Source organism: Mobula hypostoma, unplaced genomic scaffold (genome assembly GCF_963921235.1).
Source record: "Mobula hypostoma unplaced genomic scaffold, sMobHyp1.1 scaffold_36, whole genome shotgun sequence".
Taxonomy (NCBI): domain Eukaryota; kingdom Metazoa; phylum Chordata; class Chondrichthyes; order Myliobatiformes; family Myliobatidae; genus Mobula; species Mobula hypostoma.
Window position 1 is genome coordinate 2,922,072 of NW_026948187.1, and position 72,089 is coordinate 2,994,160.

Here is a 72,089-nt window from a genome sequence, read left to right on the forward strand (position 1 = left end):
CTTGCCTATTCCGGCCCTGCGCTCATTTGCCTTTCATACAATGCTTCGTGCATTGAAATATCTTCAGGTGAGATCACCAGTCCGCCCATGCTGGACCTTTTCATTCCTGACTTTGTGTGTGGTTTTTACAACATCTGTCTCCACAACCCCTCCACTCCCTGTTCTGGGGCAGTGCTGTTCCCATCCAGTTGCAGGTCTAGTTTAACCCTCACCTGTGCACTCCGCCCCACCCCTGCCAGCAGCCGTAGGAAACCTTCCCGCTAGGATATCAGTCCCTTTTCAGTTCAAGTGTAAACCACCTTCCTTAGAACCTACTCCAAGATCAACCTAATGATTCCCTGACCTTAGACCTCTATTTTACTTTCACTCACACGCCTACGAAACGCCCCTAATTTCTCATCCCCGAACAGCAGCCCAGGCACCGTAATGTTATTATCAGAGCTCATTCGGTCCCACAACCTCTCATACAGAGAATACCACTGCTTATTCAGTGTACTGGTAATTTCATTGTCTGTCCAGCCTCACGGAGGACGCAGTGAAAACTACATGTCAGACAATGGCCCCATAAAACTACAACAATATCCCTGAAATCTCCTGATTTCCGAGTCTGCGTGATTCCAGGAAATACACACACTGCTCCCGCCTAACCCGTGAGATTCAAATGGCTCTGTCACCCCAAACTCCGCTTTCTGTGTGTGTTGTGTAATTTACTACCCTGTTATAACTCAGCGTCACGTTATAACAGACAACACACTGCATACGATTAAAGGAACTATCTTTATGAATGTGAATTAACTGAAGGGTCATTAAGGCAAAGAAAGAAATAAAGGAAAACGGCCCACTGTAATTAACCAGCCAAATGTACACAAGTTGGAGCTCATCCTGAACTCACGCTCTGGGCCCTCGCTCTGCGTGGAAGCACACGGCATCTTCCGATATTCGCTCGCAAACCATTTCGAACAAACGGGTCTCCCACCGGGCCCTACCCAAGGATTCGTTCCCCCCAGTGTCTTCTCACTTCGTCTCCCACTGGACAAAAGGCCCCAGCTCACTCCGACGTCCGAACACAACAGAACCCACCCACCGCCGTTGGACGGTTCACGTTCCAAAGCATCCGAAATCTCTAAATTTCAACCAAAGACTGCTTCTACAGAAAAGCCCCTACGTTAGCAGTGAAACCTTTCTTAGGGTGTTAAATCCCTCTTTATAAAAATGTTCTTCAGCACAATCACACTGTCATAGATAATGACCAGTCATCACCGAACACACTGTCACTGGATGTCAGAAAATATTGATCATATATTTACTTCTCAGTGCCCGCTCTTCTGCGACAAATAAAGTTGCCACCGCTTACATACTGCAGAATCAATACTTCAAATGTGCAATTATCAATTATATTTATAGCGCCCTGCACAGCGAGAGACTTGTGAAGTGTCCTGGACAGTTTTTTTTTAGTTCAAAGTATCGTTATGGACCTACTTATATCTGCTCAAATTTTCAGAGGAGATATTTACCAACGAGTGACCAAAATAACAGTGGAACATAATAGTATTGGCGCTGGGCTTTTGTTATTATTTCCGGACAGAAATCTGGAGTGACACGGCAGTTAGAGAGAAATGATCACCCTGCAGCCCTGGCACTGTAATGTTATTATCAGAGCTCATTCGGTCCCACAGTCCCTCACACAGAGAATGCCACTGCTTATTCAGTGTACTGGTAAGTTCATTATCTGTCGAGTCTCACGGTGGACGCTGCGAAAACTACATGTCAGACCATGAGCCCATAAAACCATAACAATATCCCTGTATATCCCTTTATGTTTTTATCATCACATTGGGCCACCGGCAGATTTTGTTTTTTACATATCTAAATGAAATTCGGTGCAGCCTATATTCAGTAGGTTCCGATAAGGCAAACCAGTGGTGGACATAGGAAGGTGGAGACTTCCTCATCGTTGGGTTTATTTAAGGCAGGGATTGGTAGGTTCTCGATTGGCATGGCATCAAGGATTATAGGCGAAGGCCGGGAACTCGGGTTGAAGAGGAGGGAAGAAAGGGTCAGCCATGATTAAATGGCGGAGCAGAGTCGATAGGACAGAGGGTCTAATCCGGTTCCTCTGCCTCACGGTCTAACATGTTCACAGGACAGATATGTTTTTTCTCTGATGTCCCACACCATAAATAAAATAGTCACTGTAATTGTGAAAATCCCCGTATACATGTAAACATACGTTTGACATACTTACACATTTAGGAAACGTGCTGAATGCAGAGATTATGTTTTTTTTTCGTGTTAACCAGACCGTGTGGAACAACAAGGGAGAATTATTGCACATTACTGAACAGATTAATTACTGTCAAATGAGATGGATTAAAATGCTATTGTTCGGCACGTGCAGAGTTACAAAATATGTAAGTTATATGTTTGTGTGCGATAAAAACAGGACATTTCTTCGAACAGGTTTCATAATATTTTGTGAATAATGCTCGAATGAGACCCAACTTTGCAAGGAACAGGCTAAAGCTGTCTCTGCAGATGGGCAGTAATGTGAAAGACAGGCCGATGTGTGTGCACAGAATCTCCACTTAGCGCACTCGTGGTCATTTGTCTGAGCTACTGCAGAGTTAAGACCTGGTTTGGGATTGGACGATAGCAGAAATGAAGCAGACAGTTTGACTGTAATGTTCCAGACCCAAAGAAATATGGGCCTGGCTTATTGTTCAAAGAGACACTTCCTTTTAATAAACAGAATAGTCTGCGGTTTTACTAACACGTCACTGACCACGCCGATATTATCACTGCTTCTCTTGAACCGTCACTGAGCTAAAATTAATATACACTGCTGGCCAGGATGATGGCGTCTTCACTCATCCGGCCGATAATGTTGTCGCTTGTGCAGCCTCAAGTGAGCAACGTGAGGACATCAGGGCGAAAACTGGTCCTGCACTGAAATACATTTCTCCGGCATCCACATTTTAAATTTCTCCTCTATGTACCAGCTTCAGATGGAAATTTATCCAACGCCTTTACTGATCGTTGCAATCAGGTAATAGCTGATATCGATCGGATCAAGAAACTACAGCCCTCTATTCTGCACGTTACTCGTTTTGGTTGCTGTCGACATAGGCTGTGATGGCATTGCGACCCTGAGCGATAGAGCGAAGAACCAAGGGGCATAATTACTCCAGATGCTACTGTTCTGCAGCTGTACTGATAAGCTCAAATGCAGAATCACTGCTTACCCCGTTCATCCGCTTTTACCTTAAGTGTGCACCTACCGTGGAGTTATCGTGACGACAGTTGATTACAATTTGTTAGAATGCAATTGGTGTTGTTTCTCTGGAGATATTATATTGTAATACAGTTGGAAATTTTATAAAATAAGCACCAATAAATAAAAAGTTTCCTGAAAGATCGGACGGAAAGATCGGAAGCAAAGAGCAAAAAAAAGAAATAACGTGATCTTACTCACTTGAAATACAGATAGAAAATATGTGCAGAAGTAGGCCATTCGGCCCTTCGAGCCTGCACCGCCATTTATTATGATCATGGCTGATCATCCAACTCAGAAACCCGCCCCAGCTTTCCCTCCATACCCCTTGATCCCCGTAGCCACAAGGGCCATATCTAACTCCCTCTTAGGTATATCCAATGAACTGGCCTCAACTGTTTCCTGTGGCACAGAATTCCACAGATTCACCACTCTCTGTGTGAAGAAGTTTTTCCCAATCTCGGTCCTAAAAGGATTCCCCCTTATCCTCAAACTGTGACCCCTCGTTCTGGACTTCCCCAACATCGGGAACAATCTTCCTGCATCTAGCCTGTCCAATCCCTTTAGGATTTTATACGTTTCAATCATATCCCCCCTCAATCTTCTAAATTCCAACGAGTACAAGCCCAGTTCATCCAGTCTTTCTTCATATGAAAGTCCTGCCATCCCAGGAATCAATCTGGTGAACCTTCTTTGTACTCCCTCTATGGCAAGGATGTCTTTCCTCAGATTAGGGGACCAAAACTGCACACAATACTCCAGGTGTGGTCTCACCAATGCGTTGTACAACTGCAGTAGTACCTCCCTGCTCCTGTACTCGAATCCTCTCGCTATAAATGCCAGCATACCATTCGCCTTGTTCACCGCCTGCTGTACCTGCATGCCCACTTTCAATGACTGGTGTATAATGACACCTAGGTCTCGTTGCACCTCCCCTTTTCCTAATCGACCACCATTCAGATAATAATCTGTTTTCCTATTTTTGCCACCAAAGTGGATAACTTCACATTTATCCACATTAAATTGCATCTGCCATGAATTTGCCCACTCACCCAACCTATCCAAGTCACTCTGCATCCTTTTAGCATCCTCCTCACAGCTAACACTGCCACCCAGCTTCGTGTCATCCGCGAACTTGGAGATGCTGCATTTAATTCCCTCATCCAAGTCATTTAATATATATTGTAAACAACTGGGGTCCCAGCACTGAGCCTTGCGGTACCCCACTGGTCACCGCCTGCCATTCTGAAAAGGTCCCGTTTATTCCCACTCTTTGCTTCCTGTCTGCTAACCAATTCTCCATCCACATCAATACCTTACCCCCAATACCGTGTGCTTTAAGATTGCACACTAATCTCCTGTGTGGGACCTTGTCAAAAGCCTTTTGAAAACCCAAATATACCACATCCACTGGTTATCCCCTATCCACTCTACTGGTTACATCCTCAAAAAATTCTATGAGATTCGGCAGACATGATTTTCCTTTCACAAATTCATGCTGACTTTCTCCGATGATTTCACCGCTTTCCAAATGTGCTGTTATCACATCTTTGATAACTGACTCCAGCAGTTTCCCCACCACCGACTTTAGGCTAACCGGTCTATAATTCCCCGGTTTGTCTCTCCCTCCTTTTTTAAAAAAGTGGGGTGACATTAGCCACACTCCAATCCTCAGGAACTAGTCCAGAATCTAACGAGTTTTGAAAAATTATCACTAATGCATCCACTATTTCTTGGGCTACTTCCTTAAGCACTCTAGGATGCAGACAATCTGGCCCTGGGCATTTATCTGCCTTCAATCCCTTCAATTTACCCAACACCACTTCCCTACTAACATGTATTTCGCTCAGTGGACCCTCTGTCCCCTACTATTTCTGGAAGATTATTTATGCCCTCCTTAGTGAAGACAGAACCAAAGTAATTATTCAATTGGTCTGCCATGTCCTTGCTCCCCATAATCAATTCACCTGTTTCTGTCTGTAGGGGACCTACATTTGTCTTTACCAGTCTTTTCCTTTTTACATATCTATAAAAGCTTTTACAGTCCGTTTTTATGTTCCTTGCCAGTTTTCTCTCGTAATCTTTTTTTTCCCCTTCCTAATTAAGCCCTTTGTCCTCCTCTGCTGAACTCTGAATTTCTCCCAGTCCTCAGGTGAGCCACTTTCTATGGCTAATTTGTATGCTTCTTCTTTGGAATTGATACTATCCCTAATTTCTCTTGTCAGCCACGGGTGCACTACCTTCCTTGATTTATTCTTTTGCCAAACTGGGATGAACAATTGTTGTAGTTCATCCATGTAACCTTTAAATGCTTGCCATTGCGTATCCACCGTCAATCCTTGAAGTGTCATTTGCCAGTCTATCTTAGCTAATTCATGTCTCATACCTTCAAAGTTACCCCTCTTTAAGTTCAGAACCTTTGTTTCTGAATTAAATATGTCACTCTCCATCTTAATGAAGAATTCCACCATATTATGGTCACTCTACCCAAGGTGCCTCTCACGACAAGATTGCTAATTAACACTTCCTCATTGCTCAAAACCCAGTCCAGAATAGCCTGCTCTCTACTTGGTTCCTCGACATGTTGGTTCAAAAAACCATCCCGCATATATTCCAAGAAATTCTCTTCCTCAGCACCTTTACCAATTTGGTTCACCCAATCTACACGTAGATTGCAGTCACCCATTATAACTGCTGTTCCTTTATTGCACACATTTCTAATTTCCTGTTTAATACCATCTCCGACCTCACTACTACTGTTAGGTGGCCTGTACACAACTCCCACCAGCGTCTTCTGCTCCTTAGTGTTACCCAGATCTACCCATATCGATTCCACATCTTCCCGGCTTATGTCCTTCCTTTCTATTGCATTAATCTCTTCTTTAACCAGCAACGCCACCCCACCTCCCCTTCCTTCATGTCTATCCCTCCTGAATATTGAATATCCCTGAACGTTGAGCTCACATTCTTGGTCACCCTGGAGCCATGTCTCTGTGATCCCAACTATATCATAATCATTAATAACAATCTGCACTTTCAATTCATCCACTTTATTACGAATGCTCCTTGCATTGACACACAAAGCCTTCAGGCGCTCTTTTACAACTCTCTTAGCCCTTATAGAAATATGTTGAATAACGAAAATTTCAAAAATGTCTTTCTCGGCACTTCCACTCAGACTCTCAGACTCCTTCTTCGATTCTGCAAATGTTGCAAATACTTAAAGACTAGAGATCTTACATGTGTTATAAATCCAGACCAACGCACAAAATGCTGAAGGAAATCATCATGACAGGCAGCATCTCTAGAAAAGAATACACAGTCACCTTCCATAACAAAATTATGTTTCCTGGAATTCTCTGCAATTTCTCATCAAATTTGTTCCTCTAAATCCCTCGGTCTGTAGGATGGGCTGTAATGGCCTGTAATACAAGTATCATACACCATCGCTCCAAACACCATCGCTCCAAAGCTAAAGTCCATTCAGCATGAGCATACCTTACTTATTACGGCCTTCAACCAGTCCAGCCTGATGTGACATCTTCCTTAACTAGTAACGCCACCCTCCTCATTTATTACTTCCCCCTCTGCTTCATTTTGAACAGCGGAGCGGTGGAATCCTGAGCTGCCATTCCTGCTCCTACTACACCTGTCTCACTAATGGTGAAAATATTGTAAATCCACGTGCTCTTTTATGCCATATGGCATACTTCTTACATTGATGTATTTGCAGCTGTGTACATTAGTCGCACTATGCTCAACAATTAACTTTGAAGTTCTGACTGATCGAGAAGATATTAGCCTCCGCTTTCAGTCCTAAATCCAATACCTTGGATTTGACAGTGGGCTGAGAAATGATAACAGAGATTTACCACTTTCTCGTTGTAGCAATAATTGAATAAAAATCACAATCTTCTCTGTCCGTTTGCGATTCTCCAGATGAGATGCGCTTTATTTCTGATTTTTGGCACTGCCAGCAGTTGGGTTTGCACGTAAGCAGAAAAAGTGAAAAAGGGAAATGAGAATGGGGAATGGTGAAATGGAAGGGGTCGTTACAGGAAGATCGAGATATTCATGCTCATACCATCATGTCTGAGGTTACCCACACGGAACAAAATTTGTTGCTCCAGCAACATGGACATGGCCTCAGTGCTACCATGCCCAGCACCGAAACGCGCGGCTCTCCAACAGTCACAGGACTCTGCTGAGAAAGGCAACCATCTGCCACCACTCTCTGCCTCCTGCTACTACGCCAATGTTTACTCGAATGTACTACCTCATCTTGAATGCAAAGCTCGTGGATTTTCTTGACAAAACTCCGATGCGGAACTTTGATAAAATCTCTTGAAAATGTCCATTTAGATATCATCTTCTGCAGTGCCTTCATGAACTCTCCTGGAAACGTTCTTCGTTACTTCTTCAGGAAACTCTATAGCATGTCGTGGTATACACAAAACCATGCTGACTATCTCTAGACTGTCCTGTCTATTAAAATATTTATACATACGGTACTCCAAAGCGTTCCCTCTACTGATATCAGGAGCACCGGCCTAGGATTCCAAGATTTATTTCTGAGCCTTTCCCGCATCCCTCGCGCTCTCCCTCTCATTCAACCGTGCTCTCTCCCTTCCAGCCTCTGTCTCTCACCCTTTCTCTCTCTCTTTAACACTACTTCTTTCTTCTCAGTCCATCTCTCCACTATCCCCTATTCCTCCCACACACTCTAACAACTTGAGCTTCCCATTCTCCAGCTTCTATAAACACTATGCCTTTTCCGGCCGCCCGGCTTACCCCTCCACTCTCCTTTTGATTCCTTCCTCCCCTCAACCTCACATAAACTTCATTTAATATGTTACTGGCAAAGATTTACGAATGCAGTTGCCTGATTTATTTAAATGAACCGTAAAAACAACTGCTGGTGATTGGAATCTGAGTTTAAAATAAAATGCATATTCTCACTCTGAGAAATTTTCTTTATAAGGTTAAAAGTTATAACGCTCTTCCCTGCAGCAGAGGTAGTTAATTGCAATGTTAAAGACAGTGTTCACAGGTGAATGAGAGTGAGAGTGGATTTAATTTCAGCGGAAAGGCCACTCCCTGTCCTGACGAACATGCAGGCCTGTACGATTTGCTCAGGCAGCTGTTCTTACAGTCTCACAAACCTCTGTATGAAGAAGTATTCCTTCATGCTCCCATTAAACTTTTCACCTTCCCCACTTAACACTTGAGCTCTGATTGTAAGTCCCCCAAAACTCAATGCAAATACTTACTTGCATTTACCCTATAACTACCACTCATCTTTGCGTGTACCTCTATCAAATCGTCCCTCATTGTTCTGATTTCCAAAGAATAAATTCCGATCCTGTTCAAAATTTTCTCATGGCTCATGTCCTCCATTCTGGGCAAATTTCCAGTAATTTTTCTCTCTTCTCTTTACTGTAAACTTCCTGTAGGTAGGTGACCAAGATGCACAGAATGCTCCTAATTCGGCCTCAGAAATGCCTCATATAGGTTCAAACATGTTTTCCATCTCCTGCATTCAAAGTATTAGTTTATGAAGGCCAACGTGCCAAAAGCAATGCAATCTCAGTGAAGCCCTAAATAATGTAAGAAAGTTATTACCTTTCGTATACCCGATAAAGCTTCGATTATATACATTTTACTTTGCTATCACCCAGTAGCTATCTCATTTCAAAACCTCCCTCACCGCCGTTTGCCGCTACCTTGTGTTCAGAAATGTCTTTCTGTGGTCTGTGTATGATTCCCGGCCCTACGTCCTGTTCCCAAGGAGGGATCCCGTCTCTGTGTTTCATGTACCTGCCTCGGAAGACGAAGGCTCTGTGTTCTGCGTTCCTGTCTCCCAAGACCAAGGCTCTGTGTTCTGCGTGCCTGTCTTCCAAGACCAACTCAAGGTTTTTGGCGTTTCGTCCTGTCCTTGTGCCTCGCTCAGCTAAGGAGTACCTCGTCCTGTCCTTGTGCCTCGCCCAGCCCAGGAGTACCTCGTCCTGTCCAAGCCAGGTACAGGAACCTCGCCCTCTCCAAGCCACGTCCAAGAACCTCGTCCTGTCCAAGTCAAGGCTTTGAGTTCTCGTACTGTCCATGTGCCTCGTCCTGTGAAGGAGTTCCACGTCCTGTTCTAGAATTCCACGTCCTGTTCTGCAGCCACGTCATGTCCTCGCCTAGTTCCGGGGTCCGAGCCCGAGGCAAGACCCAGGTTCCGGGTCCTTGTCTAGTCTCCGGCTCGGAGTTCCAGCCAGGTTCCAAGTTCCTTGTTCCTTGTCCTGATCCCGTTTCCCTAGTCTCGTCCTAGACTAGGTCCTGTATCTTAGTCTCGTCCAGCGTCGTTTTTTCCCCACTTCTCCCATTGTTTTTTGCATACCTAATCCTGTTCCCGGTACTTCTGTGTCTGTGTCTTGCTTTTGTGTCTGCTCCCAGCGCCCCCGTTATGACACAACGGGACTGTGACAGCTTTCTTAACTATTAACGCCACCTCTTCTCATCCAATGCTTCCCCATGCGCTTTATCTAAAACAACGGGGAGTTGAAGTACTCCGCTGCCAGGCCTGCTCCTCTTCCAACCCTCTCACTAACGTCGAAAATATAGAAATTCGACGTGCTTATTCATGCCCTGGGCTCTTTCGCCTTTCATACAATATATTGTATAATTTGCAGCTGAGGATATTATTCGAACCATGCTCAACATCTAAATTGCTGATTTTGTCTGAGGTCTTTACAGCTTCTGTCTCCACAACCTCTCCACTCTCTGTTCTGCGGTAGTCTTGTTCCCATCATTTCAATGTCTAGATTTACCCTCCCACCTCCCACCACCCCCGCCCACCCACCTCGAGCAGCCCTAGTAAACCTTCCCGCTAAAGCGACTAGTACGTTAATTTCTTTGCAGTCGACTCCAAGATCAACGAAACCATTCTCTCAGCTTAACCCTTCACTTTTTTCTTTCACTCACGTGACTCCTATTAACCACTTAAGCCCTCGATCATCTCTGGCTGTCCAATCTCTCAACATCTCCTATTACCTTATAGTCTTCTATCAAGAAATTTATCGTAGTCCTCTCCAGAGGCAGAAACCAGAGAACCCTTATCGTTTCCTCATATCTCTTTTTTTTTCTCTTAATTAAGTAGAATTTTGGTAAATCTATTCCGCATAGTGTTTAAAACTTCCAAATCCCTGCAGTACGCCCCTACTCATAGGTCTCCAATCAGGGAGGCAACCATCTGATACCACTTTCTGGCTTCATCTTCAAACCAAAGGTCTCATCAAATTTACTACCTCATTTTCAAAGCCGAGAGACCAAATCTTCCATGAAGGACCTTGTCAAATGCCTTGCTAAGATCCATGTAGACAACATCCACTGCCGTGCCCTCATCCACACTCCTGGTACCTTCCTTGACACGACTTACCACTTACGAATAATTGCTGAGTATCCGTAATCAGCCATTATCTATCCAAACACTCATACTTCTGGTCCACTAGAATACCTCCCAATAACCTTCTCTCTACTGATGTTTAAGCTCAGAGGCCTATAATTTCTTGGATTATTTTAAAGCCGCTCTTAAACAGCTGAACAGCATTGGCTATCATCCAGCCCTCTGGCCTAAGGATGATTTATACATCTCTGCCAGGGATCCGGCAACTTCTCTCTCCCGTAGTATCCGAGTGAACACCTCTCCAGGCCCAGGGAATCTGTCCACCCTAATTTAACTGAGGACAGCAGTCACATCCTTCTCTGTAATCTGTATAGATTCTGTGAAAACGGTGTTTCTACAGACTCTGATTCTGTTTGCTGAGTAAATACAGATGTACAAAAAATAATCATCCGTTTTGTCTCCAGATATGGATTAGCTATACGTCCATTGAGATATTCCAGAGAACCCATTTTGACCCTGAAATCCCTTTGCTCTGAACATACCTGTAGCATCCCTTAGGATTCTCCTTCAACTTGTCTGCTAAGGCAACAGCAGGCCTTGGATGACACTTCTGCTTTCATTCTGAACTATTCTCTTCACTGACTTGCACCTACGTTAAAATATCCGACTGGGATGAAATGACGTACTAATTGAAAGTGATCACCAGGAAGTGATTGTGTCCTGGTACTAATTGAAAGTGATCACCAGGAAGTGATTGTGTCCTGATTACAAATGGAAGTCGGGAAAGGATTGATATTCCAATTTAAAATGGTTAGTAGGGTAGAAGTGACGCGTGGATTTAAAATGGCACCCGGGATGGAATGAAGCACTGACCCTTTCAGGCTGTAGATCTGGAAAGGTGTCATAACCAGGCCCTATCAAAGGGAAGATGAGTAGCTGGATGGCTTTCTGGGCAAACTGGTGTTGAGGTCGAAGCCTTCGGACTGGTCAGCGTCGATCATCACCATCCTTGTCCTACAGCATGGCGTGGGGAGAGAGGAGAGCAGTCAGAGAGCAGTGCGAAAAAAGAAGGGCAAGAGAGGGAGAAGATGACTAAAACAGTCATCACACTTGTGTTCTCTATCTGCATACCATCTCCCCCACTCTGCCACTCCGCAAGCTCCGTCTGCACACTCTTGCACGTCTACCTCGCTTTCGCTGCCTGCTCGAGCCCCTCACACTATCCTGTCGCACTCCAACTCTCGTCCTGCGCCCCTCTTTCAACCGCTGCATACCCCTCTGCACTTTCTCTCTCCCTCTCACTCCATTCTCTTCACTCTCTTTAATCCCCTCTCTCGATACCTCTCTCTCCATTCCCCTATTCCATTTACCCCATCTACATCGCTCACAATTTAGTATACCTCTATCAAATCTCCTTTAGATCTTATTCTTTCCAAGGAATAAAAAACTGACCTCTTCCAACTTTCCATTTTACCCAGGTACGACAATCGCACCAAAATCCTTTTAAATTTCCACTGTACTATTTTAAACGTAGTTGCATGTTTCCTGTAGGTAGGTGAGCAAAACTGCACACAACATTCCAAGTTAGGCCACGCCAATGTGTAATATGACTTCAGCATAACATACCATCTCCTGTACTCAATAATTTGATTTATGAAGGCCAGTGTGACAAAAGCTTACCTTACGACCCTATCTACCTATGTCGTCATTTTCGATTAATTCTCAACCTGTAGTCGTAAATCACTTTGTTTTACGGCACACCTCAGTGCCCTACCTTCTAATGCGTGAGACCTACCTTAGTTGGTCGAACCGAAGTGCAATACCCTACACTTGCCTGCATTAATTTTACTTCTGCTATTTTTAGCAGATTTTCCCACCTAGTACAGATCCTGCTGAAAGTTCTGATGGTCTTCCTGGCTGTTGGCTACACCTCCAATCTTAATGTCATCGGCAAATCTACAGATCCAATTAACCACATTATCATCCAGATCTTTCCTATAGATAACAAACATGGATGCAACACCGATCCCTCTGGCTCTCCACTATACACGGGCCTCTCGTCAGGGAGGCAACCATTCAATAGCACTATCTGCCATCTCCCACAACTTCAATGTCCACTCCAATTTACCACCTCATCTTGAATTACGAGAATTTTATTGACAAACCTGCCATGCGGCAGCTTGTTGAATTTCTTGATAAAGTACAGATAAACAGAGTACTCTGCCTTGTTTTCATCAACGTTCCGAATAATATTATTCCTAACCTCTTCGAAACACTCTATAAGATTGCAATGAATACACAAAGTTATACCCAATCCATTCTGTTTATTGAAATTCTCACAAATTCGGTCTTTCCATTAACTTCCCACCACTGATGTCAGGAGTACTGGCTTGTAATTACTTGGCTGGGTCTCTGAGCCTTTCGTAAGCGAACTCAAACCCTTCGGTACCTTACCTGTCACTAAGCATAATTTAAATTACTTTGGTCACATTGGAATGTCGAACCAGTTCGATTTGATTTTAACAGAACGTCCACACCTTATTCTGAGGAATGTGATTGCTTGTAGACAGACTCTTAGATCAGATTCTCACAGAAAAACAACCCTCACATTCCAGTTGTACTAAAGTGTGACGGCACGAAACCTCTATATGTTATTCGTTTAGTTGTTGTTACAGGACCTGCTGAGATCCTCCAAAATTATCCACGCTGTTAGAATATTCTCGGTGAATAAATCAAACTATAGTCATTTCGGATTTCGATATAATCAACCTGTGTTATGAATCAGTGGTCAGGTAGTCATGGTCCCTTAGGAAAGAACAGGACAGAAACCTTTCTTCGGCTGAGATATTTAAATTGTCTACTTCAGTCGGCATAGCCCGTCATACCCACACATCTAAAGTATCATTTGCTGATGATACAAAGATTGAAGGTGTAGTGGAGAGTGAGGAAGGATTTCAAAGCTTGCAGAGGGATTTGGACCCGCTGGAAAAATGGGCAGAAAAATGGCAGATGAAGTTTAATACAGACCAGTGTGAGGTATGGCACTTTTGAAGGACAAACCAAAGCAGAAAATACAAGGTAAATGGTAGCGCACTGAGGAGTGCTGTGGAACAGAGGGACCGGGGAATACAGATACAAAGTTCACTAAAAGTGGTGTCACAGATAAATAGGGTCATAAAGAGAGCTTCCGACCTTATCTCAAAGGCCTTTATAATTCAAAGTATTGAGTATGAAAGTTGGAATGTTATGGCGAGGTTGTATAATGCATTGGTAAGGCATAATTTAGAGTATTATTTGCAGTTTTGGTCACCAAATTACAGGAAGGATATTACTAAGGTTGAAAGAGTGCAGAAAAGGTTTACAGGGATGTTGCCGGGACTTGAGAAACTGAGCTACTGAGAAAGGTTGAATTGGTTAGGACTTTATTCCCAGGAGCGTAGAAGAAAGAGGGGATAGAAATATATAAAATTAAGATGGGTGTAGATATAGAGAGTAATGGAAGCAGTCTCATTTTAATTTTGTACGCATCAGGGATTGAAGTCAAAACTCATTATCGATTTCCTTGTATCTCAGGTCCACCTGTCGGGCCAAAGTCCTTGCAAATTTTCTCTGCACCCTTTTCAACGTATTTACGTACATATTCCCTGTAGGAAGTTTACCATACTGCATAATAATTCATGTGTGGCCTCAGCCATGTCTTGTCCAACTTGAAGATGACATTTTATCACCTGTACTCTGTACTTTGATTTTTGACGGGTAATATGCCAACAGCTTCCTTTACTGCAGCATTACCCTTAACCTATTTGTTCCCAACTGCTCTATATTCGACCACACACCATGATACTATTCCTCTCTGTCTATCATTCTCCCTGTCTTGGCAGCATCCACAAATTTCCTGATGCAATTTAGCACATTATCATCCAGATCGTTGATACTGATGTAAACAGCAAAGGAACCAGCACCGGTCTGTGCAGTTCTCCGCTTGTCACAGGAATCCAGTTAGAGAGGCAACTATCTGCTACCAATCTCTGGATCCTTTCACAAAGCAAATGTCTCATAATTTTACTACCTCATTTTCATAGCAGAATGACTCAACATTGCGGGAAACTCAAATGTCTTGCAAAATTCCACGTCGACAGCAGCCTATATTTTTTTCTTCAACATCATTCCTGGTAACTTCTTTGACACGATTTGCCACAAACGAAGCTATGTGAACTATCGTTAATCAGTCAATATCTAAAAAGATACTCATGTATCCGGCCCATTAAAATACCTTCCAATAACTTTCCCACTAATGATGTCAGGCTCACAAGACAGTAAATTTATAGATTATTTTTAGAGCATTTCTTAAACAAACGGAACAACATTTGCTACCCTCCAGTTATCTTGTTTAAGAATGATGTAAATACCTCTGCTGGGGTTCCTGCAAGATTTTCCTTTCGCGAGGTCCGAAGGAACACCTTGTCAGGTTCGGGTGATTTATCCACTCTAATGTGCCTCATCCAAACGTCTCCACCTTTGTAATCTGTATAGAGTCCGGGAAGTTGATTCAGTTTTGTTTTACCTCGATAAACTGCATCCGACTCCTAGATAAATACAGATGCAAAAAAATTAGCGCTTTTGGCACCACATTTGGATTCGCTATTGTCCAATTCTCACCTTCCAGTGGTCTAATTATGTCTCTTGAAATCCCTTTGCTCTTAAACTATGTGCAGCATTCCTTACGATTGAACTAGGGCAAAATCATCCTTTCTTGACTCTTCTGCTCTCTTTCTAAAGTGTTCTCTTGCATTCCCTGCACTCGATAAGCACCTCATTGCACCTGTAATTCATCTCCTGTTTTTCCTTCACTTGAGCCTCCATATCACTTGAAATTCCAAGTTCTCGACACCTGTTCGGTTTACTCTTTATTATGATAGGCCCGTACAAACTTTGTTCTCTCAAAATTATACTTTTAAAGAACTCCTACCTACCACGTACATCTTTGACAGAAAACGGCCTGTCCCAGTCGACACTTGCAAAATCGTTTCTGACACCAGCAAGATTGGAATATGTCCAATCTAAAATCGCAATCCAAGAACAAGGCCTGTTTTTTGCTTAGATACTTTCAAACTAATGGCCTGCCGACTACTGGATACAAAGTGTTCCGCTAGAAAAACTTCTGCCACCTGCCCTGTCTCGTTCATTAAATGCAGATCAAGTATCGTCCAGTCGTTCATTTGGGACTTCTAACTGGTGCTTAAAAAATAAAAACTATCCACAATATATTTCACAACCAATATTCCATCTAGTTCTTTTACACTATGGAAGTCGCAGTCAAAAATTGGAAAGTTAAAATCAGCTGTTATCACAACCTATGTTTCCTGAAGTTTTCTGCAATTTCTCTTCAAATGTCATCCTCTAAATCAATCGGACTGATGGGTGTTATGTAGTGTCCTACAATCTCATTTAATGCGTCCCCCTCTGCTTCTTAATGGTTAAATATAGTAGTTACACGAGCTTATCCATGCCCTGGGCTCAGCTGACTTTCATGCTATGCTTTTTGTATTGGAATATCTGCAACTGAGCACAGTTGTCGACCCATGCTGAACCTTTTCATTCCTGACTTTGACTATCTTCATAAAAACATCTGTCTCTACAACCTCTCCACTCTCTGCTCTGAGGCAGCCCTGTTCCCGCAAGGATATCAGTCCCCTTTCAGTTCAGCTGCAAACCACCTTCCTTAGAACATACTCCAAGTTCAACATAATGACTCCCATAGGTTAGTCCTCTATTTTGCTTTCACTCATGCATGTCTGAAATATCGCTAATGTCTCAGCACCGAACACCAGGCTCGAAGCATTCCCTGTGTGGAAAAAAAAAGTTGCATCTCACAGCACGCTATAATTTCCCTCCGATTATCTTAATGTTATGCCCCTCCTATTAGCCACTTACTCCCAAGATAATGTCTTGCTGCACAATCCCTCAATACCTCTTACACCTTATACTCTTCTATCATGAAATCTGCCATATTCCTTCGCACAAAATCCAAAATCCAGAGAACCCTCAACGTTTCCTCATTAGACTTGATCTCTTACCTGAGTAGCATCTCGGTAAATGTATTCTGCATTGTCTTTAAAACTTCCAAGTCCTCCTCTAATTGATGCAGAATTAGTAAATTCGGACCATTCTGCTCCAAAATTCCATCATGACTGATTTACCATTCCCACAACTCCATTCTGCCAGTTTCTTCCCGTCCCCTTTGATGTCCAGTCTAATCAGAACCTATTTACCCCAGCTTTAAACACTATACAAGTTGTCTTTCCCAGCGGTTAATGCCCCTCCCATGTGTGAATACTGAAGCAAATTATTCATTACTGACAACTGCTGCTCCCCTGTTACTCCAGCACGTTCCCGGTTTTATCCATGATCAGTCCTCCCTATTCTCATGTGCGTCTATAACTCCTGATTGTTTCCTTCATCCTACTCAGCAACGCCTTCTGCTATTCCCCTCGCGCAATATTAGGTCCATTTCCAGCTCCCTTCCTAGATGCCTTGTAATACTCGAGCCTTCTCTGACCCTTGCGTCGTAAAGTGCGCTTCCGTCTTGCACTTGAGTAGGGTTTTCATATTTATTATGAACCATGTCTCCATATCCTATCATTCCTTTCCTTCTCCATTGAGTCAAATCTATGAAAAGCCCAATACAAGTTCTCCATTAACAATCTCTGTATTAATTTAGTGCATTTCCCAGTACATCTGTTCCCAATTTATGATCTCATGATCTTACGCAATAACATAGTTCCTTCCCTCCTCAAATTCAATATTTCCCCATTCTTCTGCACATCTCCTTACGCGTCAAAGGTACACGTTAAGGAGTTACTAGTGTTTTTTTTTTGAATTGCGCATCCTCTCAGTGTTTTCTCACCAGGTCTGACACTTTCTCTGGTACAATAACCAATATGATCACTGAGGGGCAGTGGAGTAGTAGTGGCGGTGAGATGTCTGTCGAGTACTCCCAAAAATATCTGTTCTTTTTCTGTTATGGCGGTTCATGTTCGTTTAAAACAACAATAATTCATACAGATATATTGTTCAAATGAGAAGGTAGTTTCCAAAGAACATAATGATACTTCACCATAGATTGAGAAACACAAGAGATATGAGACAGATGCTTTTATGATTTCTGTGCGACGTGAGGAGATGAGTGCCGTATTTTCCTCCTTCCAATGGGTCCATTACAGCAATGAGAAAATCTGTCACTGTCCTACAGGCCCATCATAGACCTCACTGGTGTTATCAGTGGTTTCTCTGACATGCCACCGACAACATAGAATATGTCATTGCTTGTCCAGTTCCATCAATACTGCAATGTAATTATCACAGCTTATTCGGTCACCCGGTCTCTCGCACAGAGAATACCACCTCTTATTCAGAACATTCTCTCAGTATACTGGTAATTCCATTGCTACTCGAGTCTCACGATGGACAAAGTTTAAACTACATATAAAACCGTGACCCATAAAACGATAACAATATCGCTGACCGACCCTGTTTCTTTGTCTGTTGAAGTCTACGAAGTACACACTCTGCTCCCGTCAATCCCGTGAGATGGCTCTGCCACCCCAAACCCTGGTTTGTGTGGGTGCGGTGTAATTTGCTACGCTGTTGTATATCAGTGCCAAGAAATAGCAGTCAACACACTGCATGTGATTAAAGGAATCATATTTACTTAATGTTACTTAACTAAAGGGTCTGTAAAGAAATGTAATAAGAAAGAAAAAGGGCGTATTATAATTAACTAGTCAAAGGTGAACACGTTGGAGTTCATCTTGAACTTTTCTGTCACTCACAGGCTGGACTTCGGTCTACGTGGAAGCTCTCACCACCTTCCGATCGTCGCTCGCAATCCATTTCGAACAAATGGTCTCCCACCGGGTCCTATCCGACACTGGTTCTCCCCTGCGTCTTCTCTCTTCGTCTCCCGCCGAACAAAAGGCCCCGACTCACAACGGCGTCAGTACACAACAGAAAAGCACACCCCGCTCATTGGAAGGCTCACATTTCGACGCATCGGAAATCTCCAGCTATAAACTAAACGAATGTTGCCTTACAGTTAGATAGGGAAGTTAACAAGGCTTATGCGGTATTAACTTTCATAGGTCGAGAGATAGCATTTGAGAGTCGCGAGGTAATGATGCAGCTCTATATAACTCTGATTAGGCCACATTTGGAGTACTGTGTCCAGTTCTGGTCGCCTCACTATAGGAAGGATGTGGAAGCATTGGAAAGGGTACAGAGGAGATTTACCAGGATGCTGCCTGGTTTAGAGAGTATGGATTATGATCGTTGATTAAGGGAGCTAGGGCTTTACACTTTGGAGAGAAAGAGGATGAGAGGAGACATGATAGAGGTGTACAAGATATTAAGGGGAACAGATAGAGTGGACAGACAGCAGCTCTTCCCAAGGGCACCACTGCTCAATACAAGAGGACATGGCTTTCTGGTAAGGGGTTGGAAGTTCAAGGGGATATTAGAGGAAGATTTCTCACTCAGAAAGGGTTGGTGCGTGGAATGCACTGCCTGAGTCAGCGGTGGAGGCAGATACTCTCGGGAAATTTAAGGGACTACTAGACAGGTACATGGAGGAATTTAAGGTGGTGTGGGGGTTATATGCGAAGCAGGGTTTAAGGGTCGGCACAACATTGCGGGCCGAATGGCCTGTACTGTTCTGTACTATTCTATGTTCTATGTTCTATAAACACGGCTTCTCCATATAGACCATTACGATAGCAATAAAGTCTTCTTCCAGGGCGTGACACACATCTTTATAAAAATGCTCGTCAGCACATCACACTGCCAGTGATAATGCCCAGTCATAACCCACCACAATGTCACTGGTTGTCAGAAAATATTGGCCATATGTTTACTTCTCAGTGCTCGCCATTTGTAGCGAATAAAACCGTCACAACTGACATACTGCAGAATCACTATCACAAGTGTGCTGTTATCAATTATATTTAAAGCGCCCTGCGCAGGGGGATATGTCTGAAGTAACGTGGACAAAATTTCCTTTCAACATAACGTTATGGACTTGGTTATACCTGATAAACATTTCAGAGGAGATATTTACCAACGAATGATTAAGATAACAGTGAAACATGATGGTACAGTATTCGCCCTGGGCTTTTGTACTTATTTGTGGATTGATATCACAGGTGACCCGGCGGTCAGGGAGAAACGTTCACGCTTTATTTTTTTGTCATCACATTGGGCCAGGATTACATTCCGAGTCACTGGTCCATTTTGTTTTTCGTATATGTAAAAACCATTCAGTGTCATTTATTTGTAAATCTTGTTACACTCTTTTGCTTCGAAGACGAAATATAAGTCGTTGCTTCAAAATATTAGTGTGGCCTATAATTCTCTGGTTGATTTGTGAGCCTTTCCCACATCCCACGCTCTATACCTCTCACTCACCCGTGCACTCTACCTCCTATTCCCCCTCTCTCACAATTTCGCTCTGTCTGTACTATCTACATCTCTTTATCTCTCCCCTCTCCTCTCTCTCTCCACTCTGCACACTCTCCACCCCTCTTCTTGCCCACATATTCATCCACCTTCAGCTTCTCTATCTGCACCTTTCACACAGACTGTGCCCCATCCCCTCTCCATGCTCACCCATGCACTCTCCTTCTGCCTCTTCCTTCCCCTCACCCGCACTCCCCGTCGCACTCTCAGCCGCACATCAACATCAGTTAAAAGGTGGCAAAGGTTACGGATGATATGGTCTGATTTTTTCAAATGGCAAAAAAAAAAAAATATGTTTTAAAACAACTGCGGATGATTGGAGTTAGGGTTGAAAATAACTATGCAGCTTTGGCCCCTGGTAACTTTCTTTAGACTGTTAAAGGTTCCATCGGTCTTCACTTTAGTAGAAATGGTTTAATGTATTAAAGACACAGTATTCACAACTGAACAAGGGTGACGGTGGATTTGATTTCAGCAGAACGAAATTTGCGTGTCCAGGCAGCTGACTACACTGAGACACTGAGCTGCAAATCTCACAGAACAACAACCAAAACCTTCCTAATCAATCAACGTTGCTTCTTCATTTCTAATTTCTCTGAAGCTTCTCAGCTCGAAAAGTCGAATTTTTATTCAATTCTATAGACTTTGCCTGACCTGCTGAGTTCCTCCATCATTTTGTGTATTACAATAGCAATGGATGATCGGCGAGAGGGAGTGTGTGGGGTGAACAGGTGGGCAGTTTGAGTGGACTTCACAACATAAACACGCTGTTAAAGTATTTTGGGAGAATTCAGCTGTGAAGAATTTAACTTATGATATTTATTTGGACATTAATCCAGATATCTACGTTATCAATCAATGATGAATGAGTCAGCGAGTTGTAGAACAGTATAATATGGAAACAGGCCCTTCAGCCCCGCCTTCCAACTGCAAACTGCTTCATGTTGCCCTTAAACCTTCGACCATTAACACATGACTCTGATTGTTAGTGCATGCAAACTCAGTGGAAAATTCCAACCTGCATTTATCCTAGCAGATTTGTAAGGAGATAGTAGAAGTTTGGAGTAAAGACAAGGTTGTGATTGTGGGAGATTTTAATTTTCCAAACATAGACTGGGAAGCCCATACTGTAAAAGTACTGTAAAAGGGCAGGATGGTTTAGAATTTGTAAAATATGTGCAGGATTTTTCTTTTGCAGCCATACATAGAGGTACCAACCAGAGAAGGAACAGTGTTGAATCTCCTGTTAGGGAATGAGATAGGGCAGATGACGGAGGTTTGTGTTGGGGAGCACTTCGGGTCCAATGATCACAATGCCATTAGTTTCAATATAATTATGGAGAAGGATAGGTCTGGACCCAGAGTTGATATTTTTGATTGGAGAAAGATTAACTTTGAGGAGATGCGGAAGGATTTAGAAGGAGTGGATTGGGACAAATTGTTTTATGGGAGGGATGTAATAGAGTAATGGTTCGGAAAAAGAGAGATATGTACAATAAATATAGGCAGCATGGAGTAAATGAGGTGCTGCAGAAATATAAAGAATGTAAAAAGAATCTTAAGAAAGAAATTAGAGAAGCTAAAACAAGACATGAGGTTGCTTTGGCAAGGTGAAAATAAAACCAAAGGGTTTCTACAGTTGTATTAATAGGAGAAGGATAGTGGGGGATTAAGTTGCTCCATAGAGAATCAGAGTGGACAGCTATGTGTGGAGCCAAAAGAGATTTGGGACATGCAAAACAATTTATTTTCCTCGGTATTCACTGGGGAGAAGAATATTGACTTGTGTAAGATAAGGGAAACGGGTAGGGAAGTTATGGAAACTATGATGATTAAAGCAGAGGAAGTACAGGAGTTTTTAAGGAATACCAAAAGTGGATAAGTCTCCGGGTCCTGACAAGATATTTCCTAGGTCCTTGAGAGTAGTTAGTGTGGAAATAGCAGGGGCTCTGACAGAATTATCTCAAATGTCATTAGAAACGAGGATGGTGCCGGAGGATTGGCCTATTGCTCATGTTGTTCCATTGTTTAAAAAGGGTTCTAAGAGTAAACCTAGCAATTATCAGGCTGTGAGTTTGACGTCAGTTGTGGGTAAATTGATGGAAAGTATTCTTAGAGGTGGTATATATAATTATCTGGATAGACAACGTCTGATTAGGAGTAGACAACATGGATTTGCGCGTGGAAGGTCATGTTCGACAAATCTCTTTTTTAAATTATTTTTTTGAAGACGTTGCTAGGAAAGTTGACGAGGGTAAAGCAGTGGATGTTGTCTATATGGACTTCAGTAAGGCTTTTGACAAGGTTCCACATGGACTGTTAGTTGGGAAGGTTCAATCATTAGGTATTTATATTGAAGTCGTAAAATGGATTCAGCAGTTTCTGGATGGGAGACGCCAGACTGTAGTGGTGAATAACTGTTTGTCAGATTGGAGTCCGGTGACGAGTGGTGTGCCTCGGGGATCTGTACTGGTTACAACGCTGTTTGTCGTTCACATTAATGATCTGGATGATGGGGTAGTAAATTGGATTACTAAGTATGCAGATGATACTAAGATAGGTGGAGCTGTGGAAAATGAAGTTGGGTTTCAAAGCTTGCAGACAGATTTAGGCCAGTTAGAAAAGTGGGCTGAAAAATGTCAGACAGAGTTTAATGCTGATAATTGTGAGGTGCTACATTTTGGTAGGACTAATCAAAATTGGACATACACGGTAAATGATAGGGCATTGAAGAATGCAGTATAACAGGGGGATCTAGGAATAATGGTGCATAGTTCCCTGAAGGTAGAATCTCATGTGGATAGGGTGGTGAAGAAAGCTTTTGGTATGCTGGCCTTTATAAATCAGAGCATTAAGTATAGGAGTTGGGATGTAATGTTGAAATTGTAGAACGCATTGGTAAGGCCAAATTTGGAGGATTGTGTACAGTTCTGGTCAACGAATTATAGGAAAGATGTCAACAAAATAGAGAGAGTAAAGAGAAGATTTACTAGAATGTTACCTGAGTTTCATCACCTAAGTTACAGAGAGAGGTTGAACAAGTTGGGTCTTTATTCTTTGGAGCGTAGAAGGTTGAGGGAGGTCTTGATAGAGGTATTTAAAATTATGACGGGGGTGGATAGAGTTGAAGTGGATAGGCTTTTTCCATTGAGAGTGGGGGAGATTCAAACAAGATTTGAGATTTAAAGGGCAGAAGTTCGGGGTAACATAAGGGGGAACGTCTTTACTCAGAGCGTGGTAGCTGTGTGGAACGAACTTCCAGCAGAAGTGGTTGAGGCAGATTCGATGATGTCATTTAAAGTTAAATTGGATAGATATATGGACAGGAAAGGAATGGAGGGTTATAGGCTGAGTGCAGGTCGGTGGGACTAGGTGAGAGTAAGAGTTCGGCACGGACTAGAAGGGCCGACATGGCCTGTTTCCGTGCTGTAATTGTTGTATGTTTATATGGTTATATCTATACACCCATAATTTTGTGTACCACTCACAAAGCTTCGCTCAGTGCTCTAAATTCCAAGGAATGAAGTCCAATACTCTGTAGTGTTACCTTATCAGTCAGGTCGTCCATACCAGGCAACCTCTTGGTAATTTTTCTCTGTACTCTTACTCTGTATCCTTTCCTATAGGTAGGCGACCAAAACTACACACAATACTCCAAATTCAGCCTCAGCAATGCCTTATACTACAACAACAAAAATCCCATTTCCTGTGCTCAATGTATTGATTTATGTAGGCCAATGTTCGAAAAACAATGCAATCTCAGTAAAGTCGGAAATAATCCTGTAAAGTTATTTCCAGTCGTATAGCCAATAACGCTTGGATTATATACATTGTACCTTTGACCTTCTTCACTGCCTACAACATTTCAAAATCTCCCTCACCACCTCAGTTCTTCACCATTACTGTCTCTTCGACCGAGGTGAGTGACCTCCTCTCTAACATTGGCTCCATCTGACCGGTTGCTTCTCCCAAGCTGAATCCACAGAACGTGTCCATCGCTGCTCGAATCTCATCGGATTCTCTTAGGCCCAGTGGAGTTTATTGCCAACTATGCAATTTCCGGGAGGTCAAATACTGCTCAGAATATAAATTCAACAATTACTGTATAATTAATAAAATATGAGCCTACATGATATTTCATGAAGCTTGGAAATGTTTCTTTCTGACCCTTATGCGAATTGTAGACTCCGATTAAGAATAGGTCAGACACCGTGGGAGGTAAGTGCGGAGATTGGTGGGGCCGCAGCGGATACAATTAAATTCTTTGGTCCCTTCCAATACCCTTTAATAACTTTCCCACGACTGATAGCAAGCTCAGAGGGCTGAAGTTTCACAGATTAATTTAGAGCCTATCTTAAGCAACGGGAGAACGCTGGGCTCTCCTCGAGTCCCCTGGTTTAAGCACGCAGACCGCGGACCCGATCTGTTTTTCTTTTGCACATTCACTTTAAAGCTAATGTCCTTCTGACTACTGGATGCAACATTTTCCCCTATACAAAATTATGCCACCTGGCCTCCCTCCTTCCCTAAATGCAAATCAATATCGCACACTCCCTCATTTGGGACTTCTATCTACTGATTAAGAAAACATTCCAGAAAATAGATGACAACGTCTATTCCATCTTGTCCTTTTAGACTTTGGGAGTCCCTGTCAAAACCTGGAAATTTAACACCAGCTCCTATAACAAACTGACGTTTGCTGAAATTCTGAGCAATTTCTCTTCACATTTTTTCCTCTAACTCCCACGGACACTTGGCTGGGCTGTGATGCCGTGTAATACATCTATCATACTTCATCGCTCCAAAGCCGAAGCCCCTTTAACATGGCCATACCTTTCTTATTACTACGTTCCACATTGAACGCCTCACTGGGTGAGTTCTCTTATCCACCCTGATGTGACATCTTCCTTAACTAGTAACGCCATTCCTCCCCATTTAGTCCTTCCCCCTCTGCTTCATCTTAAACAGCGGAGCGATGGAATACTGCCCTGCCAGTCCTGCTCATACTGCAACCATCCCACTAATGGCGATAATATAGTAAATCCACGTGCTCATTCATGCCATGGTCTCATCTGCCTTTTAATACAACTCTTCTTACATTGAGGTATCTGCAGCTGAATACATTACTCGCACCATGATCAACAATTAAATTCCTGACACGAGAAATTCTGCAGATGCTGGAAATTCTAGCAACACACATCAAAGTTCACCACAAACTTTGATGTATGTGAATTAAATTCCTGATTATGTCTGAGGCCTTAGCATCTGTCTCCACAATCTGCTCACTTTCTGTTCTGCGGCAGCCTTGTTGCTATCGCTTGTAAGTCTGGATTTACCCTTCCCCCTCCCACCACCAATTCCCCCACCCACCCCGCCTCGAGCAGCACTAGCAAGCCTTCCGGCTCGGACATTAATAGTCTTCAGTTCACGTGCATACGAACTTCCTTTCAGCCGACTCCAAAATCAACCAAACGACTCCCTCAACTTAATGCTGTATTTTTATTTTATTTCGCTCACGCCTTTGAAATGTCCCTAATGTCTCAGCACCGAACACCAGCCCTGGCAGCCTGTTCCAGGACCGCAGCAATCTCTGTGTTACAAAATGTTGCTTCTCGCATCCACACTATAATCTCTTCCGATTCTTTTAATGTTATGCCCTTCGTATTAGCCACCTACGTCCTCGATAATGCCTAGCTGCCCAATATGCCAAAACCTCTTATCACTTATCACTCTTCTATCAAGCAATATGTCATACTCCTTCTTACCAGATCCAAAAAACAGAGATCCCTCAACGTTTTCTTACAAGATTTTTTGTCATACCTGAATAGGAAATCTATTCTGCGTCAACTTTAAACGCTCCAAATACTCCTATAATTGCAGCAAAATTAGGCCATTTCCACCACTCTGCTCCGCCATTCCATCATGGCCGAATTACTATTCCTCGTAATTCCACGCTGCTGCCTTCTTGCCGTAACCTTTGAAGTCCTGACTGATCAAGAACATACGAACTTTCGCTTTCAAAACTAAATCCAATAACTTCGATTCCACAGTTGGCTGAAAATAAATGATAAGAGATTTACCACTCTCTGACTATAATAATAATAATCATAAATTAATTAACCAATTAATAAATGAATAAATCGCAATCATCTCTGTCCATCTGCGACTCTCCAGACGAGTTACACATTATTTGCAATTTTTGGCACTGCCAGTAGTTGGGTTTGCAGGTAGGCAGATAAAGAGTGAAAGGGAAATGAGAATGGGGAAATGTGAAATGGAAGGGGGCAGTACTGGAAGTTCAAGATATCCGATATATCAAGGTATTCCGTCTGGGCAGACTCTAAACCATTAGTTTAGAAGCTACCCAGACGAAATGTAAGTTGCTGTTTCATCAACATGAGTGTGGCCTCATTGCTTCAATATCCAGCACAGAAATGTGCAGCTTTGCACTAGACACAGGCCTCCAATTATAAAGGCAACCATTTTCCTTTACTCTCTGTCTCCTGCCCCTACACCAATATCTACTCCAATGTTATACCTCATCTTGAAAGTAAAGCTCACGGATTTTCCTGACAAATCTCTGATGCGGGACTTTGATAAATTCTCCTGATAAAGTCAATTTAGCCATCATCCAATACAGTTCGTTTGTCGACTTTCCTGGAAAAAAAAATCGTTACTTCCTCGGGAAACTCTATAACATAGTGTGGGATATACAATGCCGTGACTAGCCCTAGTCAGTCCTGTCTATTAAAATACTGATGCATACCGTGCTTGCAAACTTTACTACTACTGATGTCACGAGTAGGGACCTGTGATTCCACAGATGATTTCTGAGCCTTTCCACATTCCTCGCTCTATCCCTCTCACTCACCCGTGCACTCTACCTTCGACTCCCTCTCTCTTACATTACCCCTCTCTGCCCTCTGTAAAGCTCTTTTTCGCTACCTCTCTCCTCTCAGTCCAGCTCGCCACTCTACCCTCTTTCTCCATCTTGAGCTTCCCTTTCTCCAACTTTCGCACACACCCTGCCCTCTTCCCTCTCCCTGCTCACCACTCACCCTCCTTTCGACTCATTATAGCGCTTACCCTCACTCTCCCTCTTAAAGTCACCATTACATCTGCATTAAACATGTTGGTCGGTAAAGGTTAGGAATGCAATGGGCTGAGTAATTTAAATTAATCTTTAAAATATTTCTTAAAACAAATGCCGTTGATTGAAGTCTGAGTATAAAATAAGTGCAAGTTCTGACCCTGGTATTTTCCTTATAAGGTTAAAGTTTCCATCACTCTTTTCTGAAGCAGAATTGGTTAAATGCAATATTCAGGTCATATAGTTCACACCTGAATGAGAGTGAAATTGCATTTCATTTCAGCAGAAAGGCCACCCCCTATTATGAGGAAACTGTGGGGTCAGGCAACTGATTAGACAGAGACATTGATCTCCGAATCTCACAGAGCAACAACCGAAACCTTCCTAATCAATCAACAATCTGGACTCTTCCTGCTTGATTTCTAATTTCGCTGAGGGTGTCGGCCCGAAAGGTGGAATTCTTGATCCATTCCACAGATTTTGCCTGAGTTTCTCGGGCATTGTTTTGCGTTACCATAGTTACGAAAGATTGGCGAAATGGAGTAATGAAGCAGTAAGTAGTTTGAAACGGCATCAAAATCTAACCATGGTGTTAGAATATTTTTTTTGGAGAACTAAGCTGTGAACAGTATAACTTCTGATATTTATATTGGATCTTAGATTAATCATCCGTTTGTGTGTGTTATGAATCAGTTATTAAGGAGTTAGTGAGTCATGGAAACGTACAGTATGGAAACAAGCCCTTCGGCCCATGGCTCTCATCTGCAAACGCCCATCCACCTGTACAGAGGCCCCCACTATCCAACATTCCCTTCAAGTTTGAAATGTAGCCCGCATGCACCACTTGCCACGGAAGCATTTTTTTACACTCTCATAATCCTCTGAATGAAGAAGTGTTCATTTGTAATACCCTTAACCTTTTCTGACTCGGCTGGTGGCGTAGTGGCATTAGTCGAAAGGACCCGAGTTCGAATCCAGCCGGCTCCCCTGCACGCTTTCCATCCTTGCCGGGTTATGAGCTGGTGATATCTTTGGAATCTCACCCGGCAGAGGGCAATTGCACACCACTACTGTCAATTGCCTCGTACGCGGTTCCCCACTACGTCAGAAGGGCGTGGGGGGAAATTGTCCGCTAACCGGAAAAACTCCGGATGCGAGGTAACTTTCCCGTTCCTATCCTTTTCACCTTCCACCCTGAAGACATGACGTCTGATTGTAAGTCCACCCAAACTCACTGAAAATCCCTACTTGCATTTACCCTATCACTATCCCTCATCTTTGTGTGTACCTCTAACAAATATTCCTTGGTGTTCTTATTTCTAAGGAATAAAGTCCGATTCTATTCAATCTCACCTTATAACTCATGTCTTCCATACCAGACAACGTCCAGTTAAGTTTTCTCTGTACTATTACTCTGTAGCCTTCCCTGTAGGTAGATGACCACAATTGCACACAATACTCCAAATTCGGCCTGAACAACGCCTCGAACAAGCTCAACATGTTTCCCATCTCTTGTACTCAAAAGTATTAATTTATGACAGCCAATGTGCCAAAATCAATGCATTCTCAGTAATGTCCTGAATAATTCAGCAAAGTTATTTCCAATTGTGTACCGAATAGCGTTTGGAATATATATAGTACCTTTCACCTCGCTCAGTAGCTACCTCATGTCAAAACCTCCCTCACCGCCTCAGCCCTCCACTATTTCTGCTTCTTCTGCAGAAGTGGGTGACTTCATTTCCAGCAATGGACTCCATCTGGTCTGTTGTTTCTTCCCAACCTGAACCCCCGCAACCTGTCCATCAATACTGAAATCTTATTGGATTTGTGAGGCCCAGTCGAATTTATTGCCAACCGTGCAAGCTGGGGGTGAAACTGTCCTTTCAAATAAAGCTCAGAACATTAATTCGAGAAAAAAACAGAGATGTCTCAACTTTTCGTCATAAGACTTATTTTCTTACCTGAGAGGTATGTCGGTAAATCTATTCTGCATTGTGTTAAAACTTTCCACATCATCCTATAATTGGAGCAGAATTCGGCCATTCGGACCATTCTGCTCCAAAATTCCATCGTGGCTGATTTACTATTCCTCGCAACTCCATCCGGCTGCCTCCGTCCTATAACCTTTGATGCCCTAACTGATCAGAAACATGTTAACTTTCGCTTTAATAACTATACCCAATAACATGGCTTGCACAGCCGGCTGGGAAATTAATAACAGTGATTTACCATTCTCTAGCTGAAAATAAATAGATTTTAAAAATCTTCATATCTGTCGTTCCTTCGATTCTCCACACGAGCTATGCTCTATTTCCGATTTCTGTAATGCCAGCAGTTGGGTTTTCAGGTAAGCAGGTAGGAAGAGAAAGGGAAATGGAAATTGCGAAATTTGCAGTTAACGGGGGCATTACCGAATTTTCCAGATATCGATATTCACACCATCAGCTGGAAGCTAACCAGACCGAATGTAAGTGTGTGTTCCATCGACATGAGTGTCTTTTGATTGCTTCCATATCCAGCACCAACACGTGCGTCTCTCTTCTCGTCACAGGCCTCCACTTAGTAAGGCAACCATCTGCCAGCACTCTCTGCCTCGTCCCAGTACGCCAATGTCCACCCCAAAGTATTACCTCATCTTGAATGCAAAGCTAATGGATTTTGTTCACGAATCTCTTATGCCGGATTTTGACTAAATCCATGAATACCTCATTCACTGCATTACCTTCATCAACTCTCCTTGAAATTTACCTCGTGACTGCACAAAAAAATGGCCTAGAATACACAAAGCCATGCTGACTATCCTAGTCAGTCCTCTCTATTAAAATACTCACACATACCGTGCTTTCCCACTTTCCCACTGCTGATATCAGGAGCACAGGCCTAAACTCCCTGGCTGATTTGTGAGACTTTCCCACAACCCTCGCTCTAACCATTTCACTTTCCCGTGCACTCAATCATCCACTGCCTGTCTCCTACACTTCCCCTCTCTCTGCCATCTCGATCTCTCGTTTCCTCTGCCTCTCTCATCTCAGTCCAGCTCTGCACTTTCCCACACGCTCTTCCATCTTGAGCTTTCCTTCCTCCACCGTCCATAGACACCCTGCCGTTTCCCTGCTCCCTGCTCACCCATTCTCTCTCCTTCTGACTCCTTTTCCCCCCCGCCCTCACTCCCTCACTCTGAACTTCAACCTCACAACAAGATTTAAAATATTGCTGGCGAAATGTTAGGAACGCAATGGGCTGATTTATTTAAATTAATCGTTGAAATATTTCTTTAAACAACTGCAGATGATTTGAGTCTGGGTTAAAATAAAGTGCAGGCTCTGACCCCTGTTAATTTTCTTTATAAGTTTAAATTTTCTGTCGCTCTTCCCTGCAGCAGAAATGGTTAAATGCAATATTAAAGACAAATTGTTCACACCTGAATGAGAGTGAAACTACATTCCATTTCAGCAGAACGGACTCTCCCTATTCTCAGGTATGTGCGGGCGAGGTAGCTGATCATGCAGAGATACTGAGCTCCGAATCTCACACAACTCAAATCTTCCTAATCAATCAATAGTCTGGATTCTTCCTGCTTCATTTCTCATTTCTCTGAAGGGCGTCGGCCCGAAAGTTCGAATTCTTGTTCAATTCCATAGATTTTGCCTGACTGGCTGAGTTCTTCTAGCATTGATTTGTGTTACCATCGTTACAAGCGGTCGGCGAAAGGGAGTGTGCAGATGCAGTAGGCAGGTTGAAACGACTTCAATAACCTTCCTTATCAATCAATTACCTGGACTCTGCTTCCCTCCTTTGCAGTTCCACTGAAGAGTGTCGGCCCGAAAGGTCGAATTCTTCTTCAATTCCATAGACTTTGCCTGAGATGCTGAGTTCCTCCGGCATTTGGTGTATTACTGTAGGTACGAAAGATTGGCGAAAGGCAGCATGTGGGAGTAGTGGGCGGGCAGTTTCAAACAACTTCCAAACACAACCACGCTGTCAGACTATATTTGGAGATTTAACCTGTGAACGATTGAACTTCTGATATTTATTTTGGATCTTATTTTATTCAAACAGTTGACGGTATTGTAAATCAATGAGTAAGGAGTTATAGATTCAAAGAAAAGTACAGAATGGAAGCAGAACCTTCGGCACAGTCCTTGCAATGCAGACTTCCATCCACCTGCACCCGGGCCATAGTTACCCATAGCACCACTATCCAAAATTATCTTAAAATTTCAGATCGAACTCGCATGCACCATTTGCGCCGGCAGCAGCGTTTACACTCTCACATTCCTCTGAATGAAGAAGATTTCCCTCGTAATCCTCTTAAACTTTTCACATTCCACCCTTAACCCATGATCTCTGATGGCATGTCCACACAAACTCAATGCAAAGTGTCTGTTTGCATTTACCCCAACTCTACCCCGCATCTTTATTGTCTACATCTAACATTCGTCCCACAATATTCTACTTTCCAAGGAATAAACTCCGAAACTATCCCATAATTCCTTATAATTCATGTCCTCCATACCAGCAGCTTCACTGTAAAGTTCTATGTATTCTTTCCCTTTATCCTTTCTTGTCGGTAGGTGACCATAACGGCACATAATACTCCAAATTCGCCTTGAGCAATGCCTAACACAACTTCAAAAAACAATCCCGTCTGCTGTACTCAAAATATTGAATTAAGACCATAAGACCATAAGACAAAGGAGCAGAAGTTGACCATTCGGTCCATCGAGTCCGCTCCGCCATTTTATCATGAGCTGATCCATTCTCCCATCTTGTCCCAGTCCCCACCTTCTCACCATAACCTTTGATGCCCTGGCTACTCAGATACCTATCAACCTCTACCTTAAATACATCCAATGACTAGGCCTCCACTGCCGCATGGGGCAACGAATTGCACAGATTCACCACCCACTGGCAAAAAAAAAAAAAAAAAAAAAAAAAATTCTTCGCATCTCTGTTCTGAATGGGCGCTCTTCAATCCTTAATTCATGCCATCTCGTACTAGACTCCCCCACCATGGGAAACAATTTTGCCACATCCACTCGGTCCATGCCTTTCAGCATTCGAAATGTTTCTTTGAGGTCCCCGCTCATTCTTCTAAACTCCAAGGAATACAGTCCAAGAGCGGACAAATGTTCCTCATGTGTTAACCCTCTCATTCCTGGAATCATTCCAGTGAATCTTCTCTGAACCATCTCCAACGTCAGCACATCTTTTCTTAAATAAGGAGCCCAAAACTGCCCACAGTACTCCAAGTGAGGTCTCACCAGCGCATCATAGAGCCTCAACATCACATCCCTGCTCCTATACTCTATTCCTCTAGAAATGAATGCTAACATTGCATTCGCCTAGCAATGCAATGTCACCAACGTCCTAAATAAACATGCAAATTTGTTTCCAGTCCTACACCAAATAACGCTCGGATTATATTATTTGACCTCCCTCAGTACCTGCCTCATTCCAATATCTGCCTCCGCACCTCAACACTTCACCAGCTCTGACTCTTCCACAGAAGCGAATGACCTCATTTTAGAAGAATGGGCTCCATCTGACCTGCTGATTTCCCACACCCTAAAACACAAAACCTTGTCCATCACTACCGACATCTCGTTGGGTTTTGTGAGGCCCAGTCCAGTAGATTGCCAAGTGTTGAAGCTCGTGGAGATACAGCACATTCCAATAAAACTCAGAACTACTTTTCGTTAATAGAATTTGAAGACAGCTATTATGTCATTAAGAAACATGACATGTTGGATCCTGTCTCTCAGCCGAATTGGAAACAACTCGGACAGCGAAGTATGTAAGTACGGAAGTTGGTGGTGTCGCAGCATATATGTTTAAATTATGCTGAGTGACAGGTAGGGTACTGGAGGATTGGTGGTTAGTTTTTTTTTTATTTTTCCGCTGTTTATGAAAGGGTCAGAAAGCAACCAGGAAATTGTAGGCCGTTGCTGCTTACATCAGTATTGGGAGAATTAATGGAAGGACCGTACACGTGAGATTTTAATGGACAGGACTGATTAGGGATAGTCAATGTGGCATTCTGTACTGGGTAATCTTAGAGAGTTTTCCGGAAAAGTTACGAGGAATTTTAACAGGAATGTCGATGAAGGCAAGACAGTGGATGATGGCTGCATGGACTTCAGCAATGCAATTGGCGGCCGGCGCGGGAGAAGGCAGTGAGTGGTACTAGATAGTTGCCTCTCTGAGTGGAGACCTGTGGCTAGTGGAGGGCCGCGGGGTCTGTGCTGGGGCCACTGTTGTTTCTCATCTTTTAGAATGTTCTGGACTATAATGTGGTTAACTGGACCAGAAAATCTGCCGATGACACCGTGATAGGTGACAACGGGGAAGAATATCAAAGCTTGCAGCAGGATCTGGAACAACTACAAAACAGAAGTGAAAATGGCAGATGTAATTTAATGCAGGCAAGTGGAAGCTGTTGCTCTGCTGTAGAAATAACGAGGGTAGGTTTCAGAAGTAAGAGGTAGGGAACTGAGGAGTGTTACAGAAAAAAAGGGATTTGGGATTATGGGTCCACACTTCATTTGAAGTCGCGTCACAGGTAGATAGAGTCGGAAAGAATGCTTTTGGTACATTCGCCTTCTATCTCTTACTCACTCTTCCTTCAGTTAGTCCTGACGAAGTGTCTCGGCCTGAAACGTCGACTGTACCTCTTCCTAGAGATGCTGCCTGGCCTGCTGCGTTCACCAGCAACTTTGAAATCTCTTAATACTAATGTTATTAAACGAATGTCAATAAACTCCACTGATCTGACAATCTTTGACCAAATTGATTCCAGTTGAATGGGAGTATATTGTCGAAGCAGTTTGTTTTAATATCAGCAGAAAGGCAGTTCCCTGTATCGAGGCAGGTGAGGGATGTTTGAGCTGAAAGTTGTCCTGCTTCGGGCAGACATTTTTACGCGCCGGGCGGTCCTCAGACCCTCACGAACCCAGGCTGGACCAAATTTGCAGCCTGGACTCGTTGATTTAAAAAGAGAAACTCCGCAGCACTGGTTGCAATGTAAGAACTAGGCGGGAATGTCACTGGGAAATCCAGACAAAAACTGCCTGTGGCCGCGAGGATTAGTTAACGCAGCCTGTTCGCTTTCCGGGTTACGGTTGCTACATTTGCTCTAATCCCCTCTCCTCACTCTGTCGGGCTTGACTCGGGCCGGTGAGAGTAAGTGTGAGCCGGACTACGCAGCTGAACTTTACCGGGGTTCACCGTGCCCTTTAAGTGTGTAATGAGAGACGGACGTTTTACAGACGAATGACCTCAGGAGCAGCAGCTCAGACGCAACTCTCCGTAATAGGTGAGGACACAAGGGAAGGAAGATTGTCGCTTACCCGGTAAGTCAGACTGTGATTACCCGGGACCACATTTAACGCCGTTCAGTCCAAACATCAGAGTTAAGTGCTGTCTCTGATGTTGCACAATTATTCAGCGTTTAGAGCGAGGCTCGGCGTTAAATCCGTTGGGATCGGGAAGGGAACAATGAGAGAAGGGAGCCCTCAGCTGACCAAGTTAAGGAGTCAATTATTATCGAATCAGATTACTTCAAATGACATGGGTGCCTCCATTCACAAACACTCTCCAAGGTGTTCGTGCAGAAAGTAACTTTCACAGCGGCAGATTAAGCTGCAATGTCGCACGGGCCAGGGTCCCGTCACCGATCTCTCTCTATCCTTAAAAAGTAACTAAACAGAATAACAGGCAGTGGGATTTTATAATTGATAGTGCCACAGATTGATTTATTTTAAGAAATAGTGAGAACTATTGATACAAAAGCTACAGTGATTGGAATCATATGTTAAGGGACAAATGGTGTAAACTCGCAGCAACGTTAACATTAAGCTTTTAGATTCTAGACCCTAGTTAATGCGATTGTACATCTTATTATGGGTGTTATTGGTCTTTCATGTGGCGCAAAGGATTACATACACGTTAGACTAACTCTTTTCACAGTTGAAAGTGAGCGTGGAACTGGGTTGGACTGGGTTTCAGCAGACAGCCCTCTCCCATTTCTTTGGAATGTGCGCTTGTGGGACGGGCCGCTGTTTTCACAGACACTGAGCTCTGAGCCTCATACAACAGCAACTCGCACTTCCCACATCAGCCAAATCTCCCTCGCCTGGTTGCTTGCACTCAGGTTTGTTGCAGAAACCCACACTGCCAGAATATTCTTTGTGAATTACGGTGAAAATATTTGATTAAGGTCTTTATTTCCAGTCAAACTGCTGTCTGACTTTGGAATCAGTCTTCAAGAGGGCATCATCTCTGTTTTAAGCCTCTTCTGTCGGCGGGTGGGGGGGTGGGAGGTGTTTGTGTTCCTGCAGTAACTTGTTTACACGGTTGATACTTTTCACACCCTATTTCCAGCTTAAAAACTGTTCTAGAACTGGCAACATCGGTGTGAAAGCAATGGTGCGGTATTTGTTTGTCCCGCAACTGCTCCGCTTTCAAAATACCGAATTTCGGATTATATATATTTCTTTTTCGTCTGGGTTGGTTGTGAGTGTTTTAGCGCCTCACAATGGCCAGAGGAAGCAATGGTTTTAATTATATTCTTGCCAAGATGTTTAATAAATCGTAACCAAGACAGATATAAGAAGGACGGCACACAGGAATGAGGGTTAAAGGCCAATTCGATCGATCACGTTGAAATTAGATTATTGTTTGGAACAGCAGGATCGACGGGACAAGTGAACCAATTCCTCCTATTAGTATGTTCACAGGACAACAATAAAATTGAATGAGTGTATAGTGGTCTAACCAGTACTCACGACGGCAGATGTGATTTTTCAGTTGACTGACAGCAAATGGAAATTGGCCTAATAACATATTTGCATCAGTTTTGAGTTTGAAACCCGTGGTGGGAGATTGAAGTTGCGACACTCGCTCAGCTTGGCAGCAGGGTACCGGACCGAGAGACCGGTCAGTCTGCAGACTCCCCGTCGCACTCGTGCACGTGCGTTCGGCCCCGCCCACTGTCAACCACTTAGCTTCATCCCCTCGCGCTCTCGGGCTCGCGCGGGATCGGTTAACAACAGTCCACGCGCCTGTCTTTTGCCAGGTAACCTGTACCTGTTGTCATGCGCGTGCGTATTATCCAGCTCTCGTTGTTTTCCAAAAGTGTCAATCCAGTGGGGATACTGGATACGACAAGAGGGCGACACTCCTGCAGAACTCGCTTCGTGCTCCTTCCCCAAGTTTCCGGTGTAGTTCTAGATAGCAAATGTTCCACGTTTTATGTCAGTTTCACTCCAAGGTAAGTTAGCGGCGTTGAGAGTGCGGCGAAAGAAATTGGGACGACATTGCTCCAACCTAGGAAGGAAGAAGGGAACGGCTTCGCTATATTGGCGATAGACACGGGAGTAAAGTTAACCGCCAGGTGCCTTGAGGAGTGGTGTTGGGGACAAGGTGGACCAGCCTGGGTCTCATTGTAAATCAGTGTGGTGTGGAGAGAACTAGTGGCCTGTTCCTGTTTCTCGGGCCTCTATGTTTAAAGACAAGGAATTACCAGTCCGTCTTTCAGAATGCAGCTAAACCCGATGGGTGTTGCAGAGACCAATCCTCTGAGCCCGGTTGTTTCCAATCTGTACCCACAATTTGGATGAGGAACAGAATGCAACATTTCCAGGTATTCACATTTTTTATGAAGCAGTAATTGTTGAATTAATGTCCTGAGCGTTAGTTGGATGTACAGTACAGTGAGTGAGGTGTTGAAATGACTTAAGCACTGACAAAAGTCAAAGGAATGTTTGAGTCAGAGGCCTCCGTCAGTCAGTGCTGACCAAGGATATTTCGTCCTCGCTGTCTTGATACCTAGGTCTGGGCAGTACAATATGGAGCGCCAGCTGTTGCCATGTAGCAAGCTTTCACTCTTTACGAAACTGCTGAACCCAAAGATACAGCAGAAACTGATAAGCTTAGGTACCAGCAGCGTCGAAGACATTGCCAACCATCATTGAAATCAACGTAAGACTAACAAAGCGGCTCCAATTCCGGATTTTCCCTTTGAATTACTCCCAAGCCTGCCGATGGGAGGGAATAGCAGCGGATATTTGAGAACAGAGTTTTATATATCCTAGATGAGCTGCCAACTACGGTCTACGAGTCCCATGAGCCCGAAGCGACTGTGTTTTAGCCGGCAGTAACCGCCCCGTCTCCTATCAGTAGAAATGGCTCCGCCGAGGTCATTAGCCTAGTCACACCTGAAGGCCAGACGCTGGATCTGGTTGTCAGAGGCCAGCTGAGGCGCTCGCCCCAATGTTCCTTCAGGTTGTTATAGCCGGTGTTGGTAACGGCAACAAGCTTACACTACCAACTAAATACTTCCAATGGCATGGTCAAAGATGCAGCGTATACATTCCAAGCGTTATTGGGTAAAAGAGTGGAAATGACATTGCACGATTATTTAGGACTGTATTGAGGTTGCATGTCAATATTGTGTAACATCCTGCTCTCCTTCCCTAATACGGGTTATATAATGCAAAGGACAAAATTTTGGAGGAAATCAGCCCTTCAGCCAGTGGCTATCGAAGGAAATCGTTTGACGATATTTCTGGTCGACGTACTCTGTCTCGAGTGAATGTTGAAGGCAGGTGGCCAGTACGGGGCGGGTGATGGTGGGGCAAGGCCTGGGAAGGAATAAATGGATCCAGGTGAATATGTGTGATAGACGGATGCTGGTGACATATGCTGTGCCACGGGGGTCAATGATTTCGATGGATAGTACACGTCTTGATCAGTAAATCGGCACCCAATTGTCCACCACTGAGAACATCTACCATAAACGCTGCCTGGGCAGGACGAAAAGCATTATCAAGGATGCATCTCACCCTAACCACGGACTTTTCACTCTCCTCCCATCCGGTAGGCGTTATGGCAGCCTCCGTTCCCGCACCAGCAGGTACAGGAAGAACTTCTTCCCCGAGGCTGTGACCCTGCTGAACCTCACAGCATCACATGCGCTAAGCAGTATTGCGCCCATATTGTACTGTATCAGTCTATTACATTTGTGTGTTGTAGCACTTACTTTTTATTCGCAGTTCTTTTGTAAATGAAACTATTCTTTGCAATTCTGGTCAGATGCTAACCGCATTTCTTTGGCTTGTATCTGTACTCTGCCCAATGACAATAAAGTTGAATCTAACCTAATCCAAATTTGCAGATGACACCAACGTAGGAGGTGCTATTGATACTGAGGTATATCAGACAGTTATGAGGGACTTGATTACGTATAAGATTGGACGGAGGAGTGGACAAATGATCTCAATACAGATGAGTGTGCAGTGATGGAAATCAACCATACGGAGGGCTTGTGATATGAATGTTTGGGCAATGGAGCCTGTAATGAAAAACAAGGACTTAGGATGATGAGTATTCAATTCGATATCAGGGGATAGTGGAAAAAAGTGCTTATAACGGCGGCCTTTTGGATGGTAATTTTGAGACAGAATAGAGGCTACAGAAGGACTTAGACAGAGTAGGAGAAGGGGCAACGTAATGGCATATTAATTACAGCGTCAGGAAATGTACGGTCATGCACCTTGTCAGAACAAATGAAAGGGTTATCAAGCAGTGGAAAGAAAGGCAATTGGTCTTGCTGTGTTGTCTAGAAGATATTTCACCACATCGGCGAGGGCACCTCAGTTCTAAATCATGGTGGGTAGTTTTCCGGCTTGTAAATCCTGTCGGTTGTTTAAATCTACAGCAATCACATGAGAGACTTTAAGAGTGGTAGAGGTAATGAGATCAATAGTCCAGTCTGTGCGTGAATGGAGATGTGAATTGTTGTGAAAACGCCGGGGTAGAGGTGTTGGAACTGCACTGTAAGTAGCTGATAGGTGATGTCGTGCCCCACCCCCTCGGTTCTGGGATGGGAAAACATCAGCCATGATGAAATGGCGGTTCATACCCGATGGGGTAAATAACTCTAATTCTGCTTATGGTATCATCGAAATGCGGGACTGGATGGATATGCTCCTAAAGCAAGAAGTCGGTACCAGCTTGCTTGGCACCCAGGTCGTCATGTTTTCATTGGGCCAAATGTCATGTAACTGTGGTGTTTTGCTTAATTAATCTATCAGCGGCACACACCAGATACCAATGCACAGACATGAATGATGAAAATACAATACGGATGAGAAATGCTTGATTCATAATCAATCTTTTGTTTTATTCTAGTGTATGGAGATGCTGTCATAGATGCAAAGTAATCACACTGTTACTCACTCTCTGCCTGTTGTGTGTAATTCGGAGCACTGCCTGTAGATGGAGCATTCCATCACGTACCGAAAGCAAGAAGCATCGTCAATCCGAATCGGAATGGACAGAGGTACAGTGTGCTCATTGAGCTATTTCTCATTAGCAGTTTGTTCTAATGCTACACATACAGCTGAAATATCAATAGTTCAGAGGAAGTAACTTATGCCGGTGCGAAGGGGGCAAAATATTTTTGATCAAACTGGGTCACTGAATCCACTGCAAAACCAACCTTGAGTTATTGGACCTGTAACAGGAAATGATCCAGTCATTCCATTCACCATACAAAACATAGACCATAAAGCATTGAAGCAGAATTAGGCCATCAGGCCCATCGAGTTTGCTGCGACATTCAGTCATGGCTGATGCCTTTTTTTAAATCTCCTCTTCAACCCCAGTTCCCGGCCTTCTGCCCGTAACCATTGATTCCTTGACCAATGAAGAATCTATCATGATCTGCTTTAAATACACACAACGACTTGGCCTCCACAGCTGCATGTGGCAAAACTTTCCACAAATTCACCACACTTTGGCAAACGAGATGTCTGTGCATGTCTGATTTTAAAGGGCGTCCCCCAATCCTGAGGCTGTCCGCTCTTGTCCTAGACTCTCGCAGAAAGGGAAACATTTTTTCCACATCTACTCTGTTGAGATTTTCAACATTAGAAAGGTTTCAATGAGATCCCCCATCATTCTTCTGAATTCCAGCCAGTACAGACCCATAGCCATCAATCGTTGTTCGTATGATAACCCTTTCGCCCTTTCATTCATAGAATCATCCTTCTGAACTTCTTCTGGACTCTCTACAGTACCAGCACATTTTTCTAAGATAAGGGTCCCAAACCTGTTTGCAATACTCAAAGTGACGCCTCACTAATGTCTTATAAAGATTCAGCATTAGATCCTTGCTCTTTCATTCTAGACCTCTTGAAATAAATTCTCAAATGACGTTTGCCTTTCTCACCACCGAATCGACCTGCACGTTGACCTTCAGGCTGTTCTGCAGAAGGACCCCGAAGATCCGCTGCATCTCAGATTCCTGCATTTTGTCCCAATTTAGAAAATAGTCCACACGTTTATTCTTTTGACTAAGTGCATGACCATGCATTTTCCAACATTGCATTTCATTTGCCACTTTCTTGTCCATTCTCCAATTCTGTCTACGTCCTATCTGTTTCCTCAAGACTACCTGTAACTGCCGCAATATTGGTATAATCTGCAAACTTGGCAACATATCCATCTATTCCTTCGCCTAAATCATTTATATAGAGCATAAAAAAGTGCCCCCCCCCACACCCACCTCTGCGAAAACCAGTCACTGGCAGTCAACCAGAAAATGATCCTTTTATTCCCACTGGCTGCTTCCTACCAATCAGCCAATTCTCTAAGCATTTCAGTAACTTTCCTGTAATACCATAGGCACTTAACATTGTAAACAGCCTAATGTGTGGCACCTTCTTAAAGGCCTTCTCAAAATCCAGATACACATTTACTGCATCCACTTTATTTACCCTACTTTGAATCTCATCGATTAAATCCAACAGATTTGTCAGGTAGGATTTTCCCTGAAGAAGTCCATGCTGACTGTGTGCTTTCTTGTCTTGTATCAGCAAGTACTCCATCACCTAAACCTTAACAATTGTCTCTAACGTCTTCCTAACCACTGAACTCAGGCTAACTGAACTATACTTTCCTTGCTGCTGCCTTCCTCCTTTCTTAAAGGGTGGAGTAACGTTTGTAATTTTCCAGTCTTTTGGCACCATGCCGGAGTCTAATGATTTTTGACAAATCATTTCTAATGCCACTACAATCTCTAACGCTGCATCATTCAGAAACCTTGGATGCAGTTCCTCTGGTCAGAGTGACTTATGGACCTTCAGCTTTAATAGCACCTTCTATCTTGCAACAGTAAACTGCACCACTTCTCTTCCCTCACCATTACATCATACTGCTAATGTCGTCCACAGTGACGATTGCGGCAAAATACTCATTTAATTCATCAGTCATCTCCTTGTCTCCCGTTATTTTTAACCCTGCTTCATTTTCTTGCCGTTCTATATATCCGCTCTCATGACTCTTTTATTTTTAACATACCTAGGAGTCCTGCACAAGTCGCCTTGCACCTCAGTTATTTTTGTATTTTCTCCCTATTTAGTCAAACTTTCAGTTCCTCTACCAAAATGCATGACCACACACTTCCGACACGGTATTCAATCTGCTATTTCTTTGCATATTCTCGTAATCTAGTGAAGTCCTTCTGTAGCCTCTCTACTTCCTCAAAACTGCCTGCTCCACAACCTATTGTCGTAGCGTCTGCAAAGGTAGCAACAAAGCCATCGATTCCATGATCCAAATCCCAGAAACATAACGTAAAAATAACCGATCGCAATCCACCTGTGGAACACCAATAGTCACTGGGCACCAGTCAGAAATGACGCCCTTCATTCCCACCGTTTGTATTCTGCCCATCACCCACTGCCGTATCCATGCTAGAATCTGTCCTGCAATGTCATCGTCTCGTCGCTTGTTTAGCAGCCTCATTTGTGACTTCGGAAAACATCTAAGTACACAATATCAACGGATTCACCTTTGCATATTCTGCTTCTTATTTCTTCAAAAGAATTCTAACAAATTTGTCAGGCAAGATTTTCCATTGCGGAAACCATACTGCACATGGGCTGTTTTATCATGTGCCTCCAAGCACACATGAGTTGATGATCTGCCCTGAACAGGGAAGAAGCTCGCAACCTCTGCCTGAAATATACAAAAAAAATTGGCCTTCACAGTCTCTGACAAGGAATTCTGCAGACTCATACTGTTGACTGAAATTAGCCCTATCAATTACCTCTCCACACTACACATTGCAATTATTTATAATCCAGCTACCTCATTTTCCAACATCTTCTTAACCACTGGTTCGGACTAACTGACCTATAGTTTCCTTTCTTCTGCCTTTCTCCCTTCCTGAAGATTGGAATAACAGTTATAATTTTCCAGTCTGTCGGAAGAATTCCAAAATCGAGTGACTCTTGAAAACTCACTACCAATGTTGCACAATCTCTTCAGCCACCACTTTCAGGACTCTGGCGTGTGCACCACCTAATTCAGGTGACCTATCTACCCTCAGATCGCTCACTGTCCCAGGACCCTTTTCTATCGTTATGCCGACTTCACACACTGCATACCCCGACATCTGGAACATCCAGCATACTGCTAGTGATTTCCACAGAGAAGACTGAAGCAAAATACTTATTCAGTTCATCAGCCATTTCATTGTTCACCATTAGTACCCGTCCAACATCATTTTCCAGTGGTCCGATATCCACACTCACCTCAGTTTTATAATTCATGCATATGAAATAAACATCAACTTTCCGTATCCTGTTTAATACTGTGGGCTAGGTTATTTTCGCATTCCATCTTACCTTCTTAATGACCTTTTAGTTTCCTTGTGTTGTGTTTTTATGTGTCCCAATCCTCAACTTCCGGCAATTGATCTATTCTGTGTAGTCTCTTCGAATTTTATCCTGGCCTTGACCTGTCTTGTTAGCCACGGTTAACAAGATAACCTTTTGAGTATGTACTCCTCTTTGGATGCATATATCCTATCCCTTCCCAATTGATTCCATAAATTGGAGCCATTGCTGTCCTGTCGCCATCCTTGCCAGAGTTATTTCCCAATCACATCTGGCCAACTCCACATTCATGATCCGTACTTCCCGTAGCTCCACTGTAATACTGGTTCATCTAACATTAGCTTCTGCATCTCAAAGTTCAGGTTGAATTCGATCATATGATGATCTCCTTCCCCTGAGGTTTTTTTTTTTTAATATCTTAAGCTCTCTAATGTCCTATCACTAATTTAGATTCTAAATTGATTCGGATTTTATTGAGTTCCAGCTCCAAATCCGTAAAGCAGAATTTTAGAGGCTGATGCTCGATGACTTCCCAGATCCCGCGAGGGGAACATTTCCCTATCCTGCTTGACATTTCTAATGTCCCCGCAAAGCAGACGAAAAGTGGAGAAGGAAAAAAAAATAACTTGAAGAAAGACCAGAAGAGATATTGAGATTAGTAGAATGTCATTGGCGAGTAGAATTACAATGCATCCCACGGCATTTCAAGAGGGTAACTAGAACATGGAAGAGGTCAGGCGGCTTCTATGGAGGGAAAATAATAATTGATCTGTGGGCCGAGACTGTCAATCAGAAAATGTGCTCATCATCTCCATTCTCTTGTAATTGAAATATTACAACCCAAGTAATACCCTGCTGAATCTTCTCTGCACCCTCTCCAGAGCATGCGCATTCTTCCTGTGGCATTGTAACCAGAGCTGCACACTCAATTCCTACTGGTCCAACCAACAGTTTGTAAAGTTGTAACATGGTCTCTCTGCACGTGTGTTGTGTGCTACAACTAATGTCGGCAAACAAGCTGACTGTCGGTTCCACACATAATCTCTCTCTGATACCTGTTTCAGTGGTCTTTGAATTTATTAAAAGTTCAAAGATTAAGGTGAATTTATTATCAAAGTTCATATATGTTAGCATATACAACACTGAGTTTTATTTACTTGCGGATGTGCTCGTCAGCTGGATACAAACTGGCTAGTTGGAGGGAATCGGAGGGTTAATAACGGAGCACTATTCAGATTGTCGGCTTCCAACCGCTGATGTGATGTGTGTAGGCTCCACTGCGTGAAATATTTATTAATGGTTTGGCAGACAAAGTTGTTCATGACATCAGTAGGTTTGCAGATGACGTCAGAATTGGGGTTTAATGGACAAAGAAGGATGTCATCTAAGGTTAAAGGGGAACACGCGTCACCGCACTTTCTGGAGGGGTCGATCTATACGCGAGACTCTTGGCCACTCGTCCGTCCGCACTCATCTCCCTCCTAGTACTTATCCTTGCAAGCGGAAGACATGTCACATCTGCCCATGCAGCTCCTCCCTCATTACCTTTCGGGGCCCCAAACAGTTGTTCTAGGCGAGGCGACAGTTCACCTGCGAGTCTGTGAGCGTTGACTACTGGATATGGTATTCCAGTGTGGCCTCCTGTGTATTGGTGAAACCCGACGTAGAGTTGGAATCCGCATCTTGTTTATCTATTTGCACCTTGGCTCCGTCCTCCATAAAGAGCAAATCTACTTTCCATTCTCATTTCGACATGTCAGAACACGGCCTCCGCTGTAGCTGGAATGAGGCCACTTCCAGTCGGCAGGAGCAAAACCTTTTAATCCTTTTGAGTAACCTCTAGCCTGATGGGAGAAACGGATGAATATCTATTTCCCGATTTTCCGGTAATGCCCCTCCCACCCCCTTACTATCCCATTCTTGTTTCCCCCTCTTATCTTCTTACCTGTCAATCCGTTCCTTCTGGTGCGCCTGCCCTTTGCCTTCTGCCATGATCTTCCGTCCTTTCCGATCAGATTTCTCCTTCGGCCCCTTATCTCTTTCACCAATCAAATTCTCAGGTCTTAACTTCACCCTCTCCACCTCTCCCGGTTTCACCTATCATCTGCCATCTGGTACATCCTCCTCCCCGACCCATACCCTCTGAATCCGACTTCTCCCCTAACCTTCCCATCGCCAAGAAGGATCACGGCCCGTTACGTTGACTGTTTACTCTTATCCATTGCTGTTGCCTGCTCTACTGTGTTCCTCCAGAATTGTGTCTGTGTGTTGCACCCTCCCTGTAGCATTGTTACAAGAATTGGACCCGCTGTTTCACCTGGCCCAAAAAACAGTTTATAAAGTTCTAACAAGACGAGCTGGACGAACTTCGATGAGCGGCAAGGAATGGGTTCACTTTCTAAAGTTAAGCCACGGCAAGCATTACATGGTAAATAGTAGGGCCCTGAAAAGTCTCATAGAGCAGGAGGAACTCAGAGTACGGTGCACAGTTCCCTGAAACTGTCTATACATGCAGAAATGGAACAGGAATGATATCATTAAGATGGAAAGGGTGCACAAAAGATCCACGAGGATATTACCAGGAAGAAACGGCTTGAACAATGAGGAGAAGTTGGGTACACTGGGACTTTATTACTGCCTTGCCATAACTGAACAATGCAAAGCCACAATGTGTTCTTATCCTAGCGATCGAATTTCCCATCAGTGGAGCTGGAGAGTTTTGGTGGCGCTACTGCCTAGATGGCTGTTTGTAAGTCTTTGCTGTAACGTTTCATTGATTCTATTTTATATCTTTGTTCTACTGTGAATTGCTTGTGTTGATCGTACTTGGATAATAAGTGTAGATTGAACTTTGAACTTACATTGAACTTTCTAAGATTAATAGTCAAACACTCCCTTCTGTTTATTATATGGGCATCCGTTAGTCTCGTGAGACCAGGGATTTGCACCTTGGAAGGTTTCCAGGACGCAGGCCTGGCCAAGGTTGTTCGGAAGACCAGCACTTTCCCTTACTGCAAGTCTCCCCTCTCCACGCCACCGATGCTGTCCAATTGAAGGGAATTAGGACCCATACAGTTGGGCACCGGCGTCGTCGCAGAGCAATGTGTGGTTAATTGTCACGCTGCCGCAGCTGAGGCTCGAACTAGCAACCTTCAAATCACTAGACCGACGCCTTAACCACTTGGCCTCGCGCTTCTGTTTATATTGAACATTAAAAGAAAGATAATAAGTACAAACACTGCACTCTGTTTAGATTGAACTTTATAAGAATGACAGTAAGTATAAGCACTCCACTCTGTTTCCGTCTCCAATCGGCCTCCTCCGCCTCCCACCGCCGTCTCCCTCCTGTCGAACCTTTTTCCAACCCACACGTCTTCGCTCTGCAACCTGTCTCTCTCACGGCTGAGAGATCAGGGTTTAAGAGTGAGAGGTGAAATATTTTAGGGCAATCTGCGGGGTGAGAAGCGGGTCGAGTCTTCTTGAGTCAGAAATTGGTGATATTGTGGAACAAGTGGTGGATGCCAGTTGGAACTCAACAGGTAAGAGAAACTTGCATCAGTACAGGGTGGGATGTGGACGGAGGGATCTGATACAGGTAATGGGCCGAGGCAGAAAAACTCAACTCAGCATAGACCAGAAGGGTCAACGAGCCTGCTTCTGTGCTCCATGTCTCTAACAGTATTCTGATTTGTATTTTCCACAGTCAGTGCTTTGCTGAAAATGACAGAACCCAGAAATCTCCAGAATGTATAAGGATGCTGACCCTTGACTATTCCGGTGATCAGGGTGACTGGGTCATCCCATCACTGAGTAGATATTGTCTTCCCCATTCTCTGTCACTCAGACTGTCTCTCACTTTGCTCATTGCTTACAGGACATCACAGAACTCACAGAGAAGGTGACGTCGACAGACGGCTCCACACTCCTACTCAGCCTGGTGACGCGGACATGCTCCCATCCCATTGTGTGATGTGGGAATCCTTTGTAGAAATGGGGAATGGGCTGGACAGAATGCTGAAAGAAATTCTGAAGCTCCATACGGTAAAACAACACCCTGAACTGAAAATCAAATTGAAACATAGACCTAACAATATTATCGAACAAAGATACAGTACGGAGAACAGTACTGCACAGGAACAGGCCCGTTAGCCCACAATATTGTGCTGATCTAAATAAATTAGTAATCAAATGGTCAACTAAACGAATCCTTATGCCTACAAAATGTCCATATCCCTCCATTTTCCTCAGATTCATGTGCCTATGTTAGCGTTTATCAGATGTATCTAATATATCTGCCTCTACCACCAGCCTTGATGGATAATCCAGCCATCTGCCAATCTATGTATAAAAGAGCTTGCCACCTGCATCTTTGAGATTATCCCCTCTCACATTAAATGCATGGCGTCTGGTCTTACACATTTCAACAGTGGGTTAAAATTTCTGGGTGTCTACACTGCCAGTGCCTCTCGTAATCTTGTAAACATCTACCAAATCTACCCTCAGTCTCTGATGCTCATGTTAAAACGCTTCAGTCTTGGCCAACCACACATTGTAGTAAGTGCCCTCTATAGTCCAGGCAACATCCTGGTAAAGACTCTTCTCCGCTCTTTCCAAATTCTTGACCTCCATATTTAATGGCATGATCAAAGCTGAATGTAAAACACCACAGCTTTATAAAGTTCCATCATGACCTCCTGACTTTTGACCTAAAGGACACAACTAATAAAGGCGAGAATGCCAGGATCTTTCTGTTCATCAACACTGTAAAGGGTCTTGCCCTTAAAAGTGTACTGTCTCTTTACTTTTGCCCTGCTAAGGAGCAACATCTCCCATTTAGGTGGGTTAACCACCAATTGCCATTTCTCCTCCCCATACCCCCCCCTTCTCCCTATATCTGGAACAGCAGAGATCCCAGCTCAGATCTCTGCGGAACACCACTGATTAAAGATCTCCGTCTAGAATAAGTTGCCTCGAATATCACACTCTATCTTCAATGGGCAAACTGTTTATTAAACCAAACAGGCAATTCAAAATCATAATCTTCTGTTTGAGTCTCCGTTGTGGTACCCTGCCAAAGGCCTTCCTATAATGCATGCAAAGAACACCGAGAACTCGACTTTCCGTCAGTCAGCCTTGTCAACCCATCAAAAAAAGCCAATTAAGTTTACAAAGACACGACTTACCCCACAGAAAACCATGATGACTCTTTCTCAGTAGGCCGTGGTTTTCCACATGCTCATAACTCCTATCTCTAATGTTACGAGAATACACATAAAATTAAGATGTTTGCTGGCCTGGGCTAGCATCAGTGGCATCAGCAGTTGGTCTGCCACCTGCCCTCAGGGGAAGGAGAGATAAGGAACAATGGAGCAGCGTCTGGAGATGTGTAATTAAGGGACGTGGGAGAGAGAGAGCTGTCTGGAGCGGCTCCCCTCTTTGAACCCTGAACTGTTTGAAGTGATGGACAGGCGATACCCCAGCAGGGGGATAAAAAGGGACCGGTTCGCTAAGGCAGGACACACACGCCACCCGAGGTAACGAGACCCTGGAAGCGGTGCGCCTCTCACGAGTGGTGAGAAGTACCGGACAACGCACAGGGTGGAAAGGTACGATCAGCGGGAACCCGGTGTGTGTCCGCCCTTGCCTGGGTGCCGGGTTCACTGCAGAGGATCGACCGCATCTGGAGGAGGGGTCACAGTCGGTGACCTCACGTGACATCACCAAGGACCCGCCCAAAAGTTGCTCGTGAGCAATCTCGCTGGTCTGTGAGTGAAGCTGTGCTGAATGATGAGTTGTTCTCTCTGTCTCTCTTCCCCCACCTTGTCCATCGCCATGGCAACGATTACTGCGAACTGAACTTTGAGTCATTTTGAAATTGGTCATATACCCCTAGACAACGATAGAGCTTGATTGATGCTGTTATCTTAATGCTGTGCACATGTGTGTTTATCATCACTGAACTGTTGCATTTATTATCCTTTCGATTACTGTGTTGCTTGTTTCTTTAATAAAACTTTCTTAGTTCTAGTACTCCAGACTCCAACTGAGTGATCCATTTCTGCTGATTTGGCAACCCAGTTACGGGGTACGTAACACTAAAAATTCGGTCCAGTAACTCCCTACCATTGAAGCCAAGCTCACTGCTCTACCGCCTCCAAGGTTATCCGTGGTTCCCTTCTTGAATGATCGATCAACACTACGTTTTCGTCTGTCTTCCAGGATATAACTATGAATATGGGGGATACATCGCTTTTCAGCAGGTCTCCAGCAATCTCTTCTCTTGCCTTTCTCAATAACCTAGGGTATATTCCATGAGACCCTGGGACCTATCCACCTTAATGCTGGATAGGAGACGCAGCACTACCAATACTTCCAAATACCCTAGCAGAAAATAGTCTCAACGTTGATGTCTCGTTTCTCCACATCCTTCTTGGTAAATACTGAAGTAAAGTCTTCATTAAGCACCTCTATCACGTCCTTAGCATCCAAGCAAAGTCTCCCACCAGCCTTTATCTTTGTGTGGTTCCACCCATCACAAATTATCGTCTGGCTCCTGATGAACGTATAAAATGTCTTGGGATTATCTTTAACGCGACTTGCCATGAAATTTCATAACCTTTTCTATCTTTCCAATCCCCCTTCTTCAGTACTTTTCTGGCTTCTTTATAATCCTCCAAGACTCTGATTTGAGCTTCCTAATAATTACATACATTCCTCTTTCGTCTTGAGTACATTTATGACCTCACTCGACATATAGGGTTCTTTGAGTTGCCGTCCCTGTCCTTCCTTCGGAATGGAACATATCTGTCCCAGACTCTGTGCAGATGGTCCTTGAACACTGCCTACAGGTCGGATGTAGATTTGCCCAGACAGAGCTGTTTCTAATGAACAACCCCATCATTAACCCTGCATTCTGCCATCACATTCGTCTTTCTAAAGTGAATCATTTTGTACCTTTCCTGTTCGACACCGGCTGTGGGATCAGCTCCACTGAGGGGAGGAACATGACCCTTTCATACCTTCCCAACGGCCCTTTCGACTTCAAGACACTAAAAGCCTCGCAAGGGGGTATCAACATCGCCCTCTCTAATGTGAACGTGGCGAGGGAGCTCACCGGGATCCTTTGCGGATGTTCAATTGTCCGGCCTCGCCGGGATCTCTGCCTTCTGCTGGCCGTTAGGAGACTATCTCATCCGAGATTCGTAGAGGGGGTAAACTTTAATTAGTTTTTCTCCCTATCCTTCGCCATCACCATCCCCCATTCTCACGCTCACTCTCTCTCCCTTCCTCTTCCCCTTTCCCCCACCTCCCCCTCCCTTCCCCCTCCTCTTCTACCTCTCCCTCCTTCTCCCCCTCTCCCCCTCCCCTCCTCCTCTCACTCTCCCCCCTCCCAGCACTTTCCCAACAGCCCCTTCGACTTCAGGACACAATCGATCCCGAAAGCCTTGCAAGGTGTATCAGCATTTCCCTCTCGAATGGGAACGGTGAGGGGGAGCTCACCGAGATCCCTTGCGGATGTGGAATTGTCCCGCCTCTTCAGGGGAAGCAGAAGCCGAAGTGGACGCTCCAAACACAACTGCCTGTCCCCGATTATCCCCAAAAGGGAACGATGACCATCTATACGGAACCAGGGTCCTCCCTCGCCTTGCGTCTTCTCAGCTCTTTTATCACGCGAGTCAGAGGCCAGCCGTTGGTCTGAAAGGCGAGGCAGGAGATTGATGCGTTTATATTTTGTCCCGGGACTGAATGCTAGGCACTGGCAGGTCTCCCTCTTTAAGAGGAAGTATAAGGGAATGGAGAGAGGAGGGGGTTGCTTCAAGACAAAGGCGATCATGGAGCTGGCCAGATTTTCTTTCAGGAAGTGGATATTTTCTCCCGAACCTTCCCCGATCTCCAGTCCGGCCCGGTTCCAGGCAGCACTGAGCTCCGGCTGTGTCCCTAGCTCCGACTCCAGACGAAATCGGAAGATGGTTGTGTCCCTGTTCGCGTCCTCCCCGTGACTCTCCGCCGCCTGCTGGCAGTCAGGAGACGGTCCCTTCCGAGAATCGCAGAGGACGGGAAGGTTAATCACTGCGGTGTGAGGGAGTGAAGGTCAGGTCGGAGGAGGGGTTGGAGGCAAGTCGTGCAGATAGAGAGAATTGCAGGGCAAGGGTGTGTTCGTATCAAGTTCATTGCGAAAATATAGCAGGTCCGCATGCGCGGTGTATGGACCAGGCCCCCTGCGTGTATGAGGTGCTCTCTTGACGCGGGCTTTCGAACGTGCATCTTTCTTCGTCTCGGCTGGCCCGGTTCGTAGCTCACACACTATAAATTGCCCACTGTGTCCAATTACTAAAACGAAACAGTACAGACATTTATTCACTCCTCCTCCGCCGCCTCGCTCTGTGCATGTGTAAAAGGAGGAGGGAATATGCTCTTGGAGACGGGGGGAGCTTGGAGATCACAGAGAGGAGGAGGGAAGGTGATGGTTTTGAAGACGGGCAGGGGGAAGGGAGATCGTGGATCGGAGCAGGTAAACAAACTGTGGACAAGGATACTCGGAGGGAGGGTTTCACAGAGACCGGAAGATTTGTATGTATCCGAAGCAGTTGACAATGGAGATACTCTCATTCCATAGTGTTCCATGGGAAAGAAAGTTCTGTATCCCCTAGTGGTAAATATATCTTTCTCTCTGACTCACATTTCCTAGCTATTCTCAACCACCACTGTCAATCGCCCTCCTCAGCCTCTTTTCCCCGTCTCTCTCCTACCTCCAATCTCTCCAACCCTCACCAGTCTCTCTTCTCGTCCAGTCACGCCCTGCAGTCTCTCTATATACCCGCCACCAACTCGATGCCCCAATAGGCTCTGGCTGCCCCATCTTCTTTCTCCTTAGTGTGCTCTCTCCTCTCTCTCTCTCTCTCTCTCTCTCTCTCTCTCTCTCTCTCTCTCTCTCTCTGTCTCTCTCCCTCCCCCAACGTCTCGCTCTTCCCTATCCCACATTTCCTGCTTTCCTGTTTTACTCTCTTTCACTCTTCCGTCTCTATCCCACGTTTCTCTGTTTCACTCTCTATCTCTCTTCCGGACTGTGGTCAGCTCCTGTTCCATTCCACTTTCGGTCTCTCCTATCCTGTATCTTTCTCTCCATTCCATAACTCTCTTGACACCACAGCCTCTTTCCCCAACCTAGGTCGCTCTCCCTCGCCCCCTGAGCTCTCTCTGTCCCACCAGTCTCTATGTACTCACACAGGCTCTTTTTTCCTTCTGCCCGAAGTCTCCTCCTCGGCACTTCAGACTCTCTGCCAGATTATTTTTCTCCGTCGACTCTATCTTCCCCAGCCTCTCATACTGTCCAAACTTCCTCCTTCTGTACACTTTTCCCTCCCCTCATCTCTCTCCCTCTCGATGGGGAACGTGGAGAGGACGCTCCCGGTGACGGCAGCATAGTAGTCTGATTAAATAAATGGAGTGAGTTATATCGTAATGGGGCACACAGGGCAACTTACAATTTGGAAGCTACATACCGGGCCAGCCGAGAGCCCTTCCGAAAGTAGAAGTATCTCGCCTCCTGCGGGAAGGTCAAGCTCCAAACGCATCGGACTGTCCCGATGAGCCAAAGATGAGCGAGGCCCCCCTGTACGCAATCCATGGATGTTTCCCCTCCTTTCGTTCCCTCAAACCCTTTAAACTGCAGGTTAGAATCCAGTGGTTGGTATGAATGGCCAGGCAGGAGATTGATGTGTTTTGGATAGCGAGACGGGAGGCCGGCCACTGGCGGATTTCCCTGTTTGAGGAGACATAAGGGAATGGAGAGGGGCGAGGTTTGGTACAAGATATAGGCGACCACGGACCGGTCCAACTATTCGCTCAGGGGCGGTGAGGGGGACGTTTTCTCCCTAACCTTCCCCGAACTCTCGTCCGGCCGGGCTGCAGGCTGCACTGAGTTCCGGCTGTGACTCCAGCTCTACTCCAGATCATATATAGAGTCCGCTGCGTCGCCGTCCGCGTCCTCCCCGGGAACTCTGCCCCCTGCTGACAATTAGGAAACCGTCCCATCCGAGAATCGCAGAGGGAGGAAATGTTAATTAGTCTTTCCCCCTATCCTTCGCCATCTCAATCCCCTAACGTCTCACTCTCTCTCTCTCCCCTCCCCCTCCTCCTTTTTCCCACGATTCTCTGTCTCACTCCCTTTCTCTCTGCCGTCTCGGAGTCTCTCCTGCTTCTGGCGTTCCCCCAGTACGACCTCTCTGTCCATCCCAGAACTCTCTCCACAACGCACGATCTTTCCCCGCTCAAGGTCCCTCGCCCGTCTTCCCCTGGTCTCTCTCTCTCTCTCTCTCTCTCTCTCTCTCTCTCTCTCTCTCTCTCTCTCTCTCTCTCTCTCTCTCTCTCTCTGTCTCTCTCTGTCTCTCTCTCGCCAGTCTCTGTGTACTCCATCAGTCATTCTCTCATCCACTTCGCCCAGTCTCTCTCCATCCTATTCTTTATCTCCCCCGTCTCTTTCGCCCCAGACTCTCCCTCTCTCCACACTCTTTATTTCTCTGTGCACTCTAAACGTCGACAAGGAAGAGTCGAACGTTTGGCTCAGGATTGGCGTCCTTGTCGTAAAACCCGAAAAACCGAGATAGAGGCGAAGAGGGGCGAGAGAGAAGCGACAGAGTTGAGGGACAGGAAGGCGAAACATGGAGTGAGAGAGAGACAGGGGGGCACAGGAGGGAGGGGGAGAGAGAGAGAGAGAGATATTGACAGAGACAGAGAGAGAGAGAGAGAGAGAGATTGACGGAGACAGAGAGAGAGAGAGAGAGAGAGAGGGCTGTCAGTGAAGGCTGGAGAAAAGGGCGACAGTGAGAAACACAATGGAAGAGAGGAAGAGAGAGAAAGAGAACGAGGGAGAGACAGAGAGTAGGGAGGGTGACGCGGGGCAGGGGCTGATGAGATGGAGAAACGAGGAGAGAGAGAAAGAGTAGGAAGGTTGAGGCGAGAGAGGGAGAGGGAGAGGGAGAGACGAGATGGAGAGGCGAGTAGAGAGGGAGAGAGACAGACAGAGAGACAGAGTGAGGGTGAGGCGAGGGGAGGGAAAGACGAGATAGAGGAGAGAGGAGAGAGAAATAGAAACGAGATGGAGAAACGAGGAGACAGAGATAGAGGGACGAGATGGAGAAGCGAGAAAGAGAGAGAATTAGGGGAGAAAAGCGATAGAGATGAGAGGGAGAAGCGACAGACAGGCCAAAGAGATAGAGAGACAGAAAGAGAGGCGGGAGGGAACAGCGAGAGACAGTGAGAGACGAGGGAAATAGGCGAGAGAGAGAGAGGGAGGAGAGTGTGTGTGTGTGTGTGTGTGTGTGTGAGAGAGAGAGAGAGAGAGAGAGAGAGAGTCAGTCGAGAGTACAAGTGCAATTGCTTGTCTCTGACGTCCACTGACTACAGATTCACTGCTGATGAGTGGTCCGTCTTCCCTTACTGTTGACCTGCTGCAATGTGTGTGCGTTATCGGGAGCCTCTATATCGGAGAGATGATACGGCTGTTGCTATCCAGAACAGCCAATACATGTGAAGAAAAACAACTCATAATTTTACTAACTCAACCGCAGGGGTTACATCATCTAACGGAGGTACCTTGTGCAAACAGACGCTCATTAATGCACCGGGTGGATTCCCATCAATAACAAGACGACAATTGGATCCAGAAAGCTGCTGATCTCATCACCTACTTTGCCTAGTGGGAGGACTAGTTCTGAGGAACTTGTCTATTCTCAACAAACTTCCAACTCAACATGAATGCAAATATGCAAATAGCGGAACGCAGTTAGGAGGTTACGTGGAGCTGCACCTGGTCTGTTGCCCAGGTAACAGCATTCAGTAGCGTTTCTGAGGTGATTGTGTCAACCCACTCATCAGATACATTGGCAGCAATTCCTGGGCAGACTTCGGGTACGGTCCTCCCGCAGATCAACACCTGCTGAGGATCTATACGCTAGTGTATATTCACGTTAATGGATTCAACAAATTTGTCACTCCAGAGAAATCGGCGTACGCTCCTCAAAATAAACGAACACATTTTACAGAGCATTTCTCCAACCATTTTATTGTTTTGACTATTCTATCTTTAATCCCGCGTTCCAATTTAATGATTCGGAAGAATAGAGGGTATCACATCCGAGAAGAGTTCCGAAAATCGGAAATCTGAAACGACCTAACAAATTATACCTTGACAATGCTATGATACTTAAAACGTTTTAAATTATAAGCTCCTTTATCAGTAAAGCTAACGAATTAATTAAAAGAGTCGAATTATGCAAACATGAAATAATAGAAGTCAGAACAGAGCAGCAGGATATAATGCAACCGATTAATGAATATGGAAGATACAGTGCAGTTAAAAGTATTAAAGATGTCACCCTTTCCCGCAGAGGTTTTCATGCTTTATTGCTTGAAAACATTGAATCATAATGGATTTCAATTGCTTTCTAACACTGATCTAAAAAAAAACCTTCGTGTCAATGTGTAAACAGAGCTTTACAAAGTGATCTAAATTAATTACAAATATAGAACGAAAATAATTGTTTGCGTAAGTATTTACCCCCTTAAATTGGCACAAACAACAGTGCAGGCAATTGATTTCAGAAGTCGATCATTTAAATGGGGATCATGTGTCTGCAGTCAAGCTGTTTCAATTGATTGTAGTAAAATACACCTGTATCGGGAAGGACCAACAACTGGTGAGTCCGCATCCTCTCAAAAACTGTACCAAGAAGATAAAATCACATTCCAAGCAAATCTGCGAAAAGATTATTGAAAAAGCACAAATCAAAAGAAGGATATAAGAAAATGTCCGGAACTGAATATCTCTTGGAGTATAGTAATGTCAGTGATTAAAATATGGAAATGATATGGCAAAACTCTAAGTATGCCTAAATCCTGCTGTCCACAAAAACTGAGAGACGTGGAAAAAAAAGAACTAATGAGGGAACCCAAGAGACCTAAAACGACACTGGAGGAGTTACAAGCTACATTGCCTGAGATGGGAGAGACTGCCCATAAAACAATTGTTTCCCGGGTGCTTCAACAGTTGCAGCTTTAAGGGAGAGAGGCAAAGAGAAGGCGACTGTTGAGGAAAAAAAAAACATAACTCACATGAAATCTCAATTAGAATTTGCCAAGGCATATGGGTGACTCCGAAAACTGCTGACAGAAGATTATGGTCTGCTGACACACACACACACACACACACACACACACACACACACACAACACACACACACAACACACATACATACACACACACAAACACAACTCGCTTTTTGGCCATGCGTCCAAACGTCAAGTTTTGCGTGAGCCAAATACCGAACATCATCAAAAACTATGAAGCCTGGTGGTGTCTGCATTATGATGTAGCAATGCTTCACTGTAACAAGCCCTGGAAGGCTTGTGAAGATTGACAGTGAAATACAGGGATATCCTGGAGGAATCCCTAATGTTGTGTACGACAGAACTTTGACTTGGGAGAAGATTTGTTTTTTCAGCAAGCTAATAACACCAAACATAAACCAAATCTGCATGCGAGTGGCTTAATAACAACAAGGTAAATCTCTAGCAATGACCAAGTCAATGTCCAGACATCAATCGGATTGAGAATTTGTTGCTGGGCTAGAAATATGCTGTTCACTCACGATCCCCATACCGTTTCTGAACGAGCTTGAGCAGTTTTCTATAGATGAATGGAGAAACTACAGAAGGGGTGCAAATGAGATCGACAAGGTGGCCGCACATTTTAAATCCACGTCTCATTCCCATTCTAATATGTAGCCACACTCAGGTTGGAGGAACAACACCCGGAGAGTGGTGGATATATGGAATGCTCTGCCCCAGAAGGCTGTGGACGCCAAGTCTCTGGATGCTTTCAAAAAAGAGATGGATAGAACTCTTAAAGATAGCAGAATCAAAGGTTATGGGGATAAGGCAGGAATTGGATACTGATTGTGGATGATCACCCATGATCACAGTGAATGGCAGTGCTGGCTCGAAGGGCCGAATGGCCTACTCCTGCACCTATTGTCTATTGTCTATTGTCTAACACCTTATATTCCGTCTGGCTCCACCTTATATTCCGTCAGCCTCCAACCTGATGGCATGAACAATAACTTCTCTAACTTCCGTTTATGCTCCTCCTCCACTCCTTACCCCATCTGTTATTTATTTACCTATCTATCTACCTATCTATTTATTTATTATTTATTTATTTCCCCTTTTTTTCATTCTCTTTTTTTTTTCTCTCTCTGACCCTCTCACTATAAATTCTCTGGTGCTCCCCTCCCCTTTTCTTTCTCCTAAGCCTCCCGTCCCATGATCCTCCCCTTTCTCCAGCCTTGTATCCCCTTTGTCAATCAACTTTCCAGCTCTTAGCTTCATCCCCGCCACCGTCTTCTTCTATCACTTTGGATCTTCCCCTTCCCCTCCCACTTTCAAATATCTGACTATCTCTTCTTTCAGTTTACCCTGACGAAGGGTCCTGGCCCGAAACGTCGACTATGCTTTTTCCTCTGGATGCTGCCTAACCTTCTGCGTTCCACCAGCATTTTGTGGGTGTTGCTTGTCTACAAGGATGTTGCCTGGATGGGGAAGCGTTCCCTATGGGAATAGGTTGATTGCACTTGGCCTTTTCTCCATGGAGCGACGGAGGATGGGAGGTGCCCTGATAGTGGTGTATAAGATAATGAGGGGGTTTGATCGTGTGGATAGTCAGAGGCTTTTTCCCAGGACTGAAATAGCTAACACGTGAGAACACAATTTTAAGGTGCTTGGAAGTAGGTACAGAGGAGATGCCAGGAGTAAGTTGTTTACTCCTTTTTTTTTCTCAACAGTACAACATGAAGTCAAAATATACCCTGGAAATTGCATTAATTAAATATTTCAGTCAGCCAGCAGCTATGGGAAGAGGAAGGGGAGACATTGTAGATCCAGTAACTCTTAATACAACAGGGGAGAGAGAGGAAGAGGGAGAGGACTATTGGCAGCAGAGAAGGTGGGACGGCGTTGCGTGAACAAAATGAATTTTCAGCTCTGGGAATGAGAAACTCATGAGGAAGGTGTATTGGTTTATCTAATTCGCGGAGTTACAGTGAAATGATTGTTTTGCACACTTGCAGACTGAGTCATTAGAAATCTTGAGTTCTTTTTTCTTCTCGTGCATTGTCTTTTCTGGATAGTCACAGCCAGTGTCACATTTTTCCCGAATAGAAGGGCGTGTAGAAGCGCATATCCAGTGCAGCAAGTCTGCACTGCATAAACGCACCACCCGCTGTCTCTGCAGTCACTAGGTGTTAGAGACAAGCGATTATACTGCAAGTAGCGTCCTCCCCATCCACCTATATCACTTTCACTTAGAGTATTCGATGCAGTTTTGGGCACCTTAACATAGAAAGGATATAATGACGTTGAACAGGGTTCAGAGAAGATTCGCAAGAATGATTCTGGGAATGAAAGTGTTAGCATGTGAGGAAAGTCTGGCAGCTCCTGGGCTGTAATCGCTGGAGTTAAGGAGAATAGGGGGAGGGGGTGGATCTCATATCCCTTCATTGCAAGGCCTGAACACATTAGGTATGGCAAAGTTGTTTCCCATGGTAGGAAATTCTAGGTCAAGAGGGCACCGACTTCAGGATTGAAGGACGTCTATTTGGAACTGAGATACGGAGAAATTACTTTAGTCAGATGGTGATAAATCTGTGGAATTTATTGTCATGTGTTCAGGAGAATGAGGGGGATGTTATATCCCTTGATTATAAGGCCTGAACAGATTAGGTCTGGCGAAGTTATTTCCCATGGTAGGGAATTCTAGGTCAAGAGGGCACCGACTTCATGACTGAAGGACGTCTATTTGGAACTGAGATGCGGAGAAATCACTTTAGTCAGAGGGTGGCAAATGTGTGGAGTTTGTTGCCACGAGCGGCTGCGGAGATCAAGTCATTGAGTGTTTATAAAGCAGAGATAAATAGGATCTTGAATAGCCATGGCATCAAAGGGTAGGAGGTGAAGGTAGGGGAACGGGGATGACTTGAAGAATTAGATGAGCCCATGATTAAGTGGCGGAGAAGACGCGATGGGCAGAAAAGCCTAATTCTGCTCCTGTATCTTATGTTCTTATGGTCTTATATAATCGATGGTTAAGTAGCTTAGCAGGTTTGTGGTGTGATAAATTTCACTAAGCAGTGGTACCGGAGGTGCTAGAACCTCGAATGCATTGCCGATGGTGTGGGCGATGGGTGGATGCAGAAGATCTTGCGTTCCTTCCCCAGTATCGAGGTGAACACACTGAACTAGTGGCATTGTAGCTAACCGGCGGTGTGTTTGTCAGTAGGGTGATATTGGGCACTAGACTAGGCTCGGTGGTCTCAGGAACTGCCTGTTGAACAACCCTATTAATGGCCCTATGCCCATGGCATATACGGACTAACACACGGCGCACAACCCACAGCTCTCACTACACCCAGGACTATGCGCCTTGGCACAGCTCAAATGTTCTCCATAAATTTGCTGATGATACAACCATTTTTCGCAGAATTTTAGATGGTGATGAAAGGCGGACAGGAACAAGATGGAGCAGTTAGTTGAGTGGTGCCGTAGTGGCGACCTTGCACACATCAGCAAAACCAAACAGCTAACTGTAGACTTCAGAAACAGTAAGGAGAGGGCACGCAAAACAATCATCATAGAGGTATCAGAAGTAGGGAGAGTGTGTCTTTTCAATTTCCTGCTTGTCGATATCTCTGAAGATGTAATCTGGACACAACATATTGATACAGCTACAATTGAAGTCAGAAGTTTACATACACCTTAGCCAAATACAGTGCATTTAAACTCAGTTTTTCACAATTCCTGATATTTAATCCTAGAAAAAGTTGCGTGTCTGAGGTGAGTTAGGATCACTACTTTATTTTAAGATTGTGAAATGTCAGAATATTAGTAGAGAGAATTATTTATTTCAGCTTTTATTTATTTCATCACTTTCCCAGTGGTTCAGAAGTTTACATACACTTTGTTAGTATTTGGTAGCATTGCCTTTAAATTGTTTAGCTTGGGTCAAACGTTTTGGATAGCCTTCCAGATGCTTCTCACAGTAAGTTGGTGGAATCTTGTTCCATTCCTCCAGACAGAAATGGTGTAACTGAGTCACGTTTGTAGGCCTCCTTGCTTGCATAAGCTTTTTCAGTTGTGCCCACAAATTTTCTATCGGATTCAGGTCAGGGCTTTTTGAAGGCCACTCCAATACGGTGACTTTGTTGTCCTTAAGCAAATTTGCCACAACTTTGGAAGTATGCTTGGGGTCATTGTCCATTTCGAAGACCGATTTGCGACCGAGATTTAACTTCCTGGGTGATGTCTTCAGATGTTGCTTCAATATCTCCACATAATTTTCCTTCCTCATGATGCCATCTATTTTGTGAAGTGCACCAGTCCCTCTTGCAGCAAAGCACCTCCACAACATGATGCTGCCACCCCCATGCTTCAAAGCTGGGATGGTGTTCAGCTTACAAGCCACACCCTTTTTCCTCCAAACATAACGATGGTCGTTATGGCCAAAAAGTTCAACTTTTGTTTCATCAGACCAGCGGACGTTTCTCCAAAAAGTAAGATCATTGTCCCCATGTGCACTTGCAAACTGTAGACTGGCTTTTATTATGGCGGTTATGGAGCAGTGGCTTCTTCCTTGCAGAGCAGCCTTTCAGGTTATGTCGATATCGGACTCGTTTTACTGTGGATATAGATACTTGTCTACCTGTTTCCTCCAACATCTTCACACGGTCCTCTGCTGTTGTTCTGGGATTGACTTGTACTCCTCGCACCAAAGTACGTTCAGTTCTAGGTGAGAGAATGCGTCTCTTTCCTGAGCCGTATGAGGGCTGCGTGGATCAATGGTGTTTATACTTGCGTAGTATTGTTTGTACAGATGAATGTGGCACCTTCAGGCGTTTGGAAATTGTTCTCAACGATGAACCAGACTTAACATCATTTTCTGACCTCAATCCGATAGAAAAGTTGTGGGCAGAACTGAAACAGCGTGTGCGAGCAAGGAGGCCTACAAAACTGATACAGTTACATCAGTTCTGTCTGGAGGAATGGAACAAAACTCCAGCAACCTAGTGTGAGAAGCCTGTGGAAGGCAACCCAGAAGGTTTGACCCAAGTTAAACAATTTAAAGCAATGCTACCAAATATTAACAAAGTGTATGTAAACGTCTGACTCACTGGGAAAGTGATGAAATAAATAAAAGCTGAAATAAATCATTCTCTCTACTATTGTTCTGACATTTCACATTCTTATAATAAAGTAGTGATCAGAACTGACCTAAGATAGGGAAAGTTTTCTAAGATTAAATGTCAGGAATTGTGAAAAACTGAGTTTAAATGTATTTGGCTGAGGTGTATGTAAATTTCTGACTTCAATTGTATCAAGAAAGGAAGACGGCGGTTAGATTTTATTTGGTATTGGAGGAGATTTGGTTTGTCACCTACATGAATCCATTGCTTTAGTTTTACTGATGAAAGGGCGCTTAATTGAAAATCGTTCATGTCTGGATTGTGTGTTAAGGTATTTTACTCTGATTCAATAAATAAGAGAGCTGGTTTGAAGACAATGAAAAGTATCGTAGGCTTAGAGTCTCTCCGTGGAAAACAACCTCGTTTATTTTGAAATTCAGAATTAACGTGCCGGAGTCTCTGGTAGGACGAATTTGCCGGACTCTACACAAGAGCACAGTTGTGCAACTGGGATTGATATAAGAAGGGCTTTAACATAAGGCGATTGCAGGTCCAGTTGCCACTCGTCCTGACCTGTGGGTTAACAGTTCTATCCCAGACTAATCCTGCTAGGATACGACACACTGAGAAACATTACGTGGACAACAGAACAGGAGCTGCTCCGTGCAACCTGGACTATGCGATAGCGATCAAACTAGTACTCGAACGATGCAGCTGCCTTCCTTCATTTTATTAAGTGCTTCAGGTTGTGTTGGAAGCTTTCCGGAGAATGGTGAGGACACTGTATTGCAGGTAGGCAAAGTAGGTGGTGGGATCATCTGCTGTTGGGATCCACGAATGTTCGTGATATTGATGCGGTGTCCTAGTTAAATAAAGAGCGGTTGTACTAATTAAAATTAAAAGAGTTGTTTTTCTTCTCTTGCATAGGCTATTCTGGTCAGGAACATACCGTGCCACCTTTCTGTATATCGAGGGTTTTGACAAGCGCAGATCCAGTTCAGCAAGTCAGTTCAGACTTAAGGCGCAAAACGCATCGTCTCTGTGGTAAAACTTCAGTCACTGGACTTTGGAGGCAAGGGATGATACTGCATCTGCAGTCCTCTCTCTCTCCCTCTCTCTCTCTCTCTCTCTCTCTCTCTCTCTCTCACTCTTATCCTTTCCACTTTCGTTATCTCCCACCCCCACCCCTCCGTCTCTGTCTGGAATATATATATACACACACACAAAAGGTTGTTAACCCCTGGTCAAAATTTCTGTTACTGTGAATAGCTTCGCGAGTAAAAGATGACCGGATTTCCAAAAGGCATAGAGTTAAAGATGACAAATTTCTTTAGTATTTTAAGCAAGATTATTATTTTTTTTTAATTTCTATCTTCTTACAGTTTGGGCACCTGCATGGTCAGTACTTAGTAACACCGCCTTTGGCAAGTATCACAGCATGCAAACGCTTTCTGTAGCCAGCAAAGAGTCTTTCAATTCTTGCTTGGGGGATTTTCCGTCATTCTTCCTTGCAAAAGGCTTCTAGTTCTGAGAGATTCTTGGGCCGTCTTGCATGCACTGCTCTTTTGATGTCGATTCACAGATTTTCGATGACATTTAGGTCGGGGGACCGTGAGGGCCATGGCGCAACCTTCAGTTTGCGCCTCTTGAGGTAGTCCATTATGGATTTGAGGCTTGGGATCATTATCCTGTTGTAGAAGCCATCCTATTTTCATCGTCAGTTTCTTTACAGACGGTGTGATGTTTGCTTCCAGAATATGCTGGTATTTAATTGAATTCATTCTTCCCTCTACCAGTGAAATGTTCCCCGTGCCACTGGCTGCAACATAAGCCCAAAGCATGATCGCTTAACAGTTGGAGAAGTGTACTTTTCATGAAATTCTGTCCCCTTTTTCCTCTAAACATACCTTTGCGCATTGCGACCAAAAACTTCTATTTTAACTGCTTCATTCCACAGGACATATTTCCAAAATGCATCAGCCTTGTTTAAATATTACTTTGCAAACTTCTGACGCTCAATTTTGTGGACGCAGAAAAGGTTTTCTTGTGATGACTCTTCCATGGAGGTCATATTTGTGCAGGTGTCGCTGCACAGTAGAACAGAGCACCACCACTCCAGACTGCTAAACCTTCCTGACGGTCTTTTGCAGTCAAACGGAGATGTTGATTTGCCTTTCTAGTAATCCTACGAGCAGTTCTGTCGGAAAGTTTTCTTGGTCTTCCAGACCTCAGCTTGACGGCCACCGTGCCTGTTAACTGCCATTTCTTAAATACATTACGAACTCAGGAAACGGCTACCTGTAAATGCTTTGCTATCTTCTTATAGCCTTCCCCTGCTTTGTGGCATCAGCTATTTTAATTTTCAGATTGCTAGACAGCTGCTTATAAAAGCCCATGGCTGCTGACTATTGGGACAAGTTTTGAGGAGTCAGAGTATTTATAAAGCTTTGAAATTTCACCTGGCTTTTTCCTAACGATGACTGTGAGCAGGTCATAGCCTTAACAAGCTAATTAAGGTCTGAGACCTTGGTGGAAGTTATGTGAGTGCTCAAATCTCTTTGGGTGCCCACACTTTTGCGTGGTGCTCTTTTCTTTTTTTTCACTCTAAAATTGTACAAAACAATAATAATCCACTATTCTTGCTTAGAATGTTGAAAATAATGTTTCATCTTTAACTTAATAACTTTTGGAAATCAGTTCATCTTCTATTCACTTAACTATTCACAGTAACAGAAATTCTGACCAGGGCTGTCAATCTTTTACATGCCAATTCGTGTTCTACCCTCCAATGTCGTCTTCATCCCTCCCAAAGGAACTCATATCAGACAAAGAACCGTGCTGGAGATGTTGGTGAGATTAAAGGCTGGGGCTTAATTAACTGTCACAGAACAAACTAAATCACTGTGGGATTCGCAGGCTGTGAGTACCGGGAAGTCACTGTCAGTGGTTCTCATGTCCCAGCGATGGCTGCCTAAAAGCTGAGGGGTGTCACAGGTCATATTGAAAAAAATACTGTCCACACTCACCACGGTGTGCCTGTGAGTGCCGAACAGGCCTTGGGACGCTGAAGCGGGATATAAAGAGGTTGAATGAGTTTATAGAAAAGTAGCAATGGAATATTGTATGGAGAAATGTGGGGACATCTACTTTGGTGCAGAATATAGAGGCACTATTAAATGAAGGGAGATATGTTGGTGGTGATGTTCTGATTGAAGAGCTGTGCCAACACACCAGAGACTGAAGACCACCCTGAATAATCTGTCACTGACTCACTGTACAGATGGTGTTGGTCTTTCCTCCCTGCAACTTGTCTACAGAAGTGTGAAAGGTTTATTCCGATTATGCGCGGCGTTTTGGAAAGTACACCGCATTATTTCGGACATCTTTGTTCTCCAAGTGTGCAAGCAAAATTCCCTGTGGAGAATCACTGTTCTATCCACTTGAAGAGGAATTAAAAATCAGAATCAAAACAAGGATTACTATTTTAGGGATACAATATCAGGAGAAATTTGTGATTTCGTGGACAAAAACTCGCAGGCTGGAGACCGGGAGAATGTTGTCCTAGCCTCACGTGTTTTGGATCATGGTTATGCTTTGTCATCTGGAGGTGACGTTGCGAAATATACTCAGAAAGAGATATATAATCACTGACATATGAGGTGATATAAATGCTTCATTGCAACAGTCTATTGTAAAGACAGAAAGTCTGTAAATTAGAATATATAAATAATAACATCAGACTGAATTTGCGAGAAAAGGAAGTGCTGACAATTTAGATCCAGAACCTTCAATCGAACTGAGCAGAGACGGAAACGCAGTTAGTTTGGGCAGTGGAAAACGTGGGAGGGCTTTGAAGGAACGAAAGTAATTTAGCCTTTCCGATGAGATTTGATTATCACTCTCATCACCGTGGTTTGTGGTGGAAAGTGTGCATTATGACCTGCTATGGGACCGCCAATGCCTTATAGTAGAAAAACCTACACAAGTTGGTGGATACGTGCCAGTTAATTACAGGTAATTAAAACCGTCAAAACCATTGAGCACATCTGCATGAAACACTTCTGTAGAAAAGCAGCATCCATCCTCAAAGATCCTCACCACCCAGACCATTATCTAACAATGAGGCCAAGCATGAAGTGCTGTCCAGACAGGAATGTCGAGCGAACAATGAGGTGAAGACCCTGGAGTGGCTACGTCAGAGTCGAAATCACAATCTAACTGAGAATATTTGGCTGGACGTGAAGAAGGCTGTTACCTCACACTGCCTATGAAATCTGACAGAGCTTGACCATTTCTGTAAAGTAGAATGCGGAAAACAAATCAGAGCCCAGATGTGCAAATCTGATGGACACCTATCCACACACACTGAGGGCTGTAATTAGATTAGATTCAGCAGGGTCACAGCCTCAGGGAAGAAGCTCTTCCTGTGCCTGCTGGTGCGGGAGCGGAGGATCCTGTGGCACCTACAGGATGGTAGGAAAGTAAAAAGTCCATAGTTAGGGTGAGATGCATCTCTGATAATGCTTTTCGCCCTGGCCAGGCAGCGTTTATGGTAGATGTTCTCATTGGTGGGCAATTGGATGCCGATAATCCGCTGGACAGTTTTCACCACACGCTGGAGTGCTTTGCGTTCCTATACAGGAAAATTGCCATACCACAGTGAGATGCAGTTGGTGAGTATGCTCTCGATTGTACAGCGGTAAAAGTCCGTTAGTATCCTGGGACAAAGGTGAGCTTTCTTAATTCTCCGCAGGAAATAAAGGAGCTGTTGCGCCTTTCTGATCAGGATGCAGGAGTTCCGGGACCAGGTGAGATCCTCGGAAATGTGGACACCAAGGAATTTGAAGCTTGATACACGGTCCACTGCAGTTCCGTTGATGTAGATGGGGACGTGAGTGTGAATCCTGGCATGTCTGAAGTCCATAACGATCTTCTTGGTCTTCTGGGTCTTAAGGGCCAGGTTGTTGTCGGCACACCACGCAGCCAGGCACTGGACTTCGTCCCTGTAGGCCGTCTCGTCATCCCCTTTGATCAAACCAACCACTGTAGTGTCGTCAATGACTGCCAAAGGTGCATCTACTGAATACTGACTAGAAGGTGTGAGTAATTATGCAATCAAATTTGTAGAAATTGGGTTTTCACTTTGACATTTAAAAATCTTTTTTTCTGTTGATCTGCCTATTAAAAGCCAAATTAAACCCACTGTGATTCAATGTTGTAAAACATTCATGCATGATAACTTCTAAGGAGGTTGAATACATGTTTATATGCACTGTACACCCTCCTTCGCAGTCCAAACGCCCATATCGTCTCATCCCACCAACAGGAACTCGGCATCCGACTTAACAGCGTAGTCTGGGTGTTGTTGAAGTTTACGGCTAGACTTAATTCATGATTAAGAAGGCATACGGTGCACAGATCTTTATCGACAGTGCTTTAAGTTTAAGAGCCGAGAAGTAAAGTTGCAGCTATATCGGACCCTGAACAGACCACATTTGGATTATTCTGCTTTGTTCTGGTCACGTCACTACCGGAAGAATGTGGAAATTACAGAAAGGGTGCAGAGGAGAATTAGAAAACTATTGTCTGGACTGGGGAGCATGTCCAATGAGAATGGGTTGAGTGAACTTGGCCTTTCTCCCTGAAGTGCCGGAGGATGAGAGGTGACCTGATAGAGGTGCATAAGATGATGAGGAGCATTGATCGTGTGCATACTCGGAGGATTTTCCCCAGGGCTGAAATGACTAACACGAGAGGGCACAGATTTAAGTTGCTGGGAGCAGTTACAGAGGAGATGTCAGGGGTAAGTTTTTTTTTGCGCAGAGAGTGGAGAGTGCGTGACATGGGCTGCAGGCGACGGTGGTGGAGGCGGATACAATAGGGTATCTTAAGAGACTGCTGGATAGGTACATGGAGCTTAGAAAAATAGATGACTATGGGTAACCCTGGGTAATTTCTAAAGTGCATGTTTGGTACAGCATCCTGGGACAAAGGGCCTGTATTTTACTGTGGGTATTCTATTGTTCTTTGTTCCTATGAAACCGATCGGCAGAGAGCAGTCGGCTGTACCGTTTTCCAAGGTGCTGCCTAGCCTGCTAAGTGACTCCAGCATCTTGTGTGTGTTGTTCTTATCTCCACATTTTCTCTTGTTTGTGATAGAGTAAGAATGCGGCTTATTATCACGGACACGCAATATGGGATGAAAGCAGTGTTTTTGTGACAGCAAAATCTGTAAGTCACAATAAAAAAAATATATGGAGATGTAGGTAGAAAGATAGCTAGATTGGTAGATGATAGATAGACAGAGAGATAGATGAATGGAGATATCGAACTGTAGCGAATGGACAAGTTATTCAGCGGGCTGCAGACAGGGAGCATGTTTCTGCTTTCTCAGGTGCTTTGGATCAGGAGTCTGCTCTGTCATCTGGACATGACATTGACAATAAAACTCAGACTGAGGAGCTTCATCACTGACTTACGAGGTAAATTGTATTTGCAACGTTACAGCGTGAAATTAAAAAAAAAGCCTTTAAATTAAAATAATTAAATATTGATGTCAGCCAGCAGCTATGGGAAGAGGAAGGGGAGACATTGTAGATCCAGTAACCCTTAATAAAACAGCGGTGGGGGGGGGGGGGGGGCGCATAGCCACAACCATTGTGAATATTTTCCCGTATATAGAGACCTGTAGAAACACACATCCAGTGCAGCAAGTCTACGCTGATTAAGGCGCTCCACTCGCCGTCTCTGCACTCACTGGGTGTAAGAGACAAGGGATTATATTGCATGTAACGTCCTCCTCATCTACCACTCCGTGTAACCTCGGATATTTGATGGCGATCAAACCAGAACTGTAACGGTGCAGATGCCGTCCTTCATTTCCATAAGTGCTTCAGGATGAGTTGGAACCTTTTTCGCGAATAGTGAGGCCACTGTACTCCCAGCAAGCAAAGTAGGTGGCGGGATCATCTGCTGTTTTGCATCCGCACATATTTGTGACATTGATCTGGTGTCCTAGTTCAATAATGAGCTTCGGTTTGCACAATGTAGCTCTATTAGATGATGTAACCCTTGTGGTTGGAGTCATTGAAATCAAGAGCTGTTTTCCTTCTCCTGCACTGGATGTTCGGGACACCCAGTACAGCAAGTCAGTACTGACGTCAGCGGAGCAGTCATCGTCTCTGCAGTGAGACTTCAGTCACTGGACGTTGGAGACAAGGGATAATAAACCTCCTTCTCTCTCGCCTCTTCCTCCCTCGCTCGATCTCTTGCTTCATTTCAGCTCACTCTGTTTCTCGCTTCTCTCTCTCTCTCTCTCTCTCTCTCTCTCTCTCCCTTTTCCCATTCGTTATCTCCAAACCCACCGCTTCGTCTCTGTCTCGAATACCTATAAATTATAAACACACACACACACACACACACACACACACACATATATATATAGTTTCGTGCGGAGCAGGTCATCAGGTAGTACGCAGCTATGGCTAAGCACCTTTCCTGTAGGTGCCCATTACCGCCCCCCCACCCCCCGTCCGACTATTCATAAATTCTATTCCCAGCTCCCCGCCGTTTGTGAGGAGCTTACAGATGATGCATGTCGCTCACTTGGACAGGTCAGTGACGTAGACTGCGAGCAGCAGTTTCCAAAGTCCCGATTCCTCCACCGGCACAAGACTAAATATCTGCCAACTAGAAGAAATACAAACCCTTTGTCTGCTTTCTGTCTTTCAATATTTTCTCATGTCAGCAAATTCACCCCTATCAGATGTCATTTAATTTTCGAATGGAAAGGAACATATTAAATTACGTATTCTGTACATACCATCTATATTATTTCTGTTGAGCTATATACATGGCTATATTTATCGTGTATGATTTTGTTGTTGTTATTTGACATTTTGACATTCTGGCAACACACATAGAAGTTGCTGATGAACGCAGCAGGCCAGGCAGCATCTCTAGGATTGGGTACGGTCGACGTTTCGCGCCGAGACTGATATCTACCTCCTGGATTGCCATTTTGTTTATATACGTTACCCCATACACTGCAGCTGTGTATTATTTGCAACACTTTATAGATAGTTTGACAAATCCCCTTAAGGCTTTACACATGTTTGTGATTGCACCTTATTTCCCACCGTCCCCACCACTCAATCTCTGCTTCATGCACCTCCCATGTCATGGTCCGGTCCGTGGACGCAGGATTCCGGGTCTTCCAGCTGTCCCTCGTTTGGTTGAGTTAATTATACGCACCTGATTCCCAGCTTTGGGCTTGGAATATAAATAGCCTTGGGGTTGAGTGTGGGCTGCTGGTTTGTCTTTTCAGACCCCTTGGAGCAACCTGCTGATGGAAGGCCAGTGAAACCATTTGTGATCTCCAGGCCTGGTTGGAGGACCACTGCTTCATGGAGCCTTGTTGCCACTCATTGGAGTAGTCTTTGCGGTATGGATTCGGCTGGTTCCCGGGCCAGCTGTGTGACTGTCAGCCACTCCGAGCTAGGTAGGGATCCGGCTGTTTCCGTAGCCAGTGGAGGTTGCTGGCGTAACTGCTACTCGGAGCAACCGCAAAGCAGAGATAGAACTGTCTGTCGTTCTTTGGTGTTTGTCTCTTCTTGTCCTCGCCTCCGTGGGGTAAGTCAGGCTGTTTTCCGTTGCCCTGCGGGGGGAGGGGGCATGTCTTGTCTTGTCTTTTCCTCTGCTGGGTAAGTCCGGCCGTTCTGCCGTTACCCAACAGGTGAAATCTTGTTGTGGAGAGGTTGAATCTCGGCTTGCCTTATATAAGTGCCGGCTCTACGTCTATGTACTGTCCTGTCTCATGTTGGTGTCGTGTTAACGATGAGTCCCGGCTTTTAGTAGGACAAGTCCTAATTCTATGTTGATGTTCAGTTCCTAGTCGGTTTTGAAGCTTCTGAACTTAAAGAGGGGTAACTTTGAAGGTATGAGATGTGAATTAGCTAAGATAGACAGGCAAATGACACTTAAAGGATTGACGGTGGATATGCAATGGCAAGCATTTAAAGGTTGCATGGATGAACTACAACAATTGTTCATCCCAGTTTGGCAAAAGAATAAATCAAGGAAGGTAGTGCACCCGTGGCTGACAAGAGAAATTAGGGATAGTATCAATTCCAAAGAAGAAGCATACAAATTAGCCAGAGAAAGTGGCTCACCCGAGGACTGGGAGAAATTCAGAGTTCAGCAGAGGAGGACAAAGGGCTTAATTAGTAAGGGGAAAAAAAATTATGAGAGAAAACTGGCAGGGAACATAAAAACTGACTGTAAAAGCTTTTATAGATATGTAAAAAGGAAAAGACTGGTAAAGACAAATGTAGGTCCCCTGCAGACAGAAACAGGTGAATTGATTATGGGGAGCAAGGACATGGCAGACCAATTGAATAATTACTTTGGTTCTGTCTTCACTGTCTTCAGGAGGACATAAATAATCTTCCAGAAATAGTAAGGGACAGAGGGTCCAGAGAGATGGAGGAACTAAGCGAAATACATGTTAGTAGGGAAGTGGTGTTAGGTAAATTGAAGGGATTGAAGGCAGATAAATCCCCAGGAACGGATGGTTTGCATCCTAGAGTGCTTAAGGAAGTAGCCCAAGAAATAGTGGATGCATTAGTGATAATTTTTCAAAACTCGTTAGATTCTGGACTAGTTCCTGAGGATTGGTGGGTGGCTAATGTAACCCCACTTTTTAAAAAAGGAGGGTGAGAGAAACCAAGGAATTATAGACCGGTTAGCCTAACGTCGGTGGTGGGGAAACTGCTGGAGTCAGTTATCAAGGATGTGATAACAGCACATTTGGAAAGCGGTGAAATGATCGGTCAAAGTCAGCATGGATTTGTGAAAGGGAAATCATGTCTGACGAATCTCATAGAATTTTTTGAGGATGTAACTAGTAGAGTGGTTAGAGGAGAACCAGTGGATGTGGTATATTTGGATTTTCAAAAGGCTTTTGACAAGGTCCCACACAGTAGATTAGTGTGCAAACTTAAAGCACACGGTATTGGGGGTAAGGTATTGGTGTGGGTGTAAAATCGGTTAGCAGACAGGATGCAAAGAGTGGGAATAAACGGGACCTTTTCAGAATGACAGGCGGTGACTAGTGGGGTACCGCAAGGCTCAGTGCTGGGACCCCAGTTGTTTACAATATATATTAATGACTTGGATGAGGGAATTAAATGCAGCATCTCCAAGTTTGCGGATGACACGAAGCTGGGTGGCAGTGTTAGCAGTGAGGAGGATGCTAAGAGGATGCAGGGTGACTTGGATAGGTTGGGTGAGTGGGCAAATTCATGGCAGATGCAATTTAATGTGGATAAATGTGAAGTTATCCACTTTGGTGGCAAAAATAGGAAAACAGATTATTATCTGAATGGTGGTCGATTAGGAAAAGGGGAGGTGCAACGAGACCTGGGTGTCATTATACACCAGTCATTGAAAGTGGGCATGCAGGTACAGCAGGCGGTGAAAAAGGCGAATGGTATGCTGGCATTTATAACGAGAGGATTCGAGTACAGGAGCAGGGAGGTACTACTGCAGTTGTACAAGGCCTTGGTGAGACCACACCTGGAGCATTGTGTGCAGTTTTGGTCCCCCAATCTGAGGAAAAACATCTTTGCCATAGAGGGAGTACAAAGAAGGTTCACCAGATTGATTCCTGGGATGGCAGGACTTACATATGATGAAAGACTGGATGAACTGGGCTTGTACTCGTTGGAATTTAGAAGATTGAGCGGGGATCTGATTGAAACGTATAAGATCCTAAAGGGATTGGACAGGCTAGATGCAGGAAGATTGTTCCCGATGTTGGGGAAGTCCAGAACGAGGGGTCACAGTTTGAGGATAGGGGGGAAGCCTTTTAGGACCGAGATGAGGAAAAACTTCTTCACACAGAGAGTGGTGAATC

At 44.3% G+C, this 72,089-nt stretch overlaps 1 long non-coding RNA gene across 1 annotated transcript; it reads right to left on the reverse strand.

Moving 5' to 3' along the window:
* Positions 1-15,079: 15,079 nt before the first annotated feature.
* On the reverse strand, positions 15,080-34,667 carry LOC134341587 (uncharacterized). The gene is made up of 3 exons (XR_010016780.1): positions 34,605-34,667; positions 31,031-31,151; positions 15,080-15,241 (listed from the first exon to the last, which is right to left on the reverse strand). It is a non-coding gene; the product is annotated as an uncharacterized LOC134341587 (long non-coding RNA).
* Between the last annotated feature and the right edge of the window lie 37,422 nt (positions 34,668-72,089).